This window comes from Rhea pennata, chromosome 16 (assembly GCF_028389875.1).
Source record: "Rhea pennata isolate bPtePen1 chromosome 16, bPtePen1.pri, whole genome shotgun sequence".
NCBI classification, from domain to species: domain Eukaryota; kingdom Metazoa; phylum Chordata; class Aves; order Rheiformes; family Rheidae; genus Rhea; species Rhea pennata.
The window spans coordinates 11,220,280-11,292,368 of record NC_084678.1 but is presented as its reverse complement, the minus strand read 5'-3'; the positions used below and the strand labels follow the sequence as shown (position 1 = coordinate 11,292,368).

At 41.0% G+C, this 72,089-nt stretch overlaps 1 protein-coding gene across 1 annotated transcript; it reads right to left on the bottom strand.

Annotated features, from left to right (window-relative positions):
- Positions 1 to 24,923: 24,923 nt before the first annotated feature.
- On the bottom strand, positions 24,924 to 66,946 carry DOK5 (docking protein 5). Its single transcript, XM_062589265.1, has 8 exons — positions 66,881 to 66,946; positions 46,631 to 46,738; positions 37,031 to 37,145; positions 36,811 to 36,930; positions 36,062 to 36,251; positions 34,173 to 34,308; positions 27,628 to 27,748; positions 24,924 to 25,084 (listed from the first exon to the last, which is right to left on the bottom strand). The coding sequence occupies exons 1-8, from the start codon at positions 66,944 to 66,946 to the stop codon at positions 25,017 to 25,019; spliced, it is 924 nt and encodes a 307-aa protein (XP_062445249.1). The 3' UTR covers positions 24,924 to 25,016.
- Between the last annotated feature and the right edge of the window lie 5,143 nt (positions 66,947 to 72,089).

Below are 72,089 nucleotides of genomic sequence, written 5' to 3'. Positions count from 1 at the left end.
TACCTACAACAAATCCCGAGAGTGAAAGGAAAATTCTTATGAATTCACTTGAAGTGCAATGAGCTTAAAGTTGTTCTACAAGCATAAAAAGGCTACATAAATTTATTTACAATTAATTATTTTCTCAGCCCTTTGTATAGCAGTTATAGTCAGCCTGGAAGTATTGTATTAGGTACAGCTGCTTTTGTGTTATAAGCAAGAGTTTAGATTCTCAAATATTGTAAATTGACATCTCTCTATTTGATCTTGTACATGAAGTCTTCCTACTGAATCTCTACACCACAAACACTATTTTTTCCAATAATAACTTTGGTTCCTGTTTATCAACTTACAATAATTCAAGAAAGACTCTTGAAATGCATTATCTCTATTTGAAAAGTAACACCAGAATGAAAGAGAGGAAAAGCAACAGATGTGCAACAGTTCCTGCAGGACAATTCAATTTCCAAACAACAAGCTATCACAAGCCTATCATCCTTCCCACAGGTTTCTTTTCAAGTTTACCAATAACATGTTAAACCTGCCTCCATTTGGGGAGAATTTCATGCTGTAAACATTTCAGTGGAATACCAGTAATTGCCATGAAGCACACGAAGATGAACAGCTCTGTTTGGTCTCAGCCCTGTGGTGGAGATGGAGGGTGCTAGAGATGGTCAAGGTGTTGTAATGATGGGCTTCCAGCTAAACAGGTGCTCGTGCTCCAGGTACCCTTAACCAGGAGCTACCTCAAAGCAGCAGCACACAGAGGTCCTCCCTACCACTGCCTGCTGGCCCCAGGCACCTACATGGTCTGGCACAGGGCCGGGAGCACTAGCTAAGGCAGGAAACGTAACAGATATTTTTTTGCAGGCCTATTCTCACACACACGCACTCGTTCAGCTGATCTTTTCTGTGAGCATTTCTCCTCCACCTCCACTCCCCCCCACATCTTACACATTGTGACTTGTATGGAAATGAAGTGCTAAAAGGAACCAAAACAGGCAAAACAAATTTGAGTGTTATATTCTAGCCAATATTGCAGAAACCTGGACTTTCTACTCTTTTAATGAACATCAATATTGGAAGCTTTAATTCATTATTACTTATATTACCTGAACATATTATGCTCCTTGAACTAATGTAGTTTTATAGCGATCACACCCTATGACTGCTCAGTCTCACACAAATGACTGGGGAACCCTTGGTTAGACATGGAGAAAGGAAAAACTTTTTCTTGGCTGTCACCTCCTTCAGCCAAGGAGTGGCCTACACACAGACCTCTGTCCCCACTGCCCCAGGCTGGTCGCCAGCAGAAGCCACAGCACGCGAGCCCTGCGGGAGAGCTGCCTGCCCAGGGGAGCCCCAACGGCCTCCCGAGCATTCCCTGGCCTTGGCCAGGTTGTCCTTCCAGCACTGCTCTGCTGAGATCTCATACTGGAGGGGACAGTGCACAGCAGTTTGGTTGACCCTTCCCTTCCAGTGCTGGTTTGCATTTTCCATCACATATCCACATGCATCATATATCCACAAGCATATAATGAAGCTGACAGGAAAAAAAACAAAAAAAACCAAAAACACTCTTAACTCTGCATTGAGGCAGTTTTTCAGTATGCAAAACATTTTCTTTCTAGTCTTTGAGTTCCCCATTATCATCACAAAATTGTTGTATCACTGTAGAGCTACTAAAAAAAATAAAAGATCTACACATATACACATTATTTTCTGTCCTGTTCCTCCACAGAATTTTCAACCTTTCATAAATTAGAAGTCTTCTCTCAGGAATTCAGAGGATGAGACTTCAACATAGTAGCACCTTTCTTTTCCTAGCATATGTGATAATATCCAAAGTCTATTACAGGACAGAGCAGTGGCAATACACCAGGAAATGAAATAACTTGCATTCAAACCTCTGCACTGCTACTGATGTCTAGCAGAAAGCTAGACTATTTAGTTAAATCAGATAATGTCAGATAATGCTCAGGCACCCAGGTCCTGCTGGATCCAGGGAATATTTACATTTCTAGGCTAAATTTTAATTGATTCAACTCTACATTTTCAAAAACAAGGATTACAGTTTCCCCTAACTCAGAAGGGACTGGCAGAGAGAAAATAACACAAGCTATAAAGCATTCAGAAGCTGAGAGCCCCATAAGTCCAAAAAGCACTAATTACCTGGGCTCTGGCATGGGGAGAGGCAAAGGCCAGGCCAAGGATGGCAGACTGAGATGCCAGCAACAGGTCCAGTAGCAGCCAGACAAGCACAAGGTGACAGACAACTCAAAGAGCAAAAGTCATTAGTGAGATAGCATAATATGACTGAGCATGAGGCTACCTGCAGCAGAGGTCACTTAAGGTACTGGGCCAGCCCTAAATGCGAGAGGATGCACAGGTGAGAGTCCCAGGTGAGGCTGTTCAGGGCAATGAAGGCCTCTCCATACATCCAGAACCCCCCCTCTACAGCACAGAGAGCACTGATTTTTTTTTATACTCACATCTACTTGTCAGTGCTAAGATCTACCATAAATGTTGGCCATATCTCTAAGGACATCCAAGACAGTTTTGCTACTTAACAAGTCTCTGTAAGTCTTTCTCCATAATACACCTCAGTAATGCCACCTTTTTTTCAGGGTTGGAGAGGACCAGGAGACACTTTCTGAGAGCAACTGAGGTGATCATCAGTTTCCAAATGTCACAGGGAAAAGTTAGAACGCATTTGTTGGAAACAAATTGCAAGCTCTCAAGACACTTCACTGAAAGTAGAGTTTATCTGAGGTAATCGTAAGATTTTCCAGTTCTAGCCACATCATTCCTGTACATAGACTAATGGGTTCCCCTCTTCCACACAAAACTAAAGCTTGCAAATTCAAGGAAGGAAATAGCAAAATCACTGTAGCACATTTGCAGGAATGACAAGGATCATGTTAATGGATGGGGCTCTTACTTGGCTCTACTCTTGCCGCAGTCCTCTGGGTTACTGAATAATGGCAGCGTCAGCACCTTCTTTCTTGCTCTGAGATGATACAGTAAATTTAACCATCTGCTATGTTTTGTTAGCGCTTAGAGGAAAGCGAATGGCAACAGGAAGAATATCTGGGCACTTAAATTCTGCATTTTATTTATTAGATGAATAAAGATAGGTAGGTGTCAGCACAGCAGACTGATCTTTTTTCTTCTGATTAATGTTGATAATATTGTACAACAAACTTTGGAAAACTTTGCAATGGTTTCTGAACATCATCGTAATGAACTTCGTAATGGAAAACAAGTAGAGCGTGGATGGTGAAAACAGTGCCAGTGAAATTACCAAATAGATCACCTAACCAATATTCCTACAGAACTCAAAAACACTTCTCAGAAGTATCCTCCGTGATTCACGCTACGTGTTTTCTTGAGAAGTAAGAAATATAGTATATGATTATGCAGTACTGCTGATATCATAGGATATGTTAACATTAAACTTCATGTTGTCCTACAGAAGTTAACTTTTTAACTCTTAAATGAATACTGAGGTTCTTCTCGTAGGAATAAAAGTTTCTCATAACAGCTCAGAGTTTGGGACTTTTCTCACAATAACAAAGCAAAAGAAAATTGTATGTAACAATTTCTTGCATAAAGCCTTTTTTATTCTACAGCAAGTAATGAGACAAAGCAGCAGTTGTTGAATGTTTACTCTTTCTCAAGAAGCCCCAGTTTGGGGAAGTCCTCTCAAAGCTTTCACTTGATTGCTGAGGGATAGAAGTAAAACAATTGCACAATTAACTCACCTGAAAATGAAAAATCATAACAAGTGAAGACAATGAATAGATCTTCTATATTGTTTTTCTTCCACACATCCTGGAAGCACATCAGTTACATTACTGCTATTATGCGAATTTATACTCGTGGTAAAAGCAAAAGAAGAGGGGAAAGTGCCAGAAAATGCTTTCACACCAACCATCTCTGTATTTAAGCTTGCAGTCCTCTTTGAAGGGCTGTCAGGCAAGAGCCCTGATGCTTCCTCTTACAAGCTGATGGACACCTCAGTGCTGATTTTGGCCTGAATTGTTCCTAGAACAGAGTACAACAAAGAAAAGGGGAAACACAGGTGGCTCTGCACAGAGTCAGTAAAATGATACAGCTACTTCGTACATGAGCATCAGAAGTGCTGAGCAATGAGCAATGACTCTTGGCTGTGCCCCCCAAAATGTGTGTCCGCTACCTCAATAGCCTGGAGTTTAGTTCAAGCTGTAGGGATTGCAGTGCGTTTCATGGCTCAATCTGTCGTGGTGGCACCTGTGGCCCATCCACCATGCTCTCACCAGCCGTATGCATCGACACTGAGCCCTGGGGCTGCAGTAGAGGCACTGACGAGGGGGCAGATGGTAATCATACATGGTAGAGTTCCCTAAAATGTGCTAATATTTCCTGTACTGATGACAGGGTAATTTCAGAGCCACAAGTACTGCTTTCCCAGGATGCATTACCTACCTGAAGGAGGCAAAGAGAAAGATGGTCTCTCTTTGATGTCCCAATGCAGTTCACTCAGAGATCACGACATCCAAGTTTGTATTTCTCATGATTTCTATCTATTTACTGGCTTTTCAAATCTTTTCCTTGTGCAATAACTAACTCTTTGCATTGAACGAGTTCATCTGTGGTCTACACAGCAGTACTTGTCACCCTGGGAGCTAAGGGTGTTCCTCATCCCAGAGGAGGCACATGGGATCTTGAACTCTTGCTTCAAGCTCTTGGCTACTCTACTCTTTTATTCCCTCAGTTTAGCCAGTAAGAGAAGCATTGTGATTGTAAATATGCATTTTAATATCTATTTTAAACATGCTTCAACCATAATGCGAATATAAATTTGAAATTATTCATTCTGTGGCCAGTATACATAAATATTGTGGTAAACATAATTTGAAAGGTATCAGCATCACGTACTGACATACTGCATCATTTATTTCCTACATGAAGCATACTACTGATATACATAATGCATATACTACTGATATAGAGTATATGCATTCACCATGCTTCAGTCATTTACCTGTAATCAGCTATCCTGCCAGCCTCAGCACCACCACCGGCAAGAACGGTTCTTTATATTTTTCTTCCATTTTTTATTTTTAAACTCAGTTTCTCAGTTTTAAACAGTTGTCTCACACTAGTTAGAAATCATCTGCTTTTATTTTTCTGTTCCAACATATCTTTTTTTATTTTTCATTTCCTGTTTACAGTCACAACCCTAACATCTATTTAAACACAGATACTTCCTGCTACCAAGAATAATTGAAGTAGCTAATGATTTTAGGTACTCGGCAGTTTACTGATTCCTAGAGCACAGTATCTCAGTAAACCTTCTGCTTGGATCTCACGGTTTCACTGCAGAGCAAAGAGAGTTAGGAGTATTTGATCTAGCAAGCACATATTTTATTAAATTATTGGCATTCTGCAGATTTCCATGGGGTGGAGATGACTTACGTGGCTTATCATTTCCGTTGACTAAATTGCCTCATTCCATGTTTGACCATATACCAAAATAAAATGCACGGTATGTTTACAGTAGAGACCAGAAACATCTTAATTCAAATATATTAAATTTCCTCTGTGATACATACAAGCTCTTATTACATGTTTTAATTGAAAGGCTTGGTTAATTCAGTATTAAGTGTTAATATTAACTAGGAAATCTGCATTGCTCGTGTGATAAAAAGAAATGCCTTTCATATTAAAAATCTCATAAGTTTTTTTGTTGTTGTTTGTTGTCTCAAGGACATTATATCAAAAACCAGACATGAGGGATAACTTCACAGCAGGATGCGTTTTAAACGCTCCATACAGCCCTGCTAGAGGAAAGCAGGGCGATCGTGAGCAGAGCTAGCAGGTGCTGAGCATGCATGAGCAAGGTCGGACGGCTGTGCTCGGGGGCCCGCGAGCCGGGGCAGGACGGGTGCGCGCCGCGCTCCCACGGCCCCACAGACGAGGACGAGCGCTGGGAGCCACCGGCCAGCGCCTCCCACCTGAGCAGCGCGCTCTGCTTCGCTGCTGAAACGATCCTGGGCACCGTAAAGGACGTTCTCCCCTTGCAAAGCCTGTTCTTCGTCCGCAGGCGACGGGAGAGGAGGAGGCTCCGCTTCACTCCGCAGTGGTAGAAACGGCCGCTTTCTCCCACGTTTCTGTTCGACCATCGCGGACACGAGGTCTCAACACTTCAAGAGGAGCGCCAGGGATGATTTCTGAGCGTGCTCCCAGCCTGCCCCTGCGTGTCCCCACAGCCCAGCCCCGGTGCGCGTGCCGCAGGCGCTTTGCAGATCGCGGTCACTCAGCGGCAGCTACTCAGTCCTGAGGATCAATACCCAAAGTGCAAGCGGCTGTCAGACCTCTCATCAGTCAGAGATTAGGTCCTCCCTTAAACAAGACATTTTCAAATTCTATCATAAAATACAGATTTAGGAATGTCCTTCTGCTCCCAGCTGCCCGTGGCAGTACGCAGCTCGGCTGAGAGCAGAGCCTGGGCCAGCTCGCGAACTGCTCCTGCTCTGCAGGAGACGCACACAACAGAGCTCTAACAGCAGCAGAAATGGCAACCACCCTGTCATTTAGGACATCACCAGAGGGATGTTTTCTTTTGCCTTTAACTTTACAGAAAATAACTTAAACCCAACAAGAAATCAGCAGCCATCTTTCCACTGTTTTTAAAAGGAGAGTCTCTTGGCTTTTCTTACTTTATCTCTGTGATGCTCTCAGCTGACAGAATTCAATCTTTGTATCTAAGCCAAAAACAGTAACGTTCCTCTTTAACTACGCAATTAGACATATGTAGGGAGGATTACAAAGACTAGATGTCCTCACAAAAAATGCATACCTTTCTATCTTCTTAAGAAATGGCATAGGCATTTGCCTGTGCTCTTTTGTTAATTGTGTGACCCACTGAACAGCTGTTGAATATCCAGAAGCTTTGTGCACACAACAGGTGCCAAGTTTTGCAGGTTCACAATCACAGGCAATTCAATCTACAGGACATTCTTTGTTTCTGAACTTTAAGATGTGTCTTTGAAAACACCAGGCATTTCCACATGCTAAAGAGTAAAGTAAAAACAGAAAATAAGTGATATCTAAAAAAAAAGGGAAAGATAAAATATAAGAAGTTCTGTTTTGAAATACGAGCCAACCTCAACAATCTCATGAGAAAGAGTTTGGAAGCCGTAAGGTTTGTATCTGGTAGTCATGCTTACAAATGGCTAAAAGTCAATGCAGCTGGTGAACAGAAACAACAAGGGATATAATAGTAATGTCACTATGTCGGGTAAACATCAATTACTCAACATAGGACACATTTATTAGCGGTTGCTGGTCTGAGCTTTTTAAGGTTGTAGAGGTAAATGCAAGAGGCTTGTGTGACCAGGATAAGGTGGGCTTACTGGCAGCCCCATGGCCATGTCCCTGCGATAGCTCTAAAAGCCACTTAACAAGCTCCACACCTCGCTAGCCAGTAAATCTGGAACTGGTCAAGATGGAGCTAGATGAACTAATTCATTTCTATACATGTGGAAGAGTGCCCAGCATAGGCACCCTTCACTCTCTAATAGCACTAGAAAGAGAACAAGCAGCTCTTCCAGAAGACAGTGCAGAACATCTCAGATCACCCCCAACATGAAAGTTCCTTTCCCTTCATTCACTGGGAGGGATTTTAGAAAGACTACGCAAAGCACTAGTTAGGTGCTTAAAGTTAGCCTGTGAATGCCTACCAACACCAACTACAACTTGAAAATGTACCCCTGTAGCTGTGAATTTCCAAAAATTTTTCCTTGAGTAATGAAGCTGTGAATGAGAGGGAAGTAGATCTAACTGCAGGTGAGGAAAAGATCAAAAAGAGGTGGACAATGAATATTTGGAGCTGGTGAAAATGTGAACAAGGAAAAATAAATCTGAATCAAGGTCACACGTGGTTCTGGAGCACTGCAGCTCAGAGAGGCGTGATGAGAGCAGACCAGCAAAGAGACCTTAGCAGACAGTGGGGGGAAAAAAATTAAACACATGCACCAAAGAGACGGGTTTGAGGGTGGTTAAGCAAGCCTGTCAAATACAATGACAATTCGCTCTAATTAACATTTATTGCTTTTGTAGCTTGTGCTGTGGGGATTTTTTTTTAATGACTAATGAGAAAAAGCTGTTATTCTTAACAAATTCTTTAAACTAATTCCCCACCGGCCTGCTACACGCTGAGTAGATATAGTGGGCTTTATATAACCTCGGTGGGATTCTGGCAAAACAAACAGAGTCACACTGAATTTGCTGAATTTGGCCCTGTGTTGCCTGGAGAGCAATGATGAACTTCACATGGAATAGTACATATTTCTTGCTTTTTCTCGTCACTATTTCATGCCATGAAACAAGTGTGCCACAAATCATTTTAATTACCCCGATGCGGCTGTGGGAGTGCACAGCCACTCCTCCTCTTAAATCTGTCAGGCTGCCTGTAACCATTTGTAACGGGCTTATGGTGCTAAACAGGCCAGCTGAATCCTTCCCTTAGAGGGTTAATTATTAATTGTCCCAAATGCTGTACTTAGATACTATTGCACCAGGCATGTTTCTTTGTAAAGCCCGGGGAAACAGGAACGCTGCAGAGAAATTTTTCCCTACCAATAACAGCTGTCTGAGGATCATGAGAGACTGTTTCTCCCTACTGCACTGCTGACCCCCAAACACATTGCTTTTTAACCTTTTTGCAACACACAGATTCCTGGAGCAATTTCCAGAGGGAGTGCAATTGTAAACCGAGCGACCACACACTCACTTTCCTTACCCCCTTTGGTGAGCCCTGGGGAGGCAGCCGAGGACACCCAAAAGACCTATAAACATGAGTTGAAAGCATCTGCTAGTGCTGCTTATTCTCAGCATCAGCAGTTTCCAAGCTTTACCACTGCTTTGCGTCGCCCAAGACATTCAGGTCTGTATCACGTACAGCATTGGAGACCACCATGCTGGTCTCCCTATGTGACCACTCTATTAGCACAGCACAGGGCTAGTTAACCCATGTGCAGCCCTGTGTTAATGTAGTTATACTGTCTTCAGTTCCCACGCCTGCATATTCATCTCTCATGTACCATGTAGCTTCATCCGTGAGAGAGATACATCAAGATGCTTGTCACCTGGCTGCATGTTCCCCCTCTTTTTATGAGGAGTACCACTTTTGAGAGCAAAGACCAAGTGTCAAGGCATTGCTGGGTCACTAGTTGGGATGGTTGTACAGGATGGACTGCAGAACTAGTGCCACCCTGCAACATGGCAATGTCCCCTCCAGCCCTGGAGGCTTTCAGAGCTGGCCCTTCCTGGAAGGTATGGAACATTTTTCACTTTGCAAAGTGCTGGTCCTGAAGAAGCCATCCCTCCAGGGCTGAATTTTCAGGCAGGACAAACCCAGCTTGTGAAAGTCACCTGAAAACAGCAAAAAGGATTTGCTCAGTGCCAATTCTATTTGTTTAAAATAATAAACAAAAATGTAAAAAACAGATGTCTACATAATTCATTCACAAAAGAAAATATAGCATGTTCCAGTCTCCCCTGAATCAGATGGTGACGATTAAAGACTCTCATCAGGAATGGCACAAATACTAGTACAGCCAGAGATGTTTTATATATAGTACTGCTCTGGTTGACAGCTCAGAATTTCCTTAGGGTGCTTCCCTGATGGAATGAATTCTAGCTTCAATCCATACTGCGAGGGGAGGAAATTGATATTTCTTTAAGTTATCAGTGTGTTGCTTTGGCCTTTTATACTTGATACAAGCAAAATAATACAGGAAACTCAATGTTCTTATTTCTGTGGGTTTCAGTGCACATGTTAATGCAGTACAACTAATTCTCTGTAACTTATACCCTGCCACTGTGATCTGCATTACAATGCCCTACCTTATTGCAGAGCCAGGGAATTCTGCATGATCTTGGATGTGTCTGACACAGGAGATGTTTATTTATGATGGATTTTGCAAAGTCATGACTGAGCAAGTGGGGAGAAGCCTCTGGCAGCAACCCCAATTGCCAGGAGATTGCCTTGCATTTTAAATGATTAGAGCCTCTGCATAACACATGCACGTTGGGGTTGGGGGGGATAAAACACACCCACTAAATCGCAGTTTTTCAAAATACGATGTCACAACAAGTCATATCCCATCAAAGGAACTAGAAGATAAATGTTTGCTGCAGGCTGGTGAAAGAAGCCAGCAAGAAAATAAAGCTTTTCACACTGTGTGTAAATTGTAAAGGATGACTTCTTGTGTTGCCTGGCTTCTGCCAAAGAAAAATTCTTTTCTAGCCAAGTAAAACACAGCAAGAAATAAATATCGCAAAAACAGAGACAGAAACTAGGCTTTCCACCAGAATATGTCAAAGTTATTTTCAAATGCAATTGTATTTTGGTTTGTTTTGCCATTTTTATGCCATGCAGCCTATGGACCACAGATTAACTGAAGCCTAGTTCACCCAAACCTAGGGCAAAAGGTTCATATGTCAGGCTCCAGTTCCAAACATCACGGAGATAAAGAAACTATTGGCTAAGGAGGGGAGCTCAGAGATGATGCCTTCTACAGCCTGATGCTAGTAATGTGCTTACACTGTTATGTGTTGCTCAAGAAGTACCAGGAAGAGGGAGGACAATGCTAAAGCTTCATTCGGTCAAAATTCCCAAGATGCCAGGAATCAATGGGAGTTTTGCCCAAGCAGAGTACCTGTCATTAGCATGTTATAAAAGGGACCTTTTGGTATCATGAACTTTTGCACATTTCCTTATGAAAGCTGCATCTGCTGAAACTGATCTGTTACGACAGAGCAATCTCTTTTTCTTCTTAAATATCAAATTAAAAGCTACATTGCCGGAATTCCCCGTCCTGCTTTCCATGGATTTACATTGTGCAGAGAAGAACTGCAGCTGCACTTCATGGCAGCCGCAAACAAAGACAACAGAAGGAGCTGGGCTCAGAAGAAAACGGTTGTTTAATTAAAACTACGGGAAAACCCTGTTGTCGGGAGCTAGTAACCAGACGGGCTCCAACATAGTCTCACTATTCATTCCTTAAATCATCTTCTGAGGTGGAGTTGAGCAAGCTTAAACAAATAGTTTGTACAAGCAACACAACTAGTAGAGTCTCACTTCCTAGGGCTCTGTGTCCCGAGGGTGAACCTTCGGGTGGGAGCTCCACTTGCGCCTTTCCCTGTCGGGGTATCATGAGTGTCCAGTAAGAGCTGAGTTCATATTTCAGGCTTTCCCTGTGCTGAAAAACCTGTTTTTCACAGAGCTTCTAGGAACTTAAAGATCTTTGAGACCATAACCACAGTGCAAACTCAACTGCAGATTATATATGGTCAGTATGTCTCCGCAGTGAGGTGCAACTGCTCTGACAAATCTTTTAGTCAGGTGCTGACCATAGCGTTGAGATCTTTTTCAACATCTTTTCTAAGTGGGGAGTGAGCTGGATGTGTCCTTACTCTTTGCTGCATAAACTAATACAAGGGTTCATTGGAGGCTTATAATAATGGCTTTAAAATAGAATCTCAGCAAATAGTGGCTTGAAAGTAGCCCTTTAGCCTGTACTTTAAAAACATTTTGGAATTTAGTATAGTGAAATAGACAGCTAGAAAAATAGACCATATTAATAGTAATAAAAATCCTAATGGACAACAGGCTGCAAGGCCATTAAAATTCTAGTCATGGCTGGGAGAACAGACTGCAAACTTTGGAGACAACTACAGAGGAAAAAGCAACTAGCAGCAATTTTGGAGAGAATCTGATGTGATTGTAAGAACATCAGCTGGTTCTGCCTTGGTTGCTGTTAATAGACTTTGTTGTGACCCCCTGCACAGCAGAAATATAACATAATGAAAGACAAAGCATGCAAATCAGCAATCAATTTTTTCTTTTTTGCAACACATCAGTAACCGCGAAATGAAATGAAGATCTGGGATGCTCCCCTGAGCTAGGCCTGCACCACTTAAATTGCACCTTAATCTGCCATATTTATAATGCAAGCAGCTTCAGTGGGTTAGGTTCTTCAAAATTCAATGTAATTTTATAAAACAAAATAATCATCAAGCCCATGCTTTTCAAAGGGCTGTTAAGGCTGTAGCTTTCGACAGTGACAAAAGCATTTGATTCTATGGATCTGTATCAATATATCATAAATACCTTTTTCTCATTCAGTGAGATGGGCACTGACACATTCTTTTGCAATCTAAAAATCTCTCAATAAAACATGTCTCTGTGTGCTATAGAAAATGCTTGGAGAAGGGGAAAAAATGGAAGGAGTGATGGAAATTCCAGTATTTTAGGCAGAAATAAATGTCTAGATACATTTGTGTGTTTTTTACATCATTGTATGCTTCAGATACCCCTATAGGTTTTTATGATGTGACCAGCTGATTGACCATTGAAGGACAGCATGAAGGGGCATTTCAGCAGGACCCTGCAGGCTGCTGATAAGAGAGAGGGAAAATAAAATCTAACTAGAACTTTTCATTCCTGAGTGCACGGTTTTTCGAAATCCACAGCACATAAGAGGAAAACAAGTGATATTACAATATTTCAGCTGAAAATCTCCACTAAGTTTCATTGGGGTAAGAAAAGCAACATTCCTGCCTCATTTCACTTAAAGGTACGTGATTAATTCTTTATTTTAAGGAAAACAATGCTAGTTGCCACTGTTGCTCATGTTTTTAACAGATGTGCAGCATCATGTTGGCCAGCTGCCCACTTCAGAGACCAAACTTTCCCACTTTGCTAGAGGGGAAAAACTTGACTCTGACAGGAATTCATTAAATGAGAGAATTGGACTCTCTCTTGCACTTAGTGCACTTCAGAATATGTGAAGAGACCCCTTTCGTCTATTTTTCACAAGAAAAATATTGTCTAATAGGTCCTTAGGAGGGATGGGAAGGAGTGTTCTCTCTTACCTCCGCTGAAGCCATGGCAGATTCTTGGGCCCATGGCTGCTCTTTTCATCCTCACCTACCTCAGGGCACTGATTTTCCTATGGAAGAGAGCTACCTACAACTTAGGAAACAGCAGACTTGCCCTGGTGACACCAGGACCAGCATTTTCTGGGCTCTGAGTCGCTAGGATCCAGCTTTATCTCTGTGCACCAGGATAACAGTGCTCCCTATCACAGACTCAGACCTGCAAGTCTGAGTTCACTAAAATATCCTGAAGTTCAGACTCTCCCAATGCCCGTACACCTACCTACCGAGATATTCATTCAAATGTTAATGCTGTGCGGTTCATCTACTTTTATCCCACCTCTTCTTACCCTAATCCAAGTTTGGCACTTAGACAGTTACAGTACGTCCAGCTCTTCCAGCTCCAGCTGATGATTCCCTTTTTGAAGTCATCAGGAGAGATATAAAAGAAATATTCCCTCACATAAAGAGCCAAAACAAGCAGAGTTCAAATATGTTGCAATGTCAAAAAGTACGTTCTGCTTCATTTAGCAGCTCAAATCCACCCGCGCGGGAAAGCCAGCACAATTACCTGTTTTTGGAAGAACTCTCCAACTTCTTTGACTCTGGCTTTTTCACAAAGGAAAAATAAAATCATGTAAATTGGATAACAAATTGCTAGGTCTGGAATGACACAGGCTCTTTATGTCCCATCAGGATGATCTTACTGAACGCTGTGAAAACACACCTTGGTGTATCGTGTCAGAGACAGTATTTGTTGGGGTGTTTGAACAACAACTGCTCAGTAACCTGCTCACAAGCCACAAAGCTGGTGAAAAATGAAATACAAGAAGATAAATTATAAAGTCACAGTTCAAGTCTTACATAGTTCAAGTTAAAACAAACAGACATTCTGCTGAATGATTCCTTCCTAATGAGATTCTTCAGAAAGCACTTTGGATCAGGGTATTTTCTATGCTGGTGGGGAAAAAGAGATGTTGCAGCTGGAGAAGGAACAGTGCAATGTGCAGGAAAGTGCATGGACAACAGGAATGGGGTTTAAACTTCTCAAGTACTACCCATGCATTTCAATTCCTGGCTTCCTCTCCCAGTAACGGCTGCTGGTTTGTACGGTGTTTCCCTGCCCACAGAAGCAGCAGCCAGATTTCGTATCCTACATGCATTTGTGCAGAGAAATAGTGCTTGATCCAACTCGGAACAAGCCAAAAATTGATTTAACCTGCAGCTGTTTCTAATAACTCCAAGCAGTCAAAGAGCAGAGGTTGCAGATAAGTGGTAGGTACTGACAGATGCATCCAAAGGATCCATATGGCATCTTTGCTGGAGAGCTACTGCAGTAGTGGCTACCAAAAAAAGTTTGCTCATATTTTACTATCATAAAACAATTCGTCTCCAGTTAATGTATTGCTTAAGTATAGGTTTTCATCCTTAATTACATCCAGCTTTTTCAGATGTATTTTGAGTTCTATCTCCCTTTCTGACCAGTCTACGTCTTTTTTCTCCTTTGCAATAGCCCTGGATGATTCTGAGAATAGAAGCAGCATTACAGCTCAACACTGGAAATCAATAGAATTAGCATATGATATAAATACAGTTTTTCCCTAGCAAGCAGAGAATATATTTTGAGTCTTGAATTTACAAAATCTTCCCACACTTTGTAAAGCAGGTGAAACTACGTTCTCAGTACCTGCCTGGGTACCTGAGTTTGTATTCTTGTCTCATGGGGTAGGAAAGGTTCAACTGAACATGTGTCAAAAGCAGCCTTTTATGGGTAATGACACATCAGTCTTGTTTTTTCTGATACAACAAAAAAAATGCTAGTATTATTCTTCTGGATACCCTAATCATGACCAAAAAAATTAACTGCTACAGAAATATACAAAAATACACAAAATTTTGTTACTAGCCAATTAGTGGATTCAAAGAAATTAAAAATAGCACTGTGAGCCTTCCTCTCCTAAGATTTTCTTTCTTTAATCCTACACTGCTTGGATTTCTTGCCTCATTTTATGTGCTACAGACCTAATGTTCACAGTGACATTACCAGCGACAGACAGTAATATCGCCATTGTCATTCAGTGCTGACTTCCTGCAATCCCAAGAGTGCTAATAAACGGTTGCCTGATCCAGCCCAGTAATATCAATGGAAAGGATCCCTGCTGCCTTCAGTGGCTCAGTTGTTCACTTTCCTAGTTTAAGGTCGAATTAAGAAGTGACTATTGCAAATAACACAAACATCACCTGGGCTTGCTCAAATGTCAGGTTTTATTTTTAGCTGTGTAGTTCAAGGAGTGAGCCTGGAGGAACTCTGACACTGAAGGCAACCTTTTCTTATATCACTCGCTATATGCTTTTATTTAAATAATCCTCAGGAAAAACACGTGTGTAACGAAAACAAGCAAAAGGGAAAATAACTCTCTGCAAATACATCTTCTTAATGGGTTCTTAATACCTGTACTCTTACAGGTAAGAAGTTTTTCCAGGCAAATTCTTTCCATTTTACAGCAAGAAATCTTTGTCATCATTACAATAGCATAAGCCTAACTTGTTAGAAGTTAATGAACAATCCTATCTATCATCCTTTAGCAAATCACAAGACCTAAAGAAATCCAAAACCTGAGCAAAACTCAAATCCAAAAATTCTCTTGACACTGAACAATGTTAAGATTTAAGTGGGTAAGATTTTCAGCATCAAAATCTGCCCATGAGCTTTAATATCTGCTGTTCCTCTGTCTCACTTCTGAACTGAACAGGGCTTCCCACCACCATTCAGTGATCTTTGTAGGCCCAGCACTGACATCAGAAGCAGTTGTCTCCTTTCATTCCCCCCTGCCTCTGCTTCGACCCTCTTTGCTCCAGCAGAAGCCTTTGTGCAGCCTCGTAGTGAATCAGATTTGGGAACTAATTCAAGTTAAACAGGCCTAACCAAAAAAAACCCTAAATAGCCCCATGAGAAAACTTTTATCCAGATCAGTCAGTGTGAGATCAGGCACTGGAATCTGAGAGCTTTAGCATCTCCTGAGTGAACAGGTAAGTAAGTGGTGGCTTTCAATGGCACAAATCACAGTTCTTCAGCAAGTCCTATCTCCACCCTCAAAAACATTGACGGAAACAGAACATCTGCCTAGATGGCTTTTACATACTTAGTCAGCAGCTCTGGGGATCAGGCCTAAGCTAAGAGGCTTATTTCATTTTTCTTGCTATGACATCAGTCAAACGGACATGTAAGCACAAGGCTGAAGAGGAAGTATATTCTCACGTGTTGGTGAACTGTGTTGTTTCAACCTGTGCACCTGGTTCTGCTATAAATGAAGGCACTCCTCAACAGAGAGCTCTGAGCAAGTTAAGAAGTAAAACAAAAGTAATCAAAGAGCTGCAAATCTTTCAAGATAATTAAACTCTAATTAAGCGTTCTGTTCTCACTTTGAGCGATAGATCACACAATTCAAGCAATTTTCCACAAGGATTTGACAGTTACGTGTGGCAAAGGAAAAGCAACTTTGGATTGATTTTGTTTCACTCTGTAAACAAGTCAATTGACTAATACATGGGATGAATGCTATAAATAGCAGAACCCCCCAAACAAAGGTAAGCGGAATTTTTATTTTATATATTGCTGCTTTAGATGGACCCTAGCCTTGACTGACCCTTACTAGCCAACCACAAAAGGTCAGAAAAGGTCTGCCACAGTAGCATTTTGTTCTTCCAAATATTTGTAAGGAAGGAAAGAAGGAAAGAAGGAAAGAAGGAAAGAAGGAAAGAAGGAAAGAAGGAAAGAAGGAAAGAAGGAAAGAAGGAAAGAAGGAAAGAAGGAAAGAAGGAAAGAAGGAAAGAAGGAAAGATAAACCATTCTTGAGACCAACCATGGCTCTCAGGAACCAGGATGACTCAACCAGTTTTAAAACTGTAAGCATTACTCTTCTTTTGGTTTTTACAAAAAGGGATTTTGTAAAAATGGCAAACATCTGAGAGAAGAAAGGGAATAAAATAGTAATAATGTGCAGTAAGCTCAGGTCACAGCACATCGCTTGACGGTGTGTCTAACAGGGCACATCTGCCTGGCTACAGCACTCAGTCTTCTTTCCCAGGCACCAAGAGGAACGCAGCTCGTGTCTTACAGGGACCACCGGCAAGTGCTCACTCAGCCCGTTTCCCAGCTCACTCATCTCCTGGGAATAAGTTTTTTTTTTTTTTTTCTTGAGAACCACCCGTGAGAGCTGGTATCCAAAAAAGAGGAGGACACCCCAGGGCCTGCATCCCAACCACCCATCCTCTCGCAGGAAGGATCGGTCACAGCCAGGTCCCCTTGATGGACAGGGTGAGATGCAGGCTCTTTACCAGGGGCTGTGGGTAGTGACTGACTGAATTATTTTGGTCTTTATCATAGTGGTATGAGCATGTTAGTACTGAGGCTAAGCCTTGCCTTATTTTGTAGTGTCTTTCACCCAGGGATCTCAAAATATAGACAGTATCTTATTAGAAGGTATAATTTTCCATCTTTGGGGAATAAAAATGATGAGTTTGTTGAGTGTAAGTAATGCGTGCACCTCTGGGGTGAAGCATGCTGCTTTTCTTTTTTAAATTCACAGAAGATTATAAAAGTATAGGACAGGAGGTAAAGAAAATTCAATTTACAAGACAGAAAATTCAGGCAGTTGCCAGAGTTTAAATGTGGCTAGGGTGCAATTCTAAATCTTCAAAGAAATACCAAAAGCTTCTTAATGAGCACAGGTAGTTAGTCTCTGTTTTATGTCTCATCTAAAACATAATTTGTCCGACAGGACCAAAGGTCCTTTTCACACTATTTTATGTGGTCCTCACTGCATTGTTTCTGGAAACGGCTCCACTGTTACCGAACATTTATCCTCAGGGCTCCTGCCTGAGGACATGCTATTGCCTTTTTTAAAATGGAGAACGCAAATCAAATGGGACATCCGGGCCAAACTGGAAAGAGAGCCCAAGATGAAAAGCTAAGCCATTTGCAGGAGGAACTGCACAGGCACCTATTAAAGCATCCTGCCATTGCGCTGAGACACATGGGACAGCGCCAGGTGGGAAGGAGGGAGGGAAACTCTCTAGTTTCCTCATCCAAGAGGACAAAAACCTTCACTTGGGTTGTTACCTTTGCCTGAAGCACAGGAGTAACTTGTTTTCATTATTTCCTTGAGATAAATTTGCTCAGAATTACACATGGTAGCTTCCTGGAAGGACATCAAAAATGACCAATTGCAGTTAGGCAACGGCAAAATAACATGATTAATGCTACCATTGCCGCCACAGAAGATGAGCCATGGGGCTGGCCAAAGATCCCATGCACTTGAATGCATTTTGTGCTCATCTCAAAAAGGCACCTGCAGATTAAGGAGGAAAACAAGAAAATCAATCTTCTTTGGGGAAAGCCCCAGACCCCTCCTCTCCATGCCCCAGTGTGTGGCTGGCCGCAGGGAGGGCTGTAGCATGCTGTGGGAACCCAGGCAGCCTGGCACACACATTCACACGCTTTGATTTCTCAAATTGGTGCGAGTAGCAGGAGAAACTTGGGCAAATCTGGCTGTTTTCCAACTACACCCACCCTACCTAGTTTTCCTGTGTGTAGTACCCTAGGAAAGAATAGCTCCTGCCTGGCTGAAACAACTCCCTCAAGTCAGCAGTAAACTGCAGACATTGGTGCTCCCTCAATTCTGTTCATACCATGCAAAAATGGCAGCAGTAATACATAGTAAAGGATAGTAATTCTTTTTTTTGCTTGTACATAAGGAACCTATAGTTTCTCCAATACAATTACACTTTTATTGTTCATACAAACATATATATATATATATATATACACACACACAAACATATGTATGATTTAGCCACAGAGATCCTTTTTAGAATAACCCAAATGTTTCTCTTGGCTTCTACTGCTATGCAAGAAGCATAAGAGATAAAGTACATGGGCTTGATATGGAAGAAATGGTGGAAGGTGCCACAAGAAAGATAAAGAAGAAAAAGTGTGAGATATTTTTACTTTATTAGCTATAAACCTCAGTTTAGCAGAAGATCAGAGAACCAAGTAGAGAGCGATAAAGTAAATAAAACGAATCCCTTTCCCCCTTTCCTGTGGAAACAGTGGCACCCAGTGGCTGAGGTACAGATCTCACACTTAAAAAAACAGGTTCAGAATCATCTGTAGCCCTCGAGAGAAGCAGACCTATTGAAACAAAAAGATAACTAAGCCAAACACCATCTGAGCTGTTTTCAGGTATTCACTTCTTTATGTTCGCAGATTCACGTGTCTGGCAAAGCCTTCAATAGTGCATGCCTTGGTTAAGGCCAGGAATTAATTGCACAAGAGAGACTAACACTGTTTTGCAGAGCTTAAAGGAAGATGAATACCTCACCTCTTTTATTTCCCAGATTTCCAGATCTATTTTGAATGTTTTAAAGACTCATTTGGGAAAATATTTATAAATAAAACCAATCATTCAGAATATCTCAGTATTTAATTCCCTTTTTGGGGCTTGATAAGAAATAGGAAAAAAATCCCCATAGGTTAAATACTATAGAGAAAGTCTATACAAACTTTTCCCTGTCAAGTTTAGTTGCTGGTATTTGTAAATCTACTGCAAAAGTGCAGTGCAATCAATACAGCTGATACTAAAATTCTTATTAGAGCCTTTTGTTTGAAAACATTTTTTCTTTAAACACTACATCGCTAGCAGTAGTGACAGAATATTCCCTAAAAATAAGAAAACAGTTCATTAGTGTTCATGGAAAGAGAAGATCAATCTGCCCTTGTGAAAGTTAATGAATACACAGAAATATCACATAATGACCCCTGATCTCAATGCCTGGGGCAGCAGAATTATTATTCCTTTTCCAGCATTGCTCAGCAATAGGACTCCAATACGAAATTTCTTGCATTAATTTCATTTACGTGATTAAGATTAACAGCATTACGGCTGCAAGTCACAAACTTCAAGATATGTTCATTTGTTTAAATATTAATTAATGATGCTCTTCTGCTGTTAGGTTGGGAGAAGGGAAAGCAAATCTAAATATTAATAATTTTAATAACATGAACAACTTTCCAAACATGAGAGATAAAACTGTTTTACTTGGATAAATACTGAAACAATTCACTTAGAAAACTCTTATTCCTCAAGCAAGCAAAACTTATCCTGCTAAAGCTTAGTCAGGCAAAAAATAAAAGGTCTCTCTTATATATATTAAAAAAAAAAAAAAAAAAAAAAAAAAAAAAAGAAGAAGGTTTTGATGTATGATGAAAATAGGAACAATGCTGGTGTGGAATCTTCATGCCCCAAATAGTAGGAATGGAAATGTTGAATTTCTAGTTTGAAATCTATTCATTTCCAGTTGCAGTTGCAGATGGGCCATGTTCATGTACCTGTTCAAAAAAGACTTTGGCACTTCTTCAACCTATAACATAATTTCTACGCAGGGGAAAAAAAAGGTAAGCATTGTCAGTCCAAGAAAACACAACCAACCTAAGTGGTCTCTACATTTCTATTAGTACTTATGAAGTGATCTCATCTTGTACAAGGCAAGATCCTCCAGCAGCAGAAGACCTCCTCTTAACAACTGAATACTCCGGAAGATCAGCATATAAAACTACCAAGAAAGGGAGAAGAACAGAGAAATGCATCAATGTGGCCAGACTAGACTGTTCTCTCATCTAGCACAAAGGCCTTGAACAACTTTTGGCAAGTCCTTGCATGGCTATGTCACTATCTATAAAATGAAAGTGGAGAGGATATTAGTCATCCTATTTTTCATGGCAGTATACTGATTTATGATGGTTATGTTGCTCACTGTGCTATTTTAGATAATGACATTTACATTCTGTTACCTGTAATAAGATATCTATGAAAAAGAAATGAAGTCTGAAGTATTACACTGACTTTTCCCCCACCCCCAGCCCCCCCAATGGACTTGATTCCAATAATAGCCTTTTAAGATCATTACCCACAGAGTTCTGCTGCAGTCAGGATATCTCCATTTACCCACTGCGCTACTACTAGCTGGCTCATTCATACCTGCTCAATAGAAAGACTTTTCTTCAGTATGGGCTTGGGGGTAGGCAGCCTACACTATTTTCAGACCACTTCCTTTACCCCTAAAACATGTTCTTCCTTCTCCTCTATTATGACTTGCAGACTAGTCACTGGTCTTTTATGGGATGAAAGAACAGTCTGCGACATTTCTGTCAGATCTTTGAGGAGCAGCAGCCCAACAGCACAGCATTGAATAGCAGAGGTGATACAGAGCCAAAAAGCTGCTGGTGTGGATGACTTCACAGAACATTTCTGTGCATTTGAAAAAATTATCTAAGATCTGTGCTCATTTGAGAGAGAACAAGATTGAAAGATATAAGAGGAGATGACAGAATTTGGAGGGACAGCTGAATCTAGTCGCCCATAGAATTGTTACCACCGTTTTACACACGACAAGCTCAAAAAACTTAGAAGTCTCACTAAAGTGATGGCACGTGTATATGGCAGAGTCTGGAAAAAAAATAATTCTCAAGGATTCATCACACTGATCCTTAAATCCACGGTAACCTTAAGCCCCACAGTTCTACAAAATGAATTTGCAGGATATTTTCTCAAGTACATCTTCTCAGAGCGTAGCTCAGTTACTTGAACCATTTCCATTCGAGATCCACATCTGCTTTCCCCAGGCTACTAGGTACCAGCAGCACCCAACCGACATGCACAGAGGCATCATCACATCATCGCTATTTTATGTATGTAGTCTGTTGTACCATCTAAACAACAGACCTCCAAATAAAACAGAAACCTTTCCCTCGCCATAAAGCCAGTAGCTATATCAGCAGTAAAACCCTTCGCTTGCCTTAGCTAATAACTTTGCCAACGAAGACAGTCAGTGATGATGCAAAAATAAGTCACTTAATATATTGTATTCATAGGTACCACAAATTAGAAACGGCAACCTTTTACTATTACTTGTTATACATTCAGGGTATTTCAATGCAAAGTTATTTTTAAGCCACTTTTACCATCCATCACAGACTCACCAGAAAGAAAAACACCAGATCTTGTTCTTTTAAAAGCCAAGGTTAGAGTGATTTTTGTGTTCTTTATAATTGCACTACTCAACCACAGGTAAAGTCTTACTATCAATCATCGCATGAGTGAAAGGTGAACAACAGTATTTACTGAATTGTCATATCCATGGTAAAACTGTAGATGCTGTCAGGTCTAAAGTGCATACATTAGCAGAAGTAAACCTGAAAGATAAAGACCTATTAGTCATAACATACCTTTTGAATCACTTATATTAGGAGTCCAGCTTTGAAATAAAGTGAACATAATCCTTATTTACTATACATTAAGCTTATCTTAGCACTACAATGTATCTTAAACAACAATAGCGTATTGATTTTTCTCCTTCAGAAACTAATGCTGCTATCTACCTTCCCCACACTTAATTAGTTTGCTTTTCAGAAAGCTTCCCCCTCAACTTCAGTTGTTAGCACAACCCTATTAGATGTAGAAACCGAATATTTTACATTTTTTTGGTGTTTTGCATAATAGTAATAATTTTATCAAACTCATATACAGATTCTAAATCCAAACCACTAAAAATCTTACTAGAATAACTAGTTACTTCAGGACACTAACAAAGTACCCGACTGAATTGTACTGGAAACTTCCACTCCACCCTTATTCACAGGAGGAAAGTATTTGGGCAGAAATCGAAGCACAGGGAGTTCCGCCTGAACATGAGGGGGAATTTCTTCACTGTGAGAGTGATGGAGCACTGGTAGAGGTGGAGTTTGCTTCTCTGGAGATCTTCAAGGCCTGCCTGGATACAACCCTGTCTAACATGCTCTAGATGACCCTGCTGAGCAGGGAAGTTGGACTAGATGATCTCCAGAGGTCCCTTCCAACATTACTGATTCTATGATATTGAATAAAGGAAGGTAAACTGATTCTATAGTACACAGCACAACCCAAGAAATGCTTGAACTATCCCAAACCGTCAACACTGTAACAGCATGCAGCTATCTGTAGGTAGCAGAGCATATTAGTTTGGGACCCACCGCTTCAGATACAGTACTCCAGTTGAGACCTCGCCAACCTTAAGCAGAAGAGCATTACTGCAGCTGTCTTGAAGGCCAAATACTTTTTTGGCTAAATACTTTTTGACATTTATTTGCTCTGCAGCAACATGACCTTGTTGACTCATGTTCAACTTGTAAAACTTTAAAGCTCTTTTTGACAGGCTGCTTTCTTGCCTTTCTTCTTGTTATGCACTTGCGTAGGCAATTAGCCTCATCTAGATGCACTTGTCTCTACTGAATTTCTCAAGTCTGTCCAGATCATACCTTCAAAAAACATACTTCTTATTGCTTCACCCAGGTGATTCATCAACTGGAGTCACACAGAACAGCACTGCACTCCAGATATCCTGCTCCTCTGACAGCCAACCACCACCACCAGCTCTGAGTACAGCTCACTCAAAATATATAAGTATTTGAAATTTATTTTACAGTCATCACAAGGGTCACGATCAACATGTTATCCCAGATTTTTATAAAATTTCATATTCAGAATTAAAGTCAAGTTATCTGCTGTTTCTACTCAAGTCACAAAATTTGTTGTATGAAAAAAGCTAGTTATGCTGAATCATAGAATAAGGTTGGAAGGGACCCCTGGAGATCTAGTCCAACCCTCAGCATAGCCCATAGGGGGACTGAACCCACAAGCTTGGCATTAGCAGCACCATGCTATAAACAACTGAGCTAAACATGCTGAACTCTCTACAAACCCATACTGACCATGACATTCTTTTTTTCTTTTCTTCTAGGGTACCTGCTGATAGATTAGGTGCAACATTCTCCGTTCCCAGATAGATGCAGTTATTAAAATAGTATACTATATCTTTTTCCAATTAAAAATCTGCAGACATACCAAATTTCCTAATGGGACAATCAAAGTAAGATCCAGTCCTTAAGTTTGCCAAGTGAGCAGGAACAACTGGTTAGAGGCAGCCAGCCTGGCTTGTAACCTGACAAGGCATTTGCACTCAAGAACTTATTAACCAAATGATTTAACCGTGCTTAGCCAAATGCAATGCTTCAGGTGTTTTTTGAATAATGAAAGGTTTCTATTTACAGTGATTCTAAATTTATGACCACTTGGTGTAGCACGCAGGAGTCAACCAAACTATTTTCAAAGTCTTTAGCTGTTAAATTAAGATGCTGGGACCAGTCTACAAAAATAGTACATAACAAGGATGCTGTCAAGCAAAACAAATTCATTTTCAGGCACAAAACTGTATATAGAATTGAGAGATTCTTCTCAAATCTGCTACTTTATTGCACTAGGATACCCAAAGAGTTGCATTGCTTTGGTTGTGGAGGGAGGACCCAAAGCAAACTACTTGTTTTCCTTCACCATCCTCCCTTCTGGCACAGTAACAGCTGCATGATAGCTGATACGATGCTGATATTACCAAGGGTAAATGCAGTACTACAACATAAGTGGGAAAATTTTATTTTAAACATTAGAGTTGTAAATAAATACAGGAAATAGAAGATAGAGTGTGCTTTTAAAAGAAAAAAATCAAGTCTTAATCAGGCTTCAAACAGGGGAAAAATATCCAATAACTGCTTAAAACTGGCCACTTTTTCAAAGGTAAAGGATTAGACTGAACAACAATGTTCATAACTGAAGGATAAGCTTTACAACAAACACAAAGCATGAGACTCCTACAGAGTTCACATCAGAGATTCACAGCAGTAATAGACAAAGTGGAACCATGCTACAATAGAGAAGTTGTGTATTTACAACAGAGATATTATAGAAAAACATTTAGAACATTTTGGGGGAGATGACTTCTCCATTCAGCTGTAAGATACAAAAACACTGGAGGGTTTGGGCTTTTTCCCCTCCTCCCCTCTCCATTATCTACAGGATACATTTAATTTCTACTAAGTTTTTTAAAAAACAAACAAACTTTGTATTGCAATAATTTTTCATCCAACTTAAATTCTTCCAGGGTTTCCATCCTTGTTTATCACCACAGCCATCCACTGGGGTAGTTTGGCAGAAGACAGTCTGTAAAGTTTTAGTCCTCTATCGATGCTCTGATCTGTAGGTGGGAAAAGTGTCCGTTCGATGAAGCGTCATCAGGCGAGAAACATCTTCTCCAAGTCAGATGCAAAAACAGAAAAACACTAGTAAGGAACAGTCTGTTATAAAATGCTGCATATTGTAACTAACTGAACTACAGATTACGGCCTTTATTTACACCTGTATCTGCTCAATCTGCTGCTGTCTCAGAAACACTATGGAGACTTAGACATTTTCACAGCTCTTCCACAAAGTTTTTCAAGACTGATTTCTAAAATGTTCCAATGTGGTATTTAAAATCACTGTCTCACAATACTAGCACGAGTTCTTTTCTTTGAAAAAGAGACCCAAGTCAAATTCCATAAATTCCAATTTAGACAGAAGAAACTTTGTGCATACAGAATTTCAATAGTGTCTACCACTCTGAATAAAATGCCGCACACTCTCTAAATATATGGGAACTATATAAGTCAGTATAGCAGTTATTTTACACTGATTATTTCCTCTTATCCTGTAATAGAGTATTTTGAGATTTTGGTGACCTAATCTAATTAGAAATGCTCAGGATACCACCAAAATAGTAGCCCTGACTGCTGAAAGAGACAATAACATCCGCCTCCTAATTGCAATGCTGTCCACACAGCTTATTTTTGGATGGTCAAGATTTTTCAGAGACTTTCACCAATGCTCATGAGGAGAATCTTCTAGGATCCCTCTTTTCAGTTTACCAAGCAAGCTATTTTCTTAAACATCCTAAATATTTGTACCAATACAGTCTACTTTTCTTATGGCAGCTCAAGCCTGAATTATTGCTTTAGTAAAGGATTCTCTAGCAAGGCACCATGAAACCAAGCCACTGATTGTGTCAGAGCACTGCCAGCAGTCTCCTCCTTGTGTGTCACAAGCTACCACCAGCAGGTCATCTTCCCCCACCCTAATTTATTGAGTAAGCTTGAACAGGCACGTTAGTGCTACTTTTATTCTTCCCTTCTCTGAAACATGTGCAAGGCTTAGCTGGGGCTTTTTACGTGTTGCCTGCCCCCTCTAGTGTTCAAAAAAGGAAAACTATGACTAGTTTTATTTACAATTTGCTGAAAATGAGAGGATAAGAATGGAATAAGGCTACGTATCTTGGGGCTACCAATGTTTTCAGTTTTTAATCAGAACTTATGATGCTTCACGTTCTGATAGTTCCAACCCCTGGAGTTTCCATCTTTTTTAATAAAGTAAAATAAATATCTAACTCATTATTCCTTGAGAAAGTCCTGGCCTATGAAGGGAAAGGAGACAGAGGAAAAAGAGAAATAAGGCGTGGGGAGAGACTCCAAAGATGCTCATTTTTCTAAACCAGGATCTTCTAAAGTATCTGACTCGTGATTTCTGAATGCTTCACAGTGGTGAATGGTATCTCCATGTTAATACTAACACTATTCCTGAGATTATTTTTTTTCCTACAGAGCATGAGTTTATCACCACCTTGTTTATTTTGCATCTATTTAACATTAATTCAGCCAGCCCATATCAGCATAAAGTGAGTTTTAAAATATAGATAGAACTCTTTAAATTTTTAAGAAATAAAGCACGCATACCTACAAGATGTTCATTTAGGGCCAGCTCCTGGGAAGCACTAAGCCCCTGTACTTCTGCACCAGCAGGCACAGGTCACTCCAGCAGTGCCTTTGGGGAACAAGGCACTGAATAACGGCAGTACTTGGAAGGTGCTGCCCTTTCCACTTGCCTCCTTTATCCCAGGAAATATGAAGTACCATTTTTAAATGTGCTTTGAACTAAACAGGTATCTCGCCAGCAGATGGAGGTCAGTTGGTGCTCCTGCACCTGGGTAGTGATCCCCAACCTTGCACTGTGCTGGCTGCCCAGCCGTATGCCCAGCAACCACTAGATGTCCCTTGGTGACCACCACAGGAGCAGAGGGTGGTGAGACTTCCTAGGGGCCTGGCAGTGAATCCCCCTTTGCTGAGGAGATTTTTTGGGCAAGAGTCTCCAAATGACTAAGCCCTTACACAGTCGGCAGGGAGAACATATGAAATGGAGAGCTTCTGCCAGTCTTCAGGGCATGCTGCAATGTCTGGTGGCAACAAAGGTGGTCAAGCCACAATTCTCCAGAATCACTTAACGTGACCATTTCCTTATACTTTCCCAAATTCAGCTGTTTAAGGATGCAGTTGTTCTGACTGAATGCTACTGAATTGCAGGGAAACAAAATGAGTAATGAAGACCACATCATTCTCAGTGAGGCAGATGTCCAAAGGAGAAGAGAGCCAAGTAGTCCAACAAAAAAAATCAGATGCCATTAAAAGAGTTTGGTAACAGGAAGGATTGGGCAACCTTGATAACTGGCAGTACTGCAATAGAATTTCTCCTTGTTTAACTATTTATAAAGGTCAGAAAACTAGTTAAATCAAGAAGCACCTGACAACAGACACCCTACCAATCCAAGTTACCCACTGAAGGTGGCACATGCCCCTGCTTTCATTGACCATAAAAAGCAACTGGCAACTTGTTTAGACTGCACACCAGCATTAGCTGAGATGGTACCAAAATGCGTGTCGTGATCCAGTGTGTGCATTGATCATTTTGCACACCACATCCTTACCTTGCAGGCCATAGAGCTGGCCGGTGCTGTGCTGCCGTGTGATGTGCTGCCAATAGGCACTGCGGGGCAAGGGCACCATGGTGCTGAGGGACACAGCTCGCTCGCTCATTTTCATCTGGAGCTGCAAAGCAGTAAGCCAACGTGAAGGATGTAGTCACATTTATTGTAGATTTTCTAAGAGCGCAACCACTGCCTGCAAGAACTTCTAATGCAATGACTGCAGTGGCCTCTCCCTGCCCCCCTGTCTGTCCACCCTCCGCAGCTGTGACTAAACCAGGGATAGGGCCCCAAGGCACACACTGCTCAGGTTAGGCAGCTACACTGCTGTTGCACACCAAAGCTCACCTTTGTGCTTTCCTGGTCCTGGGCTAGGGCTGCTTCACCTGAAGGTAGTTTTAACTCAAGTAGCTGAAACAGAAACTAGGGATCAGCAGAAGATAGAGTGCTGGTCCAGACCTTTTTAGCAGCAAAGCCAACAGGATTCCCAACACAGGAAAAGCTCCCAAAGCTAACTGCAGGCTTACCACACGAAAAGTCCACCTGATGTTTTGCATGGCTGAGGACAAACTACTGTTGCTTATTTTGAAGCATTTTCTATCCATCTTTCCTCTCCTGCCTGCCAGATGGCACAGGAGCTCAACACAAGATCAAGTGCACCCTTATGCTAACTTCCTGGGCCAAAGAGCACATCCAGGTGTGCTGAGAGCGAGTACAGGGCTTGAGTGCATTGCTGGAAGCCCCATCTCATGCTTCCCCCCTCCAGATAGCAACTTCAGCTGTTTTCTCATGCAATCACAGGCTCTTGTTAATTGTATTAGGCTTAACAACAGAACATGAGATTGATCCTTCCAGTGCATTTTCCCATGAACTTCCATAGCATGAAAAAGTAGCTTGATAAAAAAAATACTGATTTTAAAATAATATTCACAGTATAGCTAAAATTCTCCTCCTGAAGCCCAGGAAGACAAATACACTGATCTTACCCTTGATTTTTCAAATTTATAATGATAGCTTTTATAAAAGAGTAGAACCTGAGGTGAAATAATCTTTTACAGAAATATCAGTATATTTCAGAGTGAAAACAAAGAGGTCAAGCAAGCACAAAGATGAAGCAGAGATAAAGGCTGGCTGTCTTTGCAGAGAGCCATTTGGAATTTATTTAGATGCAGCCATTCACCCTCAACCTCCTCTCTGTACAGTGGACACAGTGCCTGTGTTTCAAAAGCAAAACAAAAAAAAAAAAAGCCGACTCTTCAAGCACCCACCTCCACGTCACTAGGATGTGACTCACACTGTACAATACAAGTTTCCACCTACATTGTACCATGTATTTATTACAGTTCCTTCAATAAAGCCTGAATAGGATTGCAGTACTACCACGCACATTTCAGCACCATGGAAACAAACAACTAGGGATCTATTACTGGAAACAAAAATCAGCAGAGCATTGCAAGTCTGACATTTCCCAACAGCAGATAATTTCTTGGTGGCTCCATTTAATGGCAAATTGAATGGTAAACTAAGGGATTTGGAGCAACAGTTCAGCTAACTGTAGGAGAGCAAAACACAGTAGGATATCTTGGGAAAAAGAAAGGAACAGCTAGGAAAAGCAGATTAGATAAAGACACAGAAAAGGGCCAGTAGTGCCCCCCCAACTGAATCATCAGGGAAAATTTTAACCCACAGCTAGGAAGAGGAATTAGTATATTACATCTTGAACATGTAGAACTTCATCTAAACACCTCAGATCATGCTCAAAGGTAGCTTTAAAGATGATTGATTTCATTTCATAATTAACCTACTGTATATCTGTGGCAACCAAGAAAGTCGGAATAACTTGATAACAACCTGGCTTGATTCCACATAGGCTCTCAGTGCTGAAAAGCAGCTCAAAAACAGTTGGAATTGATATGCTGGAGCATTCCTTGAAGACAGCGGCAAGCAAAGCACTGGACAGGACATACAACTCCACATATTATTAATATAACAAGTAAGCTGTTAACTGGAAGACAACTCCTCTCCCCATTTCCCCTGGGGAGATGGTAAGAGTTGAAAGCCAAAAAGAGGTCAAGATTGCCAGACAGCTCAAATGCTACTCCCTCCACCCACGGTAGGGATTAAGTCCTTAAACCAAAGGAAGTAGTAGCAGGCAAGGAGTAGTGAGGCACATCACGAAGGCACCCCTCAGCATCAGTAGCTGTGAGTGACCCACGGCCAGGGTGGCAGCCCTCAGCAGCCAGCCCCGAGAAGCAGTCAGAGCAGAGTGGGAGGTTCACAGGGCCAAAGCGTGAATCTGGTCAATGGTGTAGTTGGTTCCCAGATGGCCTGGAGCTCTTGGAAGGAGGAATAAGTGTTTTTCTTGGATCTCACCTTAAGAATAACCAAAGCTAACACTGGAGACCAAAACATTGGATTTTAAAATCTTCATTCTCACAAGCTGGTTTTTGAATATTGCTCCAGAAAAAGGAAAAAAAATGTATTAGATTTGGTTGCTTTCTCAGACTGGACTACACAATTTTCAGCAACCTAGCACACACTCATTGTGAAGGAGTTGTATTTGCACTAGGTAAACCCTCTTCAGAGTCCCATGTGGAGGGGATTGCACTGTGTTCTTTAGGGCATTTTCTTCCTAATGAAGCAAATTCGTGTAATCAATGGAAATTACTGAGCTTAAGTAACAATTGCTAAATTCTTGACAAACAATAGGAAACATTGCAATAAAACAACCATCTTCAGAAATTAAACTACCTCCATCACTGCTGTTTCAACTGGCTTTTATTATCCATTTATATTATCCATATTAGGTAATACTAGATATTCTTATTTCAAAAGTAAGTCCCTCTCAAGTTCCCACTATTACAAACACCTATGGAAATGACCAGAGTTAATAGCACATTCTAGCTTAGAAACTCCTGCATACCAGATGGACCTAGTATAAAGAGCACTTTCTTTTCTTTTTTTTTTTTTTTTTTTTTTTTTTTAAGCAGAGGGGAGAACAGGCTGTCCATTAAGGTGGCTAATGGTATTCTTCTACGCAGTGCTGAGCTTTAGCTGCCAAAATTGGGAAGCTCACTTTTGTTACTTCTTATAAGGCGACGTCAAGTTGTAATGAGGTCTCTTAAAACCACCTAAACCCTGACCGGGGCATAAATGACAACAGTCAAGTCTCAGCATCACTGGTCATTTCTTATGACAACTAAATAACCAGGGTTTCATGAACACGTCTACAGTTTTGATAGATATTTCCTTTTCTTTGTCTAGTAGTGCAAAAATGAAAAGAAAGAAGTAGTTGGATAAGATTAGTATTACCCAGATGATCAGAAAGGCATCACACACTGCTAAGCAGAGCCAGCTGTTTCCTCCCTTTTTAAAAAGGAGTAAAAGAAGAATCTTCAAATTCACCATAAAGGAAAATAAATGAAATCCACCTGTGAGTATTACACACTCTTGCCAGAATGTACTCAGGTTATGCCAGAAAGCCACAGGACACTACTTGGAAATGCCAGGGTCAAGGTTCCCAGTTCAGGAACCACTATCACAGCAGTTTTCCACATTTCAGAAACCAGAGCGAGTTGTATTCATGCACTGAACCAACGTACCATAAAGCTCATGAGGTGACAGACACTAAAGCTCAGCCCAGGCCCCGGGCCATGCATGCTCTTTTGGCTGGAGATGCCCAAGTGCCCTCCTTTACCCGTGCTGGGGACAGTGGCCATGTGGGGAGAGCAGCTGGAGCGAGTCACTGTCCTCATAAGTCACCTCAGCCTTGGAGAATCACCCTCCAGATATCTCAGCCCAGTGGTGGCCATGATTACAGGGATAAGCAGAAGACTGTCTTGATGAAGACTTAACTGCTCATCCCCAGCATCTCCTACTTTCTGCTTTTATTCATCCGTTCTGTAAATGATAGCTCAAGCTTCACTAACATGAAAATTCATACAGCGTAAATAATTCTAAGCAACAGAAACATGATGCTGCTTAGACAGCTGAGCGTGAAGCACAAGCATCTATGAACAATGAAATCTGTTCAAGTGTTCAAGCAGAAGAAAAATACAGGGGAAATAAATCATTCTGAATGAAGAAGATGCAGCTTAAAATATTTTGCAATCAGCAAAATGAGGCATCAGATTTCTATACAGATATAATGATTCTCTGCATTAGATCCTCCAGGTCTATACCCAGATAACCTTGAACCCTAAAGGGAGCAGGTCTTGTGAGTATTTCAGAACCAAACAACATTTTTGTAACAGGCTGGGGAAACTCATATTCAGGGCAGATGCCTCATATGAAACAATTATATTCCACTACTAAATTACATGACTTTCAGTTAGACAGAAATATGTTCTTATCTTCAGCATTTGAGGTCCTATAAAATTAGATTTAGGAGTTATGGTTGGACACAGTGTTCATGAAAAAGCTCTTGGAAATTGTGCAGCTGCTTTCTATTGAAATCTCTAGCAACTGTGCATCTGTTGAGCTTATTGGCACTCATAAGACAGAAGTTTTACAGCACTGCATCAACAAACACCATGTATTAAAGCTGCTATTACATGGATGTAAAAACACCAAATGGGAATTTGCCTCAAAGCGTATTCACTTCAGAATTTCTCGTTTGCTAGCTATGCTGACCTGTATTAGGTTATTTATAATCTGCCAAATTTAATTAAGGATAAGTAACCACATCATCTATTCATCTGTCCCAACTTAGATATTTTGAGTATTTTTGATGAAAACCTGCTTTCACTAACTACGATAAGATTGATTTTTGTTTAATAGTCAAAAATAGCATTACATAATATTTTACTGGAGAAGGGAAAAATACCATTGTTGCTGGGTGCAGAGTTTACCTGCTACCTCTAAGATTTTTGAAAGAAAAAGGAGAAAAAGTAAGCTGTCAAGCCCTTCCTAATCAACCAGGAGATGTCTGGAAAAAAAAACACATGCTCTAGATGCACACAGGGCATCAGAGTTTTATTCCTCATACTAAAGGCTTAAGTTAGTTCTTCAGCCTCAAAAAGATACAGAGCTCTCCCACAGATTTTACAGAAGCGACTGTATTGCAGCAATGACAGAAGTTCACAGACTTAGATCAACTGGAAATTAGTATAGTCACATTAGTCTGTGCTATTGATAAGAAAATCTTACATAACCCACATCACCTAGAAGCAGACTTGAATTTTCCTTACTTAGAGCAACTATTTTCCCGTATCAGTTCTCACCTGCTCTACCAGCTATAATAGAATTACCCATTTACCAGGATGCTCAGTTGAATTATCTAGTTCCACAAAATTGATCTGAATACTTGGAAACAGTCTCCTTCCAATCATTCCTCTATCCCTTATTTACGCATGATTGGACTGATATTAAGAGAAATCACTTTCCTATCATGAATTTGTTTTCCAAATCTGACTCAAGTCCAAGAGAGGAAAAAAAAAAAAAAAAAAAACATTAGACAGTTCATTCCCTCAACATCCATTCTCATCTTTTAAATCACCAAAATAGTAATGGCATTTTCTATTCTGTCTATGTTGTGTCCTCCAGTATTATTCATCATTACAACTTATCCCTGAAAACAATGTTAGGAGAATTACTGAAAGGATTAGACATGGTATGGGTAACAGCAGAACTCATGTTTACAATAAGAAAATACAACATAAGCCTTGTTGCAGGTTATATAAACCTATTACTATTGCCCAGAATGGAAGTGTTGTTTACAGCCAGGTTCTTGTACAGCTGCCCACTGTGAGCATTTTACATGTTCTGGGAAGTCTGTTACCTTTGGTTATCTACCTCTGTCCCAGGATTCACAGGATTAACAGCACAGTTGTCACATGGGACAAATCAAATGTTCCTCTTCACCCCAAAAGCTTCATGAGAAAAAAGTTAAAAGATAACAGCCTGAAACCCTTTAGGTATAGGTGCCATATAAATATCTTCCTTCTGAAGATCTCAAACTGTTTCAATCTGTATGTTAGTTCTGCATCTTATATTCCTACATTTTCTAAGGGTCATAAAAGTGTCATAAAAGCAGTGTAAGACACAAAAGGCATGTGTTGCAGAAAACGGACACCCAGTAGGAGGTCAGAGACATCTTGTTTCTCCCTCACCCAGTTTAATCTGAACCATATAACTCTTTCCAAATCATCCTTGTTTAAGTACAAAACGTCAATTAACAAATGGCAAACTGAGCATTTGCCACAACATTTTGCAAATAAATTGATGAGAAATGCTTCCAGATTTATGATACTGATTAAGGGAATCTAATGTGCACTGACAAGATTTGATCATCTCTTCTGTACCATTCAACACTCGGTGGTTTTGCAAACACAAAAATCAAGGACTAAGGCATTAGTATTCCTCCTGTTCCTTTGAATCTTGGAAAGCAATGGCAGTTATATACTGCTCTAAGTATTTCTCTTATTAACGTGCTGCTGCTTGAATGTAATGAATCAGACCACTTACTGTCTATGAATCAAAAGGTAAAAATCACACTGAAGAAATGTATTGCTCTTTGGTGCCAAGTGCAAGATAACGAGCAGCCGTACCATTGAATTTTTCACGCTCTGCAGCAAGCGCTCATGTTGCTCCGCTATGGCCAAAGCGGCTGAGTGCACCTTCTGATAGATTGCTTCCCCCTCTCTTGTCTGAAAGATGAATAGTCCTTCTCCTGTGTCACACATCCTGCCAAAGGACAATCAGACAACATCCAAACGTGAGGTTTTCCCTCGTCCACGACGATCTGTAATGTTAAACTGCTGCAGAAGCACAATCATGAGGATAGTGACAAAAACCAAAGCCTGTTGAAATACAGAACAAAGTTATCCAGAAGTCTTTATGTCTGGGTCTTAAGAGCCCCAGCCCAGTCTTATTGTTTTAACCTACCTTGGTGCTTCTTTTGCCAGAGTTTATGCTGAAGACCCAAACCTCCAAAATTTAGACTCCAAACCAGAATCAAAGTGCCAAAATTACTCTATCTTCTCCCCCTTCCAAGCTTTTAAATACTGTCATAAATCCTCCTAGCAACTATCGTGAAGATCCTGTATGTTGTGCCTGCCATCAGAAGCACTGGTAAGGGAATAAATACTACATGCATGCATGTGTGTGTGCTTGTGTGTGTGCGTGTGCGTTTTTTTAAGGTCAAGTTACATTTAAAAAAACAAGGAGATACATTAGTAGAAGTACTGAGAAAGTTGTTCTACTGATTTTGCTCACTAGTTGGCGGGTACAAGTTTCCTCTAGAACTCGTGGGAAATCGTTATAGTGTTATTGGCCTACAGCAAAGCATTCAGTTCAGCAAAAGCAAAACACTTAACTGGAACTTACAAACGACATTTTAATACTGGCTGGGGTCACAGAGCAAAAACAGAATTCTGCTTCTACATGAACTGCACTCTCCTTCCAGACCTTCCTAGCTTTGAAAGCAGAGTTTTGTCTTCCACTTGAAATACTGAACACACACCCTTAGGAGTCCCTATTGCGTTGTCTTACCATCAGGGCTAATGTGTGATTAGTTAAAAAAAACGTGTATGTACACACACAAAAACATACATCCTTTTTCCCCAGAGAACTAAAACCTGTAGTAATAGGGAGGATGGACATTTAAATGCCTCCTCTTTCTGCAGGTAAGTTAACTGTATGATGTTTCTTTTACTGTTTTAATTCTTTAATGTGGTTATCTATAATAATGCATCCATAGCACTTAAATATTTGATAGTTTAGTTCAACAATGAGGAGATCCAGCTCCACCCCGTAAATACTTCAGCTCATTAAAACTGAGCTGCAGAAAGCAATGGAGGATAAAATCTCTAGAAGACAAGGATTCAATTGAATTGTCATTGAAATTCTTTATAAAGTCATCTGTCAAATAGACAGAAAACAAGAGCATAATCCATGGAAAATAAGAGGCCCTTCTTCATTATTTTAGTTTGCTTTTGGAGAAAATGCGGTGCTATTGCTCCGAATTTTAAACTCCAATCCTCCTGCTACAAAGCTGCTTAAAACCTGTAATTCTCCACTGTGTCTAAGGGCCCATGTTGTACAAATTCAGGAATGTATGCACACCTTTTTCCAAAGCTGATCATCCAGTTCTCTATAAAACAAAGCTGTACCAGACCTAAAGCAAAATACAGTGCTGTCAACCTCCTCCTATATTCCCCTGATTCAGTGTTCTGGTTTCCTATTTCCCAACCTTTCCATCTACTCTCATCCCTCCACCTGCCAGCACCTGTATTTGGCAACTGTTGGCATTCGAGCTGCAACCTAGGACTAGCAGCTTTATTAGCTTTCATTTTATACTTGTTTTCAGTATTTTATAATTTTATAGAGGGCACAGACTAGCCTCTTCCTGAGGAACGTAAGCTCAGTTCTCAGCAGTGTTCAGAGCACCACCCAAAACCATCACAGAAAGCAAAGTACCGTAGCAACACACACCTACCTCCCTGCTTCAAACGTGAACCAAGAGGGGTCCCGTCCATAGCGTCGGAGGGCACTTAATGGCCAAGAGATTAGTTTTATTCTGGGATTCTGGATGTCCCAAAGACAGATATTCTCAAATGTTATCTGCAAGGTACATTCCCCATGCACATCTAAATTAGGGGATGGCATCAAATACACATTGAATCTCTCTGGGAGAAAAACAAAAGGTTAGTCTAAAATCCCTGCCCATTAAATTAAAGGAATTTCCTATTTTCCATCTCTATTACAAGACTTCATTTTCACTTTGAATAATTAATCAGTGTGCGTGAATAAATATACTGCAAGCATATTTGTCTATATAATTAGTTTATTTGCATAGGAAAGTAAAGTAGCCATTGGCTCAGGTTTTGCATGCAATTACTATTATTTATTATTTGCATTACAATGTTGCCGAAGCCTCAGTTGCAGACTGAAACTCTGTAGCAGATCTTGTACAACAAAACACAGAAGAAAAAAAAGTCCCTATCTCCAAGGGCAACCAACTTGCCTGAGAAAGAAAAAGTGCTATTCCAAAATAATTCTAAAATCTATAACACATGATTATCATGCTTATCTCTGGTAGTAATTGGGGAAAAAGAAAAAGTGGCTTTAAAAAAAACCCAGAATTTTCTTTACATCAACTTACTTCTAGTTTTCATATCACAGTCCAAAAACTTCTAAATAATACAATCAATAAGGATTTAGAAGGTCAATATTTTATGTACCTACCACTCTGTTCCCTCTCCACTCCAGATGCCAACAAGTCAGGCTCTCCAAGGCTAATGTCATTAATTCGTGTTCCAAGACACTCCATCTGCAACACCTTGCACCACTCATCTGCCTCAAGTTCTGTATAAATGCCCAGAAAATCTGTGTGTAGGTATAATATATTTATAATTTCACAATTAATGCCTCTATGTTTTCTAATGTGCTTTGCCATTTTACCCACCTGACTCGCAAGCAAAGGTTTTAGATGTGTCATCACTGAAATAAATCCCAACAGCATGCTTCTTCGTGCTTTTTGGCAGTCGCAATATATTCTTCACATTATTGAGCTCTGTGACCTGAAAAAGCACAATATGGAGTTCTGATTAAGGCTTTGAAAAAAAATTTTTAATCTATATGCACACCTGGAAGAGGAGAGGAAAGAATTATGGCAAGTGCAGAATACAGACAGCGAGCACATGAACATGCTCTTCGCAGTTTTGACACGATAAACAACCAGCTGGAAGACTTTGGGCAACGAAGCAGCTACATCCTCCAATTCAACCGCTGTCTGTGAGCTTCAGAGTAACCCAATCCAAACAGGATTTAAACCAAGAGACTGGTAGAAGAATCAGTGCTCACTCCAGTTCAGCAAAATATTTAGGTGAAGAGCATGGCGGGGGGGAGGAGGGGAAATCACCTATTTGGAGGAGCAGGTTCTACTGCAGCTTTCTTCATGGAAGACAATACTGTAAGAATGGTGAAAAACTTCCAAGCTATTTTTAATGGAAAGTTGAGGATTTGTAAGAATGATCCATTAAAAAACAAACAGAAAAACCTTATTTTTAGCTGATATCTAAATGTTTTAAGAGTTCATAAAGTGAATTCAGGCTTTTAGAAAGATTTTTATTGTTCAGCTGACAAAAAAAGTGATTAGAAAAATAGCTTTCATTCCAAAAACTGAACATGAATCTCATCTTAAATACAGCTTCAGTAAATATACACTGTAGGCACATCATATCTCTCTAGTAGTACCTGTTTTTCACCCTCATGCCCATAAACAACATCCTTAAATTTGATTGACTCTTCATTATTTCATTCCTTTTAACATTCAGGCTAATACTCAGTAGGTGCTTTCACTCCTTTGGTCCCACTTGTGGCACAAACCAGAATCCTGTGGAACGATGTGTACCAAGTCATACTAACTCTAAACAGAGGAATACAGCTACTGTCTTATCTGAAAAACTGAGAAACTACCAAGAGTAATCAGTACTGAAGGGCACAGCAAAAGGTAGCATCATTCCTCCCGAGCACCTTGGTGTTCACCAGGACACCCATTGCATCTCCAGGGCTTTTCGTCCTAAGCCACCTTCTCCTAATCGAGTCAGATGCATTCCCTTCTAGTGAGAGAAAGAGCAGCCAAAGTGAGACTTTCAAGCAAGATCCCTGAAAAGGTAATCTCACTGCACCGAAGGGACAAACAGCAATTAGTGGGCGACCTCATTAAAGAAAAAAATAAGTAAGGGAAACTAGCAGCACAAACTGTGTCCGGAAGCTCACTCTGCAGTCGGTGACAGGAGGAAGTACCAAAATGAAAGGAACATCCCGCAGAGAGCATACTAAGCCTTCTGCCAGAGCTGCCAAGTTTAGAAATCAGGTTTTTATAGCCTCCAGGCTCAAGATTTTAAACGTCAAAGCTGAGACTTCCTAATTGTGCTTAATTTTGCATGAGCATTTCTTACTCTTAGAGGGGGTCCTGGGACAGAAGCACATTCCACAGCGCTAACAAGACACTGACACACTCGTCGTTAAACGTGACAAATCTGTCATAGCATATTCCCATCGCACTCAGCATGTGACAGGTCAAGCACAGACTGCCAGCTGCCAAGTTCAACTCTCACTCTTCTCCTATGCCACAAAGTTATTCAAATGCAAGACAAAAGAGGAGCTAGACTTTTTCATTCAGGACAGCAGCCACTCTGACGTTTATACCAAACACATTTACATTTGCTGCATGCTAACGAAATTGGGACCAATGATGATGAAGCACCTAACCGAACAAAAACCAACAAAAACCTTATTTCTTGAAAATCAAGCATTTAACACTCCAGTCCAGCAGTATCTGGATAACACAGCAGTTTTCTGTAGAGATGAATCCTGAGGGTGCTATGACAGGGCTTAAATGAGGTCAGGAAAATCAGGGAACGGCAAGCCACCTCTCCTTGCCAACACAAAGCTCAGAGCTAAAAGCACCTTCAGCCAGTTAGGCAGCTCTGAAGCACTACCTGCTCAGCCGCTGCTCGTGCTCTGCTGGAACCACTGTGGACTAAGCAGCACACGCTGCCTTGCAGCACCGCTCAGCAGAACAGGGAGGCAATGGACATCCTCATGAGGAGGACACCCTCATGGTGACATGGGAGGTTGCAAGCTATTGAAGTGCTAGGGGAAATAAAAAAAAAGTGGCACTCCTGTCCAGATCGAGTCACGCACCTCTCAGGGCCAGATGGGAGCAGATACTTGTAATGCTGCTGCAAGCGTGAGAAGGATGAAGTGAAACACTGCTTTGTCCTTAGACAGTAAAGAACCTCTGCATTTCTGTTCAACACTTCTGTTACTAGGACTCCAGCCTCGTATATCTTACAGTCCCCACTCCCAGCATCCCTAAGACCACACTCCACCTCACAAGTTTGTCTCATTTGTGTGGCAAGCTGCAACTACTCCAGTTCCTCTACACCAGCTCCTGCAGTTTCTGCATCCCTGATGGACAGCATCTACCACCCATTTCTTCTTGCCTCTGTACTACTAGAAATATCCTCTCCAGTCTCCACACTCCAATCCCCAGACCACCCTTGCCCACCCAAAGGCTTCCAGCCTCGCACACAGCTGCTCAGTGTCATATTGATCTTGCAGCCCTAGGTCTGCATCATCTCCAGAATATTTGTTTCTGCCACTATCTCAGATACTGGTGGCTTCCCTCTGGACCAGGTCCTCGTATCAGATGCAGTTGATCATTGTCATTTGAATGACCACTAAAATCACCACAGAGCCACATTTCACTGGATCTTTACAGATTGTGCACAACTCAAGGTGGACAGAAGCATGGTTGCTGGGTTACTTGATATCAAGACAGCATAAGGGGTAGTTAGGACCATCATATAGCTCTCAGATGGGGGAAAGGTGCATGGAAGGGGCTGTATGTTGGGACAAGGGAAGAGACCCAGGAAAGTGGCACAAGATAAGCATGCCAGACTGCAGAGCATGCAGTAAGTTAAGTGCTTCCAGGAATCACTATATGCTGTGCAAATGCAGAATAAATTATACTGCATAAGCATAGTACAACTTATTACAAATACATCCCTTCCAAGAGGCCTATCTCAGAGCCCAGACAAAAAAAAAAAAGTTCCAGGTGATTTTACCCCTTGGTGATATCTTGAAGATAAACTGATGAAGATATCTTCAGTATTCAGTAGTTAACTGATCAAGTCATTTCATGGATATAAAGCATATGAGCTGCAAATGGGAATAAAGGTGCATGTACAGTTTTTATTCATATATATAAAAAAATAGATGGAGAAATTATGGCTACAACGTTTGGCAGCTCCCAAGCTATTTTGTGCTGCATTATACAAGAGCTTACAAGTAGTCAATGACACTTCACACAGCACAGCCTTCCTGAAATTCTTCACATGAATGCTAGCAGGATGCATTTCTGTGCAACTGCACAAGCAGACACTGAAACACCTCCCTTAAAAGGGGACAGAAACGTAGCCCCCTACTCTAACCCTCGATCAGGTCCAAATAACTATGGTAACATAGTTATCTAGTCTTCCTATCTGGTTTCACATCAAGTTGTTCTTTGGTGCAGGACTATGCACCCAGAAGTTTAACAAAATTTGGCACTCGGGGAATCTTTTGGAAGTCAATGGCACAAATGTCACACAGGAGTTTTTGTCAATTCAGGGCTTTCCAGCCTGTTTGCTCACGCATGCCTTCTGCCCAAGAAACAACCCTGTCACCCACCTGCAGTTTTGAAAGTCATAAATCAATGAACAGTTGCCCTATCCTGCTTTTTGATGCCAAGCTGCTACAGTTTTCTTCCAAAAGATTCAGGAGTACTCCAAGATAGGAATAGCCCCTCCATGCAAGATCCAGTTTTAGCCAAGACTCTATTCCTACTGCTGAGGCTCAATAGCACACCTGCGTTCCTGAGGGAAAATTGTTTAAAGATCACTTGATATTTGCCCTGCTGTGTCACCCAGCAAGATGCTTCAAAATACCATCATTATCCCAGGTGCCAAAATAGTCTTCCTGTTGCTCACACTTACGCAACAGATGGTTCAGAGTGTCTGGCACATACGCACTGAATTCGCACCAGAAGTGGCAGGCTGCTAACAGCCCCTCTGCTGTGCGCTTGGAAAGAGCCCGGGAAGAGACACAGAGCACCTGCAAGGATTAAGGCTGAAGCTCTCTCCTCTGCATTTTTGCCACAGTTCTCCCACCCAAGTCTTGCAAGGAAGTGTTTTCACAGTTGGTTTAATTCCTTAATCTAGCAAAAATTCATAAGTTCTGTGATTTTATTTAAATCTAAAAGGCAAGAAAAAAAGTCACAGAATACACTCCTCTACTTCTAAACACTAAGACAGTATTAACAGTGAAATCCTAAGAGGAATATTTTGTCTAGGGGGTTAAAGACACTTTCCTTTGCATGCTTCTCCCTTTTACTTTCAGGCATTCTTTATGTTAAGGTGACAATCTATTACTGAAATAGATTACAGTAGATAAACTAAACCACTTTGCTGAGCTACTGTGGCAAGAGCTCAGAGTCAGGAACAGGGATTAATCTTTAATTTCTCAACTGACACTACAAATAGACAGAGCTTCACCCTGATCAGATACATTCAGGCCAATATTCTTTTATTTCAGGGCCAGCACATTCTCTCCAAAAATTACATCAAATGCAGAGTTTACCAAAAAAGCTCTTCATAGCTCTACAGATTACATATAATTCTTAAATACCAGTAGCCTTTCAGTATAGAACACCCAGGAATTTGTCCACACAACTGCCACTTTCAGTACTTTGCAAATATCTAGTGTTTTAAGATTAAAGACATCAGCCTTCTGTCTTGGCTCACTGGACATTTGCCTGGTAAAGACTATAGTGGTGCACTGTTAGCAGTCACTGCTGCAATCCCAGCCCACTTTGTTTATGCTATTTGCCAGTACATATTTAACTACATAAGCACGGCACAATAAAAAAGGTCTACAGCCAAGCCTACGTTTCACACTGCTCTGGGGCTACCTCTACCCTTCTTCCGTGGGAAAACTGCCAGCTGTTAGTTTTTGCTCATTCCTGTACAGAACTGCACTTATACTAGCCAAAACCCTGGTGTATTCCAGCAGCTTTTAAACAGCTTTTAAAAATATTAAGACCAAGAACAACTAATAGGTTGAGACTCACTTTCTACTCACTCACAGAAACAGCTCCTCCAGCTGCACCAGCGGCGGAGCTGGGCGCTAGAGCCACGACCCTGAGCTTTGCGGCAAGCTTCGGCTCCTCCCTGCACGAGCGGCACATCCGTGCCCCGCGGACGTGCCACGAGCCTCGGTGCACGGCATCAAAACATCCTGACAAGTTACTTTAACTCTTTTTAAAGCCCCACACCAGACATTTCATAGTAAGCAATAGTATTCATCAAAATAAATGTTTAACAGCCAGCGATTAGCAGAGTGGTCATACTTTAAATGTTTAATTTGCTACCAATACAGTTTTGCATTAGCAAGCCTGGAAAACAATTACAAATTACATAATTCAATTTTCCAAATGGATTATTCCATAACTAGACAGAAAGACTGTTTAAATTACTTCTGCTGTTTCAAGGCAAGATTAATACAATCGGATTAAAACTTAAATCCCCTCGAGGAATCTGTATATTCCTGTCAGCAGTATGCAATTAGCTAGTTTTATACTGGAATATTAACAATTCTTCTGGTACATTGCAAAGTCAAAAACCTTAGAGAGAAACAATTTATTCCTGCATTGCCCCCAATATTATTTTGTTAAAGCATATGGTAATTTGTAGATGGTTATTTATTTATATTTACCAAATGAAAACTAGACAGCTACCCAAAAGGCAATTTTCTGTCCAGATTTTGTAGCCTGGATCCTAATTATTTTCTCTCTCCTGTGGGACCAAACAAATTAAGTGGGCAATTTACCTTGTGAATGCAGATTTCCAGTGCACTTCACAAGCTACACGTTTAAAAAGTATAACAAGATTAGGGAGTACTTATTAGTCAATATTATACAAGATGTACTTATTTCTTTAGTTCTTTTGAACTTTTCTAGATAAAGAATTCATTAAAAGTCTTTAGCCTATTGATTACATTTAAAGGAAAGACAGATACAATGAATGTATGATTTTGATTTCTTATATAAAAACTTCTCAATATATACACACACATTTGATTTTTGAGAAAGTGCATAGAATATTGTCAAGCACACTGACTTAATGTAGGCTAACAAATGAATGTCCAAATCTCTGGACTTGGAATAAAGAATGAATTTGATTAGTTCTAAAATGGATCCATTAAGCTGAGCTAACTAATCATTATCAACCTGCCAGCAGGATCCAGGAGTCCCCAGCTCACCGCATTCGAGATCCAAGACTGCTGGCGCTTTAGTGAGGTGTAACATGTATATGAGAAACTCTCCCCCAGCAAAATGAGAGGCTGGAAGAGCCAGACATAGGACGGGGTGTGGGGGAATCTTCCTGAGACTGATGAGATGAACAGGAACTCCTCAGTTTTCAAGATCCGATGCTGCTTTCAGAGTCCAAGAATCAGACTTCCCAGGTAGGAGGCCAGTAATCACGTCTTAAACAGTGGTAATCTGTAAGGAAGGTTCTCTCTCATAGTATCATCTATCAGGCCGCACTGCATTCATCCTTAGGTTCATCAGCATAAGCTTTTGACACAGTGACACTTGGCATGTTAACAGAACTGACTTGTCTTCCCACCTGTAGGATTAACTTTACTGTCAGATTGAGAACCAGCTTCCTGTCCACAGGTGACTATCAATTGTCACTATCAAGCTATTCCTACAACAGCTGCCCAGGCGCATACAGGTGAAGACAACAGCTATGACTGGACTTGTAGCATCATCCATGGGGTCTAAGATACTCCATCCCATATACAATGCACAAAAACAGGCTAGAAGCTGTGTTAGATGAAGATTATATAAAGTTGTTTCTTGGTTATCAGCTCAACTATACAGCTGTAGTGACACATCATCCTTTAACATCTCATTGCATAACAGTATTTGCATCATTCACCACCTTAGAATTTCACACGTTTACAAAGCTTATTATTTAAGAGGATGAAAATCATTTATCCACATGTTCTCTCCTTGTATGTTAACTCATTTTTGTCAGAAAGTGCTATTGAATATTCATCAACTTCCTCGCAGTTAGGTTCAGTAAAAATAAGCAGGACCTGTCAACTTTCCTAGCTCTAGAGTCAGTGATTGTAAGACAGTCGCAGTTTCCATCTCAGTGAAACAGGGATGCTGCAGAGTCCCATTACCAAATGGCAACACAGAGGTGAATGACAACCCACAAAAACACTTAAGGGGCTCACAATTCTTCTAGCACTACTCCATCTGGAGCATGCAAAGAGGAATGATAGATGCAGAGAACAGTGACAACTTTAGAGTTATTCCCACAGACGGGCATCCTGCAGCCTGGTCATCTAGCCCATCCACTCCCCTAACAGCTATAAGCAGGCTCATATGCAACATCCAGGCTGATATGGTGTCAGGAAGAGATCTCTCCATTTCAAACAGGCAGACAGTAAGCTTTGTAGTAGAAACCTTGATTTTGCATGCCTTATTTTAGCTCTATGTACCCAAGACCTGAAGTAGAAGAAAATTCAGGGGAAGGGTTCAGAGAATGATTGTCAGCTCTAAAATATTGTGGCAGGTCCAAAACAAAGACCCAGATCTTAACCATATTCAGCTTAAGATTCAGAACTCTCTCCTTCTTCCTCCCCCACAACAGGAGACTCCAGAAGTAATCTAACTAGAACCAGCAGCTTTCAGGAATACAGGTTGCATTCAAGCGTTCTACATTAAATTTGTTTTCCTTCTCCAAAACATAAGTCTATTCTCATTCCTAAAGAAATTCAAACAGATTTGGGCTCAGACCATCATCCTAAAGCAAACTCTAGATTAAGTCTTCATAAAAATAATTGCTCTCTGGTTAAGCACAAAATGTTCATGTAAAATGTTTTACTACTTTTGAAGTGTTTTTCATCAAAACTTCAATCAAGACTAGGCTTTGCTTTTTTATGTCTATATATGATTATATAGAAGTCTATAACTCAGTAGAGCATATCTGACAACTTATAGATACAACTTTCAAAAGCTGAAGGCATGAATTTTGCTGTTACTAAAGCATCAATTCAATCAGGTGATTTCCAACAAGCCTCTATGGTCATGAGGTCAGACACTGTTTATTCATGTTAAATAAGCTACTAGAGATGGTAATAAATGTGTAGAAGAAAGAAAATAGTTGAACCTTAAGTAACTTATACTACGCTTATGGGAACCTGACTGAAAGCTGAAAATCCAGTTTAATTAATGGAGGTGCTTCAGTTTGCAGATCCAGATGTAGGAAACTGCTTCTAGGTTAGGTATGTGACAAGTGGTAAGTACTAGCCTACATATCTTCTTGAAAAAGAAAATTCAAGGGGGATCTAGATTTGGCTAGATTTCAAATCCATTACTTAATTTGAACTTCACACCAGTGGTGCATGTGCTGCTGATATTTTGTGTTAATGCAATAAAAGAAATGAAAATTTGCATGAATAGCTGACAGAACCATGCCATCAGAAATGCAAATTCCATGCAGGGCTGGAAATCATCTAATATACATACTGTGCAGTCCCCACAAATCAAAATATATTAAGTAACTTTCAAAAATAAACTATAAATTTGAATAAGCTATTTCTAGGTACGATTTAGTACAAATAGCCACAAGGTTTTATGACCAATCAATTACAAATTGTGGCATATAGGCAGATAAATCCAAGAATTCAGATTCAGTACTCCCTCAAGATCTCCTCCTAAATGTATGTCAAAGTGAGTAAGTGAAGATCAGCCTCAAGATGAGTTGTGCTTGCCGATTCCTACAAGCACATAACTCCTAATCTAACGTGTTAAGCTTTCATCAGCAACGATAAAGGGGTTTATTTTCATCTCCATGCCAGGAGAATTACACATGTAAGTTCTCAGATGAATATGCACAGCACACAACTTCAGCAAAGCTATTAGAAGGAAAACTATAATTTTAATATTACTGAATGTAGCAAAGGTTTTCACATCACCACACAAGAAAAATGTGCACATAAGAAAAGATTCATGTTGCCCTTCATTTCTGTAAATGTCTAGTGTCTTCTCAGATGCAAAATCCTAGTAAAGCAGCAACCTGTCTTCCTGAATTCACGCCATGTTACCTTGGACATTTGTTACTGTCATTATGACTAAGAGTTGTCATTCCGAAGTATTTCAGGTCTAATCTAAAGCAGAAAGGATTAAGCTGAGGAGAGGAAAGGACTTGCTGTATAGAAATTCCACTAGCTTAGCAAGATGTACTATCTGTAAAGCAAAAAAGAGGTAATGCTCACTCTGCTTCTACATTACTAAATAAAGGAACATGCAAATGGATTTAGGACTTCAGTAGTAAATAAGTTCCAATTTTCAGTTCAAATAATACATGGCAACTTGATTTTTATTCTTTATCGTATGTAAAAACAAATTTTGAGAAACTAGCATATAATCAAGTCTTACCTTGTGATAGCATCTAAAGTAAGCAGCACGTTCATCCGAGAACTTCTCCAGCCTCTTTGGCCCTTTGCTTGAAGCTTTTTTGAACACTAACCAGCATCTCTGGTAAATCTAGAGATACAAGAGAGTAAACTTGGCATCTCCAGTGACTTGAATATCACTAGTGCTTGCATATAAAGTTAAACTCAAATCAGCTGTTGCTCTGGAACTATAGTTAATGGCTCCTGGTAGCTTAGACTCAAAATAAACAAATCAGGCTGTTAGTTGTAACTCAATTCCTTTAAATTACAATACAGGCAGCGATTCCTACCAAGATGGTGCATACCTGCATGAAAAGCTATAGAAAGAAAAAGCTCTAAGTAGTATGCTTACAAATATAGAGTTTCTAAGAAAGTTTTCTTTTTAAGTTAATACATCCATTTTAATTAATTTGATAATGGTTCAAATTCTGCATGTTTAAGGCAGATAAGAAACAACTTTGAGCAGGCAGGTAAAAATGGAGTTTCTACCAGAAAATTAGAAGAGATAAAACTGTACATGCCTATACAGGTAAACATCAATACAGAAAGGATGTTACTGGGTAACAGAAAAGCCAGATTTTACTGCAGAACCTAAGACCATTTTGACAACTGAGAATTTTGCTTGCAGGGTCTGCTATTTAAATCATTTGGAGCAGATTTTTTCTGTGCACAGTGACTGAAAAAATATCTTTCTACCCACAGTATTAAGCCACTTCATTTCTCAAACTTCTCCCCCCCCCCCCCCACACACACACCATTTCCTGCAATTTACCCACCTATTCAACTGTGTTGTACTTTCTACCACCCTATCACATTCAGACCCATGGCTCTCAGCTTAGAGAACAGTTTGTATAGAAAGAATTATGCATGCCAGCTATTTACAGCCTACATTTAATCAATAATTCAAAAGTAACACCCTGTAAGTTAGAAATAAAACAAAGTTTCCATTAAAATTAGCATGATTTAACTGATCACTGTCACAGTTAAAAGCTCTAGCAGAGCTCAAATTCGCTGGAACTGATCAGTGATTAAACCCACCAAAAACATCTCACTACCTCCAACTGCACCAGCACCCAACAGGTAACCAGCTGACACAGCAATCCTTTGAACCTTTGAAGGGGTTTCCAGCTACTCTGAGTACAAAATACAAGTTACACCTGCAAAACGTAGCTTCTGGGCACAAACAATTATAGCATTTGAGTTGACTACTTGTGCTTCTTCCACTGGCTTTCAGCTATTTCCATAAAGTTGTTCAGGGAACCACATTATCCCCCCTGGTTTTATTACCCTGCCTCCTGTGTGGGCACTCTCATTCCCAGCCCACTTGCCTGGAGAAGTATTTGGCACACTGACAAGCTGTTCAGATGCCAGGCAGCAGCTGAACCTATCAAGACTTTCATCCAATTTTCCAGCTTACTGGCCATGCAGCAACATGTTCTGTTGAATGCAAAAGCTTGAATTGTTCAAAAATTACTAGACACTGACCAAAATGAAAGTTTACCACCAAAAAAGGGATTCAAATATGTACCAACTTATATTAGAAGAATATCTGAGAAGGCAGGCACAGGATTCATCGTGACCTGGTAGAACTGGAGAAAAGCTAGTCTGGTCATAAAGGTTCCTCCTGAGCTTCCTCCTCCTTATGTATCTGCTAATCAACTCTTTCTACAGCATCTCCAGGCTAAAGGCCAGCATATTAGCTTTCTGCATTGTCAGATTAAGGAGTTCTGCTATTTATTTTGTCCTAGATTAAACAAAGTGTTTAACACCAACTACACTTTTAAACATAAGTGTGGCTGAGGCTTATCTCCCTACAAAACTATCCTCCCCTGCTCATACTGTAGTTCACAGAAAGCAGGAAGCCTCTTTTTGTATCTAAGTAATGGCATTCTCATCAGAAGAGTTGTCCTTTCACAGCTGATGAACAAAGACCTACATTGCTTGTAGCTACAAACTGATTGCCAGGTATCAAAACACAGCTGGCTCTACCAGCCAACTAACAGGCTGCCTAATAGCATGCTATTAGTAAGCTTACATTGCCTGGTTAAGACTATTGCTACCATACCTTGTTCAAAGTTACACTTACACTACCAATGCTTGCTAACAACGAGGTGTCACTTAAACAGCTCAGCACTAGCTGGAAGCTTGCCCATACTTTAAGGGATAAGAAGTGTGCAATGAATCCTTAATTCCCATAAGCATTATCTACAAAGCTACTTTTGTCCAATTCATTGCTATTACTCATCTGTAACACAACTGCTTCTGCTCAAACTTTAATTGCTTGTCAGTGTAGTACCTGGCCATCTGGTCTGGGTCCATGATCAGAGTTCCTGAATGTTAAATTAACAGACAGATGTTTAAGTCTGAGAGTTTTCAATTCTCCCAAATCTTGCAAAGAGAAAACCAGTGACTTCAGTGTGATTGATCACTGGGGCTTTATCTGACATTTATAGCACCAAAACAGACATTTTGTTATTGGGTGTTGTGGGGGGGAGGTTAAGATAAGTTAGAACTTAGTACAAAGTTACACCTTATTCTACAACTGCACTTTAGTCTATTTTGATTAGAGACAAACAAGTTCATGCCTAAATATACAGTAGTTTGAATTCCTCCTGAAGTCAGTGATCTGATGTTTAACTCCAGTCTGTCAAGTTACATAAACTAAAAATATATGTTCCTTCACTTAAGTCCTGCTTAGCATCTCCAAAAATGAGACAGTCATCAGGGGATAGATACTATTAGAGTAACATTTCTGCATCCCATATACTATAAGGGAACATCTTAGCTGAACACCCAGCAGTCCCAACTGAACATGAACTGCTCGAGATCCTAAACATCTAGCAATGACAAATTCAGTAGCTCCTGCCTCACAGCACTGGAAACCCAGTCAACGCAATGCACAGAAGAGTGTTATGCCCAAGAACAGAGAGCTAATCACTGAGCTAGTTATGAGCTACATATAGAGCAAGTAATTAGCTCTTTGATGCCATCATGATCTAGTGTGTCTGAGACATGTCAATATTTCAAGTGAAAGATAACATGTGAACTGTTTACATGGTGCTGCTGTCAAAACAGTTCTAACAAGAATCAGCCCTAAATGCTCTCAGGTGCCTATTCAGTAAGGAATACTTAGCTCACTTATCCCTCAAGTCAACATTTTCCATACTCTCCATGAATAGGAATTAGTTGGAAGTGCTGCTGTAATTACTTCCACACCAAACACTTGCACTGACAACAATTAGATAATTCAAAGAGCAAATCAGGATGCAATGTGCTGCAGAGAAGAGCAATAGCTATCATTTGCTTAACACCTCCTAGAACTCCCAGAACACCCCCTATGAGATCTTCCAACATGCCTAACTCCAAATTTAATTCAAGTATCACGAAAATTAGTATTTACTTCCTGTGATCTCTTTTGAAAATTTCAGCTTCTAAAAGCCCATCAAGCAGTCTACACCATAAAACTCTAGGGAAACAACATGACTGTATGAAGTAGATAATCTGAAACTCAATTAGGTGATCTATCATACATGTCCAAGGTCACATCAAATCAGTCAGTTCTATTTTTGGCTCTTAAGATCAGCTGATTTAAGTCATTACCACAACTGAAGTTGAAGTGACTTCAAAGGAATTATGCAATCTGAGCACTTGGATTGCTGCCTCGCAGTACTATGCCTTACAAATTGGGCAGATTTCCTCAGCTATTCCTGCTGCTTCTCCTGATGCTGGAAATGCACTGCAAGGCAAGAAACTATTACCCTCAACTGGAACCAGCCACCATCTGGCTTAGTAAAATGAAAAGATTTCCCTCTAACTTTTCTGCATTTCATGGTTCAGATATGGTTTGAAATGCTCCCACAGAGCAGGAAACGAACTAGAGCCTTGTCCTACACAGCTGCCTGAATCCCAGACCTACTGAAAACAGACACGGGCAAGGCAGAACACCATGTCAGCCACCACCACCTCCAAACTGACCAGAAAATAGAAGCCAGATTTTGCACACCCCAAAATCTCATTTACTACATGAAAATTCTGCACAGGAAACAGTCTCAATTTATAAAAAAAAGTTTGCAGTTCAACTCAAGCTGATTTTACCCCACCTCTCTATACTTTGGTCTGGCAAGTGATCTAAAAAAGAGTGCCCAGGAACAGTCAAACAATGTTGACAAATTTGGGGATAAGGCTATTTTTTGCATCTTGGGTCAGGGGGTGGGGAAATAAAACTAAGCCATATATTTCCTCAAAGTTTTTAAAAATAGCCAACACACTAAGGCAAGGCAAGCCTATTTCACTTTAGGGCCAAAAAATCCCATTGGGTACTTGTTCGTTATTTAACAGGGATAAACAGAGGTCAACAGCATAAAGTATAATTTGGCAAATTTGTCTTGCCAACAATGAGCAAGCCTTCAGGGAAAGCTACCCCATTTTATGATTGTGCTGTTTTTCTGCTCCTCCACCCTAAAACAAAAAAAATCCAGTGGCATGCATTTATAGGGACTTATTAAATAAATGTAAGTTTACTTTTAGAAAAGCAGTAAATGAAAGTGCTATCATGCAGCCTAGGATGACATTCAGTCTGGGCTACAGCCAAGAACTTGACCTCTGCAATTCTGATAACCTAAAGGACCAAGGAACAGTAATAAAAGGAATTTTTCATAGTATGCTCTCAACTTTTTTGTAGTGACTAAACACTTTATCCAAAACTGTAGACAACTCACCACTGAAGTACTTCAGTTGCATATGGAAAATTGAGAAGTTTTTGCAATAAACATTGTCAAGGAATATCCAGTGGGTTAGAATTTATATTTAACATCCCTTCCAAAAGGGATTTTTTTTTTTTAAACACACATTAAGTCAGCCAGATAACATTGTTTGTAGTTTAATTCCTGTATGGAAAAAGACAGTGGTGGCCATTCTGACTCAGAAGGTGGTAAATGGTCCTGAGACAGTTCTAGGGCAGGTGCGGATTTGTGCCTGGATCAAGAATTTTCCTCTGCATGTAAAAAACTTCCAGAAATCCAGCTTCTAACTCAATCATTTAATTATATTCACTGCAGACATGTTTGAAGCAATAAGCCTCCATTAGGTAGGTGTTTCAGTGAACAGCTGGAAGACTGCTTTCTATTAAAAAGTCTAAGGCATCACCAAGCATGATGGTGCCTTAAGTATCATATTTAATGGGATGTTTGGGGAATCTAACAAAGACTCCACAATTCTTTTGGGACTTCATTAACTCCAGTTAAATACCTACACTATTTCTTCCATAAGGTCATGACTTGCCTCTACTTCTCCAGCCCAGCTGTGCCTCTTCCACTTCATCTCAAATAAAGATACTGTCCCCACATATTGCTGGCAGCTGTGTTCAGCACTGTTCCACTCCAAAGAAGACAGACCCAATACAAAATGATTATGAGCAGAGAGACCACTAGGAAGAATTATAGGCACAAACGTACCCAAGTTGTACCTGAAATTTGTTTACAGTGACTTTAAAAGTGCATGGGGAAGTAGAATGGCTCACTGGCTTTACAAAATAAGCAAAGTTGTCCACATGATGTCTGTAAAGATATAGCTGCAATTGGCAACGGGACAATTTTGATATTGCATTATTCATTGTGATCAGGTAAATGATTACATAAATCAAAGCTGTTTTACATCAAGCTATCCTCTTCTCCAGGGAACTAACTAAAATAATCTAGATTTGTCCTCCTTCCCCCAAGGAGGATTTATATAGACAAATAAACCTCACCTCATTCCCCTATATCTTCAGAAACAATATTTTAAAATAAGAATCAGTCTGTGGTTGCTAAGAGGAATTAAGCAGCAACCTCATCTCTGTGCATCCTGAACAGGCAGAAGGGAAGAATACTCAAAGCTTTCCTATGAACTTACAAAACCTAACTTTGACCCTGGCTAGAATTAACTAGAATAAGACAACTGAAAATTCTTGGCCAAACTTGCTGAATTCATACACCTCCTTTAACTCACAAACATTAGAATTGTGATACAAAGCAAGTCTGCTGATCTAGAAGATGAAGTATTTTAATCAGTCTTTTCCTCCTCTTCCCCCCACCAGAACACACACACACACACACACTTTTCTTCCTACACTTCTCTTTCCCAGCTGAAATTACATTAACCTAAAGTAGTATTTTTTAATAAAAGTCTAAGCTCAGAATTATCATTTCTTTAGCATTAGTTTAAAACATCAGATAGCTGGATGTGAAGCTACAGATTCATTCCCATTTGGCACCCTAGTTAAAAGGCACAACTAGAACTTTAGGGTTTTTTTTTCCCCTTTCTCCATTTTCTAGGTCTTTGAGGATTATGGGGGATTCATTCTATACACAAGATCTACTTCCAAAACATCTCTAGTAACCAAAATACGATTTGTCACGAAACAGGGCTCAGTCTGATTCACAGCAGGGTGAGGAGAGGTTTAAAAAAAAAAAAAAAAAGTAAGCACATAGAATAGAAAGACTTGCCTACAACCAACCCTTTTGTGCATAAGAAGGGTTGCTTTATAAGACTTGCCCAAGATTACTGAACAATTTAGCAATAGAGCCTTTGCTTTACTTTGCATCATTGCTACACTGCTGTCACAGGTCAAGCTTGGCAGATTTCAAGATGGGCCAAGCTCATGCAAAGACAGGGAAGGATTTCCAAATGCATTCCTCCTTAGTAACAATTTTTAAAAGGGCATCCAGGAGCTTGCAAGGACCCTTTACAACAAATTCCTGCGAATGTCAATAAGGTACTTTAGAACCAATATCTCTCCTTCAAACTATTGATACACATAAGAGCTAGAAGGTCCAGAGTTTAGCAGCATCTTAATTACAGATCCTAGCCAGGTGCTGAAGCACATTTAGAGAAGTCTGCCACTTTCTCCACCACGTATTTTTGAAGGACTTCAGAAGGACACTATGGGCCCAATCCAGACAGGATAGAGAAAGCCACCAGATTCAGCAGGACACCTACAACAACAGCATCTGAACTTTGAGTGCATGCACCAAAACAGGCTAGGAGCAACCAGGATACACAGGAGGTTGGTACCTATAACAGGCCAGTGGCACCTGCTTATGTAAAATGTAAATTAAGAATAGAGAACTGGGATTTAGGATTTGTCCATCCCACATGAGTACCCTAAACATGCAAAGGAGTCATTTATTCTTTTGCTTCTCTACTCAGTGCACAGTGGATTTTGGCAAGCATTCTTTATGCACACTTTACAGGAGATCTGTTAATAAATTAATGTGTCAAACTGCACAATGTGTAACAAACTACAAAGTAGATGTAAGGTATAAGCAGTGATGCGGTTTGACATGATGGAAGGAAATACAGAACCTGACTCCATTTCTCAATTTCTATAGTGCCTATAGCATTTCAGGACCTGAAAATGTTAAAAGCAAGATTTCAACTTCCAAGCCATTCTCCTGCAGAGATCATTAGCTGAATGTAGTATCTTTAGATAATTACCCAAAATAACCTCCTACTTTTAGACCCTTCTTTACAGGCTTACAGCCTTCAAAGTAATAGTTTTTCCCTCAGGCACAGAAAAGGCTGTCGTTCCAGGCTGTGTTAGGCCATTATAGCAAAGTGCCTCTCAGTGCCAAGAAGCATTTACAGTAGAAGTCCTCACTTGCTAGTAAGGGTTTAAAAATGTCAGAGTGGAGCTAAGTATCCAATTCGGTGCCTTGAACATCTGCTAAGCTTTATATATGAGCACAGTTAATTCTAGGCATGAAACTGGATAGGTGAGAAATCAGTCTAGGGCTTTGGCTACTAAAGGAAGGGGGAAAAAAGGAAAGGTTTCCATGTAGACTAAAAGCTGACTGTGCAGGCAATTCAGGCGGATCTGAGCTCTGCAGAGCCCTGCTGGAGGCACTGCTCTGCTAGGTCAGGTTGTTAGACTAAGGTGGTGAATTAACCCAGTTTAATGTTCTCCTGGATTAGGCAACTGCTGCAAACTTGAAGTGCCCCTTACAACTTACGGTTTGGGGGTTGGGTGGTTTTTTTTTTTTTTTTTTTTTTTGGTCACTCAGTATCCCACTTGGTTACTCTAATTAGGTGAGAACTAGGGGAAATGGCATAGATACAGTTCATTAACAGTTCCATAGAGCAGGCTAATTAACACATGAAATGCAAAAAGACTGCAGAGCACACATGCACTAACCCTTAACAACAGGAACTCACAACTATGGCAAGAGCATAAGGTCCCTGGTTAAAGCAGCTGGAACAGGGACATCTCCCAAGCACCAGGGCCAGAAGCTTTGGTGTGGGAAGCTTTGCTCTGCATGTGGAGATGAGCTGTTCAGGCTCTGAGAAATAGGCTTCCTTTCAGTCACCTACAGCATAAAATCATTTGTAAGAATTGTACATCACAGCTGGACTTACAATTTCAAGACTACATAAGTTGAGATGAGAAAGGCAGAAAGCATATGTGAATCTGGCCTTTATCTCTGCAGATCACCCCAAGCTGTCAGCAGCCCAAAGCCGGGAATAGGAGAAGGACTTTAATTTCTCAGTCTTCAGAGTATAACCCGAGCTATTCAGCTGTACCTGTCATCACTTGCCCACCTGATAAGGTGAGTTAATGACACTTACTATGCCTTATGTGCTGCTTGGAGAGCTAAGGATGACAAATGCTGTATAAGCCAGCTAACAGTGTCCATTTTTTGGTCTGCTGATATTCACCAACTAGTTTAACTGCAGGCTTCAACAGAAAGCATCACAGGTGTCCCTTAATACAATTTACTTTACCTCCTATTCCCCATACACACACACTCCACACACCTCAAGCAAGTCAAGGTGTCTGTTAATCTATCCTACTGTCCCAACACAAAGTCAACATAACTTATTCCTTCCACATTTTCTTTCCTGATGTTACAGCTCTGCAGTGAGTCATGGGTTGTTCCCCTAATCCTTCTGGAAGCTGGATCAGCTTTAAAAATTAAAATGAATTTGCATAAAACAAACACTGCTACCAAGTGAATCACTGCAAGTTGAACTTCACCAAAATACTGTGCTTCATTAGAAGTGACAGAATTGCAGCTTGTTAAATCTTAGTAGCAATCACCTCAGCATTACCTTACAGGACTGCAGCAAGTAATTGAAATCATTTGGCCTAGACTGCTAGACAGACTGAGGCTCTGTTCAAAGCTGCTGCAGGAAAGAGCCCGCAGCAATTAAAGTGTGCTCCCCATTTCAAGCACTACAGCGCACTAACTTCAGAGTGATGATCTCAAGCACTAAATTACTGAAGACCTGTGCACAAAAGGATTCAAGTCACAGCAGCAAACCCATGGGCCTGCCATCAGGAGATGGACTTGATCCTGCACAGTGGCCCTGCCAGGATGTTTTAAGCTACTGAGCAAATGAAAAGTATTTCCTGCTAAAAGCATCTTGCTTCTCTCCAGTCAGAGCACATTCAGAGTATAATGCCAGGCTTTTAGACAGCGTAAACTGAAATCTGCACAGAAGTTCCTTCTCAGCAATGATTTGAAAGGCAAAATGACTAGACACCAAGACTTCCAGAAAAGGTACAACCGAGGCCAGCATTTTTATTCACTCTTAATTACTTCCTAAGATAGATCAAAATAAAGGATTCCTGAGCCAGTATTTCCCTGATACATAACTTCTCATCTGCTTTTTTGCAGTCTTCCTGCATTTACTCAGACCTCACATTACTTCAAACAGACAAATCCAGCTTCCTTTAATTTCCTCATGACACTGTGTAGTAGAAGTTAAGTGTTCAAGAGTTCATTGACATTTAGGCAGACTCCAGCCTGAGTAAGGTATAACTGCTGCCTAGAAAGCATCTATGAAAGCTAAGCACACTGTCCTCTTAACTTGCACTACTTCATTAACAGAGCAGTCACTTGCAGCACCTGCATGGTAGAATGCACCAAGAGCAGGTCACTCACTCATACACAGAAAATTCAGTGCGATCAGTTACCATCCACCTTCACTGATGTCAGTGCATTATTTGGACCATTAAGAGTAGTTTTTCCCTTTGCTGATGATACAGCATTATTGGTTCCCCAGATAAGCATTATACAGGAAGTACAGGGACAACTTAATCCATTACACAAAGGTTATGAGGCAGGGAACACCAGTGATTTTACTGTGCTGATATTTAATTGAAATGAGTTACATTATCTTCAGTAAGGGAAAGAAAAAATTCTACTCATTCTGATAGGTTGAACCTTCAGTGGTATTTTTGACAGCACTTGATGAAGTTAGACAAGATAATAGGAACAACGCACTGATTCTCATATCTAAAACTACCGAAACATCAAATTAAGATATCTGTCTCGGGCACAGACCTTACAACTGTTGCTCTTCTTTTAAAGGGTTCTACAAACATTGCAAAATGTACTAATTCATTAGTGATCTACCTTCAATGGAGTAATACCAGTTTATACCAACAGCAGAATTATCCTTACACTATATAACAAATTGCTGATGCAAAGACATCAACCAGGGTGGGACAGAACTTCACCTTGTAACAATCTGTTTCCCACTACTCAGTTACCCTTGGCGCAGTTCTGTATGCACAGCAGCTAGTAGATATCCACAGAAGATGCACACACCTTTGTTTAACAAAGAAAAAGAAAATAGCAGGAAAGGAGAACAGCCAGAAAAGATGACTGACAGAAGATGAGGGAATTGTTTGAGATAAAAGCAGAACATAGGCATCCCAGTCAGGTGTGCATTGGACTTGAATGAGAACTCCACCCTTGGAGCTAGATACAGCACCACTAAGAATCACTTGTTTACTAGTAACCTCTTTTATGAAAGAAACCCTATTTGGCAGGCAGTCTGTTTTGGAAACAAAATAATAAGAACCCAAAGGAAAACATGGAAACTAATTTAGTGGAAAGTGTATGCTGGGAAAAAGAAAATTGTTCTTCCTACTCCTAAAAGGCCACCACCAAAGCTGCTATTTCAGACGCCAAGCCATGAAACCTTACATAATCTTGCACCTTCTATCTTTCAGAAAAAAGTTAAAATTCTTAAGCTTGATTTTCTTGAACCAATCGAGGCTGTCTTGCTTCCCTGCACACAATCCCAAAGATTGGGTTTGCCTCTTTTCAAGGGACAAACATCAAAGTCTGTCAGCTCAGTTTTGAGTTAGCTTTGAACAACATCTTACTATTCTTACTATGAGTGATTTCCCCAAATCACTCAGATGTTGCCCCAAAATGCAACTCAAAGATAGGAAAAGTGAGGGCCACGGAAAGGAAATCAGAGCCTTGCTTCTTTGCCGTTTTTACAAGGCAATGGCAAGACACTATAAGAAAAGAAACAAAGACATGCAAAAACCTCCTTTCAGCTCAGCCTAAACACAGCACCAAGCACCAGTCCCTTGTCCAACACGCAGACAACACAAGCTAAATGGCTGCTGCTCAACATAGCTCGTCACTCGCTCTGGAAACTCAACCTTGGTGTCAAGGATCTTTGCTTCAGTACTTGAGGTAGCCCTGTCAAGATAGCTACTGACTTAGATTCCACATCACATTAAATTTGTGTTAGAGGAAATCTGGAACAGACTTGGCTTTGGGTCTGTCAGCCCATGGACAACAGCCACATGGAGCTGCAGTGAGTCTTACAGGACATTTGCTGATACTTCTCCCCTTCCCAGCTCCGGGAGGGAGGCTCAAGTAGTCCTAGAGCCTATCCCTGCTGCCACTGAAGGAACTGAGAAATTGTAATATCTGTAAATTTGTTCCAACACCTTATTCAACAGTTTTCTAAAAATATGAGTATCTGACAGGCTTAATATCCTGCAGGTTGAAGCTGGTACAGAGAAAATATTCATTTTTTCTCTGCTGCCTCAGTACTTCCAGACTGAAAGCAGATGCATGGTAAACACTAGAGTTTGATTAATCAAGGCTGCTTCAAGTGTAGGTATAGGCAGACAACTCCACCACCACCCTAGTCTTGCTTTATTCTTCTGGATTCTGATTTTCACAGCTCCTGCTTTAAAATCCTCAGATTAGGTTTCCGGCACGCTTGTTCATGCACTAGTCTCTAACCATATGGTTTCAGTCCTGCAGGCTGTCTCTTCCCCCATCTTAATGCTCCTCCCACAGGTCTTCACAGAAGCAGTGTTATGCAGATCTTGTAAAAGTGCACGTCACCTTAAATGTTCAACAGCAATCTTCTCAATGGTGTTTCTGCAGAAGTCAAAATTAAAATCAAGAGCAGAAAACCCTGAAAGCTTCAACTATTTTCAGTTTCTGACAACCACAAAACTCAACTGGAGCTAAAAATTTCTCATTTTTTATTTCTTAAATCAAACCTTCTATAGAAGATTTTTTTCAAAAATTGAGAATAAACAGAAGTTTTCACATCTAGCTCTACTGCAAGTGGGTACAGTAAACATTGATGTATAATTCCTAAGCAATAATCTACAGCAAGAAATTGCATTTCTACTCTTAAGTCTAGCATATTGCCACTGTTCAACATGTATTTGAGTATTGCATTAAAAATTGCAAAAAAAACTTTATTTTTTGCTTTTTAAAATAGTAAAATTCTTCAATATTGCAAGTAAAGCCTTAGTCAAGATAGGAAGCAGTCCAGAAATCCAACGACTATTTTCCTGAGTTCTTAAAAATCAGTTCAGAAATATCTGGCAGTTAGCACAGCTCACAGTACTCCACTCAAGCAAGCATTTCCTAGAAATAAGCAACAAACAAAGTTATGAAGTCAGCTCCATTCTCTGCCCCACTGAAGACTAAATTACTACAAATTTCTATTATGGGACATTATAAGAGCGCCCTAGTTCTGCAGCAGAGGACACCACACATCACATTCCTTCACACTGACATGATTATGTGTTTGAGCTAGTCAGTCCCATCAAGCTAAGAAGTCTGACACACACAGATCCAGCTTCTGCCCTTAACAAGGGTAATACTAAAGAGGGAACAGCTCTACTTTTGTAGCTCCAGTCATCACATCTTTCATAAAAGACCTCCTTACAGCTACCCCAATTTTTATCTCCCCAATTCTCCTATGACCAGGACTTGAACAAATGGTTAAGCTGTTTCGGAGCAGTGTTAAGTGACCACGTTCAGAACATCGGCAGCCACAGCAACCCTTCCTGCCATGCTACATGCCAGCCCATCGACCAGCAAGGTGCATGCAGTTCCTTTCAGAAGCACACTTTCTGATTCTCCCCCTCTTCCCTCTCCCCCAAAAATTCAGTTCTTGGCAATCAGATTTTCATTTCCAGCCCCTTCAAGTGCCTATCCAGAGGCTGTCCCCTGCCACTTAAATAAGGCCATCCTAATAGTGAAAAATAGTGAGAAACAAAATAGTGAAAGCTGCTTAGAACTCCATTCTATACTTTCGCTTCCACAAAATCAGGCCCCACCAAGGGATAAGGACAAAAAGTCTCTAGTCAGGACTGGCAGGAACATGCTAGATGCTGAACAACCCACTGCTTGTCTGCACCCTGAGGGGACACTGGCAGATCTCAGTGTCCCTGGGAAACTTGCATGGACAAATGCATGCATCAGAAACACTCATGGACTTTGGCCACTAAAGTCTGACTAACCCTCACTTCGGGTGCTCAGATATTTTGTGGATCTAGCCCAAATTTCCATGGAGGACCCACTTTCTAACAGACAGATGAGACTGACCATTCCTTGCATAACAAGGAGGTGCTTTCAACAGATGGGGTTACACACAGTACTGAGAGCAGACTGTGGATTTAATTAGAAGTGTTGTTAAACAGATATGATTGCACTCACAGATGAGTTTCAGCACTGTTCTTGCAAAGTCAAAAGATACTTCATAACACTTGTAGGATTCTGCAGAAATCCATTTCTGCAGCATTTCCTTTGCCAAAGATACAAGAAACTGTTAGGTTAAAAAAATGACATTATCAAAATAAAGCACAATAAATAAAGAGGAACAAAGAGATATATGAAGACTTTGCAGAGACTTGGGTTTTCAGGAATGGATATTTAGCTGTTAACACAGCTCTGTTAAAGTCAATGAATCCTCCCAAACGAGTATTTTTCAATAGCCTGTAGCAGTATGGTAGCGATATAAACTGTGGAGTAAACTCCCAGACCTCCAATGATTATATGCAGAAGCACCATCGTAAAACCTCAGACAACAACAAAAAGTGTCAGGCTCCTTTTTAATAGTGTCCAGTTTTGAAAGTTCTATGCATTATTTTTAGTTTAATATTGTTTTCCAGGTTGTAAATATCCTGTGTAACAGGTGATGTATTTTCCAGAAAGACGAGTGCTTTGTAAGGTTTTTCTAAGGTACATCAAATGGCCAGGACTACTTGTATTACTGCCTCTATATGACAGGAGTATTTAATCTATGTATATTAATTCAACTGCATATGTTGTATTACAGTTCCAGTTTTAATGATCATGTTTTTAAAACAGAAAGCTTATCTAGAACACAGATCTTAATTCTGATATGCAAATTTTAGTATTTCCTATTGTGCTTAAGGTGTGTAAGAACTTTACTATTTTCTTGAAATCTTCTGAAAATGTGCATATAAGCTCAGATAGGCTACCTTTCTGATGACTGTGTGAACTGAAGTTGTAGAACTACAATTCTTACATCTCTGCCATAGAATGAAAACACAGACAACATAAAATAACATTTTGTCAGTCAGTCAGCTAATGTAAGTAGTTTCTATGTTAGAGGGAAGTAGAAATCACTACAACCACCGTATTGTATTTCCTTTGCTTTAGAACAACTGAAACAAGCAACACAAACAACTGTACGCTCAAGTTTAAGCCATAATCCAATCCTTATTTCAGCCCAGGTTACTACTGGGTTAGGACACAGCTCTTTCATATAGTATTTTCTAAAATAAAGATAGTTTAAGAGCTTTAGCAGCAAGACTGACAGGACTGCTTGAGCACAGGGAAGTTTGAGGACAGCAGGAGGAGCACATGGGAGTACAAACTACTGTAGATTGCTTCACATCTATTTTAAGCTATAAAAATTTAAGGGATGTAGTCTATCCTTGCTGACAGATTTTTCTTGGAAGACTGTTCAGTAACTCAGTCTCCTCATATTGCCCATGCAGACCTTTAATCCACCTTGTACCACAAGGGATCAGACATCACCACATGCAGAATGAAGTTCAAATCTTGGTATACCTTTTCTATTGATGACTTAAAATGCTTTAGGAAAGAGAAACAGGGATGCAATGGAAATATCAGCCCCCAAGCCAAATGTGTTTATAGTAGACAAAGCCTTGGAGAAAGGGCATAGTCAAACCTGTATTATCTTAAGGTCTGCCCAGTAAGATATTTTACACCTCTTGGAAAGCAGTAACATAGGCCACTGTAGCCAAATCATGAAACAGGAAGAACACACTTAGTTTCCAAGCAAGGTAGAGATGTTTGGAAGCCAGTGCTTCCAGTCAGTGAAGTACTGTGCAGAGTCCAACCAGACTCTGACGCTTTGCCCAGCTTTCAATATGCACGGCTTGACCCAAGACATCTCCGCTCCACATTAGCACATTTCAGCTAGTTCTCCAAGGCACTTCTGTTTGACTTTAGTCGGACACAGCTTAAGGCAGTGGCAGTTCAAAGAGGTTTCCCTCTGACAATAATAGTACTGTGTCACTTAATGCAGTAAGACATTCCAAATGTGTTACTAGCACACCAAGAGCTAGAGATTGACAGCTAACCCCATGGCATCTTGCTCCAGCAATCTCCCATATATTAAGAGGCAGGGACAGCCTAGCTGCCTATGGCCTCCACAAGGTCTTCTGATAGGAAGACTGCCTTCAAGGCAGTGTGGGGAATGGATGGCACCTCAGCACTGGGCCTGCGTCCCAGGATGCTTCTGCCCTGGTAGAGCCTGAGGCAATGGTTGTAGGGAATCCTGCCATCCCTCTGAGCCTGTAGCTCTTGCTCTAAGGAAGTCATCTCCTGCCATGATCACAACTGTAGTTAAAGTATCTTCTGCACTCTATAATCCTCAGACTGAAACGTGCCTTCCAGCAAAGCAGAGCTGAGGTGTGGGTGTAGCAATGACAAGCTAAGCCTTTAATCACCAGCAGCTCAATGAGAGGGGTAGGTTGCAACCAGTGCACACAGCTCACCCTGGGAGGAAGGGTGATCAGAGTCTCTTTCCCTTTAAGGCTATTGGGCAAGTTTTCATGCTGAAAAAAATTCTAGGGGGATCTTAAATCACTACATCCCACTCCTCATAAAAGGAACAGATTTTAGGTGGTGTCAGAGTGCTGCAATCAAGCACTTGAGCAAGAGCACCAGTCTACTTGCTCAGTAGATAATGAGGACAACCTTCAAGGGGACCATCTGAGTCAACACCAGTTTAACCACCTGAGAACAGCAGCAGTTGAGTCATGCTTGCCAGCATAACAAGATCTTCTGTTTCAAAGACCTGTTCCAATCTTATTAACACTCTGTTGAGCCAATCCAGCCCAAAATAAAGGTTAAGTGTGTTCACAGAAAGTACACATACACCTCCACTTAAAGAGGAGGACCCAGTGATTATCCTTTTTATTAAAGGCAGAAAACACCCTCTACAATATATTGCCCCCCCATACACATTTGTATTGCAGAAGACGACATTACAATCACAAGGGAAAAAAAAATCATTTTAAGTTCAGAAGCTACAAAAACTCTTGTGTTCCCCATATGTTACAAAGCTCTTCAAGCTGATCAAAGGTGACCGCAAATAAAAGCACTCAGCATAGTGAAGCATTTGCTTACCCAAAAGACAGGCCCAGTGGTTACTCTAGGAAGTACTACCCATGGAACAAAGCTGATTATATGTATTTTTAAAGGAAGCCTATGATGTTATGTATTTATACTGTCAGCAGTTTTCTAGAAGACAGTCTCTTTTATATGTCAGTGCTAATGACATAACAGAGATCATTGGCTAAGGGATTTATATTTTCTCCTATAAAGAGGAAAAGAATTAAGAGCATCCTTTCTTCTGAATACGTTTGGCTCTGCAGAAGACATGTGCTATGAAAACTATTAATTTTAAATATGTAAATATTAAAAGTATACATAAATAGTCCAGGTATAAAAGTAATTTCAAAATCTAATATGGACCAATTAAGTAGGGCCTATCAGAATTATTATTATTATTACTTTTTTTTTTTTTTTTAAAACAGGAGTGCAGCCTGGTTTTAAGCAAGATGCTTTTCTGCATCCCTTTCTTTCCAAATCAAGCACCTGCAGCCTAGTTATTCTGAAAAGTCATTTCTTGAGATAATTTGTAGATGCAAGCTCTGCTCCCAGTTCCCTTGGTGATGGAATTACCACAGCATTACAGAGGAAAACCTAGGAGCTGAATTCAGTCTACAAAGACAATTCACTGATTATAGCTGTGCCACCATAATACTGGAATGAATTTAAATAACTCCCACTTGCATCTCACCACATGCACAGTACTGAAATCCTTCTCGATTAAAGAGGAGTCCTGCATAAGACTGGAGCAAGCTTCTGCCTCCTATGATTTTAATGGTATGAGGATAAAGTTCCTCTCTGAAGGTTTCCAACTGAACATATTAAAGTCCATAAAAATTTTCCCTTCTCACATCACCTCAAACTCCCAGGGGTGTAATGCCCCTCCTCAGTCTAGCTACTAGAAAACAAACTTTGCATAGTTCCTTCTCCCCTGAAGAGCCAAGTTTTCATTTGCCACCTAGCAATATTGAATTAAAGCTCTTCCTAAACCCCAGTGGCAACCCCAGGTGCTCAGTCAGCTTCAGCATCAGCTTGCACACACCTGCATCAAGGAGGAAAGCAATTCCCAAAGCAGCAAGGGGACATCTTACCTGCAGCTGCATCCTGAAAAGTGAGCACTGACAGTTACAGTGCTGCAGCAATCAGCACAAGCTTGCCTTGCATTTTAAGAGCTGACAGTAATCATGACTAACCCAAGTACTCACTTCCACTTAGATGTAGTTTCTATAAGCTTAAGATCAGAGTGCCTTTACATATAAGAAGTTACAGAAAGCTATCTGTGACCTTATTTCAACTTTTATTTCAAGGTAATTAGTGAGTGACCAATACTCTAAGTTGCAAGTTATTGGGAGAGAAAAGCATTACAGTTAATAAATCTACTTATTTTCAAACATGTAGTAACATCAAGATCTGCACAGGTGACCTCAGCTTCTTTGCCCCAGGCCTCTACCACCAGATTTAAAGTGGCAACAACTGGGTCGGGGTCAACCCAAGCTGCCTCCTGACCTTCTCCACAGAACTGGAGAGCCAGTGGGAGAGCAGGCCCGGAGCTAAGGGCAAGCACAGGGCTCCTCGTTTTACAAAGTCTACAGCCACTTGGCCACTCACTTGCACTTGTCTTAGGCTTCTTCACAGAAGCCGTTTCCACCCTTTCATAATTTAGGCATTTAATAGGATACAAGCCTTTGGAATAAGTAGTGAGATTAAATAAAACTGTCTTTTCAAAGAAAGCATCTAATATTCGTTCCATTTCTATGAGCTCATGTGGTTCTCCATTTCTGACAATCAAATGACAAATCTGCATGTAATGAGAGGACCAGGAAGACTATTCCTCACCCTGCCACAAGAAAAGAGTATCAGAAAGCTTTAATAAGGAAGGTCAGAAGCTTTAACAGAGTTTAAGCTTATCTCAGTACATATGCCCTATTCAAAGGTCCATGAGGTTTCACTGTTACAGTTTGGAAAGATGTGTCACAGTTTAATCTCAGTCTTCATTTAGGATGGAACAAACTGAATGCTCCAGGATTCAGTTTGCTTCAGGAAGAGGATAGTTAGAATATGCCAATCCTACCAAATTTACTTAATGTTCTCTCATAATAAAGTTATCTCCATCTATCACCAAATCACATAGGTCATAAAAGATGAACTACATCTAGCAAACCCTGACATATCATTTTCCATTTAAAGTTGCCTGCTGGAATATTTTAAATACTCTCCAGTTTCTAAACAAAATACAGAGGCAGAGGTTACCAGAACTGCACAGAACCCATTGAACATGGATACAGCAAAACAATGAAACATTAATTGTAGTAAGCTAGAAAACTTCCAGGTAAATCCTCCTGTAATAAGTTAACTCAGTGTAAAATTCATGCTATGAATAATTCAGAATTGCCAGTTTAACAAGTTATCAGTTCCTGGTAACCATTAGAAATGAGTTACTCTCCCATCCTGAGGCAGACACACTAATTAGAGCATTTTATACAGACAAAGCCTTCCTCCGCTCCAAGTACCCCCTCAAGCCACGCTGGCTCTGGCAGCGAGACAGGAGGCACGGAGCACGCAAGCCTCATCTGCAGCCGCTTGGGTAGCTTATTAAGGAGAACAGGTAGCAGCACCCCAGGAAGGGCAGGAGGCCAGGGCCGTGCTTTAAAAGAGCAAACGCCAAACAAGGCACTACAGGGTATCAGCCTGCCACTACTGTACATTCAGCACCTACAACTAAGTCCATGAACATACAGTAATAAAAGCAGACATTTAAAATAAAAATAGGAAAGCTAAAGGGAGTAGGGAGGGAGAGGCTAGGGGTGAGGAAGGGATTTCACTGAAGTAACTTAAAGACTATTAGCATAAAGCCAGGAGGATATCACAGGGTCCTCCCCAGCCCACATAGAAACGGTCTAAGCCCGAGGCTGAAGCAACCCCCTCCCCACAGCACCTTCCTCACCGGTCTGGCTGCGCCCCACTGCCCCCCACACACACATGCAGCACCGAGGACCCCAGCGGCTGCAGCCCGCCCCGGTCCCGGCGGGGAGACCCCCGGCACAGCCCCCAGCCCCGGCGCGCTGACCTCCTCCAGCCGCCGCCTTCCTCCCGGCCGGCCTCCTCCTCCCCCTCCTCGCGGGGTCGGGCAGAGTCCCCCGCTCGCACACGCCTCCCCCAGCCCAAAGCCCGGGGGCCGCCCCGCTCCGGGCCGGGGCGCGACGGGCAGAGCCGGGACGGGGAAGGGGCGCAGCCGGCGCCGCGGGCAGCAGCGCCGTGTCTCAGCGCAGGGGAGAAACACGCGTATATGCGTGTACACAATGCATGCGTGTGTGCATGTATACACTCAACTAGATGCCTTCTTTACCTCCATTTCTCCCCCTCCCTCCCTCCCCAAGTTTTTGTGCCTGCCTCCTCTCCAGAGACGCCCGCAGAGCACAATTTGCGAAAAAAGCGAACAAAGAAAAACACTCAAGAAATCAACCCCGGGGCAGGTGCGCCGCACGCCCCGGCCGGGCGCGCCGCGGAGCGGGGCCGGCACTCACCCCCAGCCGCCTGCTCCGGATGCGCACGTAGCCCTGCTTCACGATGTCGTTGAAATTGGAGGCCATCCTTCCGCGCAAAGTTGGCGGCGGCGCTGCCGCTCAGCGAGCCCGCACGGCCGCGCTCCGCAGCCGCGCGGGGAGGCGGCCGCGCTGCTCCGCGCCCGGCCCCGCGGCGGGGCGGGCCGAGCCGTGCCGGAGGGAGGGCTACCGGCAGCACCGCCCCCGCCCCGCGCCTCCCTTTTATCCCCCGCCCCGCCGCCTCTGCTGCAGCCCCCGGCCCGGGTGCCCGCGCCCCGCCGCGCACTGACACCCTCCCCGGTAAGGCTTGTGGGTCCCCTGAAAAAAAAGAAAGGAAAAAAAAAAAAAAAAAAGTCGTTTCGAGTTTTCCCCGGGCTCCAGGTCGCGGGCTGCTTCGGGAGTTGTGCAAAAGGTCGTGTAAATGTTTTAAGCCACCGTGCACAGGATCCAGCCCGCGGCTGCTGTCAGGCTGCTGCAGGTGGGTCAGCTGGGAGCAATCAGATCTGCCCTGTGAAGCAGCCAGGACCTCCAGTTTTCCACAGGAAAGTGGGTTTCCCAGAAAGTCTTGCAGATGCTTCGAAGACTGCCAAGTGGCTCAGCTCCAGGATCTCCTGCTAAAGACTGGTAACCCAAGCTGTTGTCCTACGGTGCACTTCATGTCGTGAAAATGTCACACAAGCATACGCTGCATTTTCCAGGCAATGCGTGGTTGCGCTAAGGAAAGACATTCACTTGGCCCTGGGATGCCTTCTGCATCCACCAAGTTCTCCTCTTCCAAAAATGTGCGAAGGTTGCTGTGTGCGCCAAGAAGCCCGTGCGAGAAGGGACTCCAGGGACTCCCACTTGCTCTACAAGGGTTATCTGTTATGATACGCTATAAATACTATGTTCTGGAAAAATGGACTGTTCATCTTTTCATAGCTTCTTTTAATAGCATTCCCAATATAGACAGTCTGAGGAGGAGGTCAGCCAGATGACTTTGACTTTGAGGAGTATCATGCCATGGGAATTGCAAGCAGGGGAGCAAGGTGGCAGGCAGAGCAGGAATGCCCAGGGAATCTCCAACATAAAGGGACTGTTGAGTTTAGATATTGAACATTTAGCTACTAAAGCCGCTTGTGCAGCTGCTGCCTGACCACAGAGGGTCTTAGGTCTTTTCAGCACCTGAACTTTCACTAATAAAATTCCCTCCAAGCTTCAAGAGCCATTGCTGGGAATGTCTTGAAGTTTCCCAGCCCTGCAGCACCTCCTTGCCCCCAGGATTTGCACCCTGGCTCTCCTGCAGCCCCCAGGCATCCTGGGAGACCAAGCACCTCGCAGCCATGCATGGCAAGGTGGAAGTCATGTCCACGTGGATTTAGTTATTTAATGACTACAAAACTCACCTATAATAAAAATAGCTTCCCTCTGATTTAAATGTGTATGTTCTTCATCTCAGGAGCATCCTCAAATGATTCTGGTTGTTCTGCTGTGGAAACAGCGTGGTGCTTTCAGTTCTTGCTTGAAGAGGTGATTATGCTTTGCAGGGCTTTACTAAGTATTAATTGATGGAGTGGATTACAGAGAGAGAGTGTAAGACTTTCTGGCTGAAGGGCTAATTCACTTAAGATGAAAGAGAGAAGTCTGCAGTCTTTGCCTCACAGCAGAGGCAAAGTTTCCTCTATTCCCCTATTTAACACTTCGCTTCTTCCTTTGCACTGTGCTATTTTATGGAAAGTATAAAATAGAGCAGCTGCAGCTAGAAACAACGAAAACTTCCATACTCATGCACCAGAATACCCCAGAAATTAGAAGATTATTCTGAGATGTGTAAGTCCTTCCACTAGAATATTATGTCCCCCAAAGAACACAGAGGCCACAAATTGCAAAGGGTAGGTACCCAACTGCAAATTTGCCAAGTACTGTATTTTTGCTAAACACGATGTACAAAACTAGGAACACTGCTGATGCCAACCCCACAATACCATTCATTAGAGCTCATTACTAGCTGAAAGCTGAGAAGAGCTAAGACACCCAGCCAGCTTCATCTCGTATCGAAGTGCGCCTTCAGTGCGCAAACATATTGCACGGTTTCAAGCACCATAAAATACTAGTACTAGAAGAACTGAGTATATTCAAAATGCAGAAAAAGTGGTGAGAGCATATATTTTGGTTTCAATGATATTAGTAGCAAGAAACAAATTATAAAGCCACAGTAGATGTCTTTTCACCAGGTTTAGACCTTTCTCCCAATCCCTTCCACTACCTGGGAACACACGCTGTTGGTTTCATTAGACACTAGCATATTCTTAGAGGCAAACACATTCCTAAGAACTTTGCTAAGAAAAGGCGGACTTAAGCACGTGCTTAAGTTGGTGTCCATTTAATGCTTTTACTTTGAACAACATAAATCCTTTGTATATGCTAGGGTTAAAGAGAAGATTCATTTTAATTTCCATGTGTGCAACACATTTCAAGAATGTGGCAGAAAATCTCATTGTTCAAGTTTGCAACCCTGTATTATCACCACAAAAAACCTTGTTTACTGGGTTTTCAATACTGACGCACATGTGTGCTCTGATTGTTTTGACAAGAGTCCTTCTCTCATTTCCCTAGGGGTCTATTGACCATTTGCACTCCCAATAAGCAAATGCTGCACGTTTATCTATATTCAAAAATATATATAACCTTTTTAATAAGCTTTCATTGAAATGCAAATTCTTCTTGTTATAATGAAAATGTTATTGCTATTATTTCCAAAGAAGATTGAGCCAAGGGTCATGCTGAAGTACTAGTCCATTGTTAATAATTTAAGTGGATTATTGTTGTATTCTAATCTCATAATAATGTACCATTATATTACTGTACTGTGAGCTTGTTTGCTTTTAGGGTTCTGGGGACAGAAATCACTGTTATACATTTTAACTGAAAATGAAGGTATTGGTTAGCTTTTCAAAATGCCATAGTAGCATTTTAAAAAGAAGTTACATTCACCATATTATATGTGCAGCATATCACCGCCTGTGCCCATGATATTATTTCATTACAGTCTTAGAGCAATGCTTGACAAGTATCTCCAGGACTTACCGAGCTAAAGAAGATGAAAACTGTAGAGGCCATTTTAAGGAAGCGGTATTTTCTGTGGAAGATATTTCCTTGAACAGATGGAGCTCATACTGGTTAAACATCGCCCGACAAAAAAAGTTTCTAATTTGATCGCCCTGAAATGATTTTCTGCAAATGTGTAACATGTGTCAATATTTTTTTTAATGAAAATCTCCCATAACATTTTGTTTTGATAAGGTCAAAATGCCTTCATTTTTCCACTGTTGTTTTGATTTTTCAGACTAGCCTAGAAATGATAATATGACAATGAAGTGTTCTGACCTTATCAAGTACTTCAAGGTTACAGGAATACAGTATTTCAAATGTAATAGCTCTATGAAGAGCTTTTGACATTCCATATGTCTCATTTTGTTTCAGTGTGAGATAATTTTTTGATATTTTGTTCTGATTTTTTGCAGTGGAAATTCTGAATTTGGACCAGCTCTAGCTGCACGATCATTAATGACCAAAAATAAAAAGGTTCCATTCTTCAATAAATGTGTTTTTTTTTCTCTGCTACTCCAAACCTTGAAATCCCTTACTGTCCTTTTTCATACAAAGCCAAATGTGTAGAGCTGCCTTGGATCATTAGGCAAATCTTGGTCAGCCATATTTAATTTTGCTAAAAGAAACAAAAAAGATTATTTTGGATATACTGTATTTCAAAATGCAGATATTTGATTAGATTGGTTTTAAAATTGTGCCCTGTTATACTGCTGGTGCCAATGCAAAAACCATGAACTTGTCCCACAGCGCAAAACTGCTGAAAGTTTACCTTCCTCCCCGCGTGTTTTTTTATTGTGCTAATTGATTTTAGTGAATAAATTCTAGGAAAGAAAAGATTTCTCTAATACTCTGTGTTGTTAGTTCCTCCTCGCTGGGTCTCAGCTCCCCGTACGCCGGGGGGCTCCTGCGCAGCGAGACTGCAGGCAAGGCGGGGGGAGGTCACAGAGTCTGCGAAACCTTCACAAAATTTGGGCTAGCTTTCTGAGGCAGCTTACTTTACACCTGGAAAAGCACAGGCAGGACTCCTGGTGAAAAACATCTTCATTCACTCCATGGATTTTAAATACACTAGGTATAAAGTTACAACAATGAACGGCACACATAACTCACTGGTGGAAATCAGTCAGTGCCAAAACATGCAAATTCGTGAGACTAAACAGCTAACTTGGGAAAAAAAACCCTCGGCCATAAAAGAACACAGGTATATAGCTACTTGCACAGTAAATAGGAAAGTGCCTCTCAGCATAAACAACTGATAATCAATATTTAATGAAAATAAATAAACCATTAACCAGGCTAACATGTCATTTTGTATAGTAATATTGTAGTATCAGGCACTGAAATTACCTTGCCTCTGCATGAGTCACTCAAATAATTTTGTTTTATGTGGGCCAAGATGGTGAGAAGCACAGAAGATAGCAGGAAAAAAAAAAGCACCAAATGAAATGCACCCTTTTACTGGAAATCTCTGGTTCTGATTGTAATATTTTGTCCATAACAAAATTACTGTCAACACAGTGAATGTTAAAATAGAAATAAATACACGCTCACTGTATCTGCAAGCCAAGTGACTCCAGGATAACATTAGTCTGTGAAAAACGTAACATTTGTTTTTCTTGCTTTGTACTTCTGTGACACCTACAAGCATCTAAGCAACTTTTTCATCCTCACTCTCCTACAGGTGTACATCAAGGGACCGCGGGGCTGTGCGGCAGGGCGCAAGGTCACCGTCCATCCTTTCCTTTTCTATATGTAATTTATCGGAGTCGGCAGCGTACCAACGTGCAGCTTCGGGGCGGACAGCTCGCTCTGACCTTTGGCTGTGGCAGAGCTGGAGCGGTGCAGCCTGCGCACTTCCAGCTTCCCCGGCTGCCGGCCACCAGTGCCGCTCTGGTGTTTCCAGTCTGAGCCAGCACAAGGACGGTGTTCCCAGAGCAGGTCCCAACATAGGCACCTGTAGGTTTTAGCGAGCAGGCAATGCAGCGATGCTAGAGACCTCAGCAGCAGCTGAATCCAGATTATATCTGGATCATGTGCACATGAAATAGCCACATTTAACTGCATTGCCCGGGCAGGTGGTTTTACCTGCACTACACACGTG

Excerpts from the sequence above, each read along its gene's own strand:
- DOK5 (XM_062589265.1), bottom strand. The coding sequence starts at position 66,946 with ATGGCCTCCAATTTCAACGACATCGTGAAGCAGGGCTACGTGCGCATC. Across the intron at positions 34,309-36,061 it reads TTCACGTTTGAAGCAGGGAG|GATGTGTGACACAGGAGAAG; the intron begins GTAGGTGTGTGT and ends GTCCTTTGGCAG. Across the intron at positions 27,749-34,172 it reads AGAGCGTGAAAAATTCAATG|CTCCAGATGAAAATGAGCGA; the intron begins GTACGGCTGCTC and ends ACTGCTTTGCAG.